Source organism: Benincasa hispida, chromosome 12 (assembly GCF_009727055.1).
Source record: "Benincasa hispida cultivar B227 chromosome 12, ASM972705v1, whole genome shotgun sequence".
NCBI lineage: Eukaryota > Viridiplantae > Streptophyta > Magnoliopsida > Cucurbitales > Cucurbitaceae > Benincasa > Benincasa hispida.
The window spans coordinates 71443040-71513678 of record NC_052360.1 but is presented as its reverse complement, the minus strand read 5'-3'; the positions used below and the strand labels follow the sequence as shown (position 1 = coordinate 71513678).

The following is a 70639-nucleotide window of genomic DNA, read 5'->3' as shown; positions in this document are numbered from 1 at the left end:
ATGTATAACGCGAATGCAAGTTTCTCGAGTGATCCGAGGTCGAACTCAGGGACTTGTAGCAAGATGTATGCGGTAATGTGCATGCGGCGGTTGAATAAAAGAATATTAGAGGGGTTGTTAAGCTAACACTATTCCTACTCCTACTCCTAGCTATCAGACAACAAAATGAGAATATGAATGAGAAGTAGAGACACGACAACTATTGACATGAAGTAAATGGATGGAAAAATAGATAAAATGTGGAGATGTCTTCATTGTAACCCTTAAGAGTGACCGCAAAGGCAACCTTAGTCAACGCAAACCATGTTGTAATGCCACACACACTTAAGCCTAATTCTATGACGTATGCGATATATATGTGAAAGTGCTGAGAAGCCTATGCCAGCCTAAACCCCTATAACCCGCTCACGTGCTCTCGCCGCATGAGCATGATGGCCGCATATCACTACCATATCCAACTTCCTGGATGTATGCAATATCCTATCCAATGACTAAGTATGCGATACTCTAGTAATCTCACTAAGTGAGGCAATGAAGTTATGGATGCTAAGTAAAGAAAGGTGGATATGGAATTGAAGGAAACAGAGAAATGCATTGAACACATAATGTATTAATTCCTTAATCACAAAATGTAATACAATACAATATAAGAAAAGAATCGAAAATGAAATGACCAGTTGGAAGCAAAGACTTGCTTCCACCGAATGTGCGTCAAGGCTGCCGATGGTACCATGGATTGGTGGTGGAGCTGACTCTCCCGAGATCTAGCTCTATTCGAAGGCTCTGGTCGTCACTCAAAATGGAGGAAGGAGATAAAGAACTCTCAAGCTTTCTTGTCACGCATTGTCTGTATTGCAGGGATAAACCCTAGATAAGTTAAAATTCTGCTCATTGGCTTCTTTATATAGAGCTTGGATCACCGAAAGCATTAATGGGCTGCTCTGATTTAGACATTCGCGGCGCGTTAGTCCTTTCTGAATCTCTACTGCTAATGGCATGGTAGGTGAAATGTCAACATCAGCTTTTGATTTTTCTGAGATGTACGTTGATGATGGAAAAATAGGCATGTGCAGCGGAAAAGAGAATTGATTTTACTCTAATTGCACAAATTAAACATGCAACCCTAAATAAACTAATTAGGGTTATTTAGAAACATTACCTTTGAAGCTCCTGAAACTCGTCTATCTTCGCTCAAACACGAACCGGACAACTACTAGAGCTGACCTACTATCCTCTGGACTCAGAACTGGGTTGTGGGACCCGATGGATGAAGAATCTGAGAGAGAGAAAAAGATGGAAATAGTAGAGAGAAATTTGGGTTGGGTTTGGATTTTTTCAGCCCAATTTTTAAAAACTAATTTTGCAAAATGTCAAAAAGTTTTTAATCCAAAATGATAAGCCCGTATTTATAGAAAAGGGCCATGCAAAATTGCATGAAATAACTTCATAAAAACCCAACACCTAGAATCCACTATCTATGTGGGCTTAATGTCTCCACAATAAGCCAACACCTAGCTGTAACGAAAATTTTTATTTCTTCTTAAAACATGCGCTGATACAAATATGGATATGAATGAATGCAAATTTTATATCTTTAAGCATGTGGACAAATATGCGATACTACTTTTAGATATGTGTTGCCTATGAATATTCTTGTAGTATGCCTTGCGTTGTCACAAGTTTCCTTACGTTGGAACCAAGTGTAATTCCACCACAAGTTTCTCGGTGTGATCCGAGGTCGAACAGAGGGACTGTTTGAGGTTATTGTGGTATGTTCGTGGTATATGCAACCAGGTTTTTCAATCTTTAAAGAGTGTTTTGTACAAGTATATAAAATTACAAAGTAGAGGAAAGCAGTAAAATGCAATAATAAAATAAGTACAGTAAACCTAAGCTAGATGATACAAGATACAGGCTTCATGATACGAGATGCTGGGGTCTGAGCTGGCTGTGAAGGTTATGCAAAGAACATGGAATGCGGCAGCAAGTCTTATGTACAAATAGAAAGAGAAAGATAACTAATATGAACAACGCAAGTTTCTTAATTGCGTCGAAGTTATAAGTACGGTTTTGCTTTTCTCTTGGTGTACACCTTTCAGTGATTGACCACACTCCCACATGTTTGTGGTGAATCAGAGACGAACGTAGTGAACGCAAGGTTGCTTCCATGTTTGAAAGTATTACTCCTTTAGATAACGCATTCTTCTAACCTTCTCTCGATAGATCAGAATGGCATCTTCACTTCTGCTCTCACAGGTGAAGATGTCGTCTAACATGCTTTAGCTAAACGTAGTTATCTCTTTAACACAAGTTAAGTACTCATTTAATTCATATTAACTACCAGGGGATTAAGAAGACATCATGGAGAAAGTGATTCACAGAGGAACAGAAGTAGACAGAAAATGGAATATGAAAGTAATCGAAACATTGAAAATATCTATTAAGCGTTTGATACATGGTGTGTGAATGAAGAGATAAAGAAAATGGAATACAATGATGAAAAGAGATAGAACAGATACAAACAAGTGCCAACGTCTAGGCACCAATTCGGGTGGAGATCTGCTTGCCGGATTGGATGGATCAGATGGATGAATAAGACTTCCCTCTCAGGCTTGCTCATCCGATAGCAGGGTTCTCAGCACAGAGCTTCTCGGTGGGTATTAGGCAGAATAGAACTGAGACTTACCTCTCGGCTTTGTCTCGTCTTTTTCCTATATTTCTTCAGTTAAGCACTCAGCTCAACCTTTTCTCTCAACACTTTAGCAGCAATTAGCCCCGTATCCAGTAGCATACATTTTCTCTGAAATCTATGGGGTATTCATAGGTGAGGATCTTTGACTCCGGCCTTGTAGTCCCCACTTTTTGTTATGGAAATTTCGAAGATGGAGGGATATTATTCCTTCTGTTATGCAATTATACCGTCAATTCTGCACAACCGTTAGTTATACACGTGTCTCAATCCTCCGCTTTTGCATTGCTCAGCTGCATCTTTAGATCGTGAGTTCGCATGCGGTGTTGATTTTATTACCGCATGGGGTTGAAAGTCAGCTCTAGATCGACTGTCGCATTGGCCGTCATTGTGTTAATCATCTCTTCATTGTGGATTGATGGGCGCATTGTGACAGAGATGCGTTGATCAGTTCTTCTTGAGCCTTGAGGGTAAGCGGTGACTCGGTTTCCTGCAAAACAGAGTAAAATCTCCTTTTCTTCCATCTTAAAGATGTTAGTGGGTGTAATTTCGATAATTTATAATTATTGTAATTTTGAGATAATTTTTATACAATCGGTGCATATTCACTATCTTTTGGCCACAATATCTAGATAAGGCAGTACAAATAACTTGTATTTCTACAAGTTATCACACCCCCAAATTTAGATATATGCTTGTCCTCAAGCATATCTTCTACTTAGTCAATAAAGCTTAATTCCTATCCTACATTTTTGCGTCGATTGGTTGCTCTGAATGTTACACTTAGGCATATTACTTTACATCGCAACTTCTTCCTATCCTTGCTAATTCTTAACAAAGCCCTACTTTATTCTTCTATATAACAAATTTCTGCTAAAAAATGCTTTTCTAATTTTTCAAAATAGAATGTTTATCTCTTCTTTGTCAAAACAACTCGATGTATCTATATGCGGTGGTCAAAACTTTACGTTATTTATTAGAGACTATTGGTCATGGTTACACTCTTCGTTTTGGCCTGTCCCCACGGGTGTCATGTGAACATCCAACTACGGTTGTGTGTCAATTTCAACTTTAACTCATGAATTTTAGAGGACTGGTCTCTTGTATTTTTTTTTCTATTTCATATTGCGTTGTTCTTGAAAACCCACCTTCGTTTTGGCTTGCTCCTACGGGTGTGATACGAATATCCAACTACGAGCATGCTTCTTTTACAACTAAACTCTTATTAGGTTGGGAACATTTTAAGGGTTTCCCTTGCGCTGACATTGAAGATTTGTATGATTTTTTATTTTTTTTTTTGAAAAGTGGATGCGTTTTCTTAAATAATGCATATTCTAATCTTATCTGCTCAGACCTTCCCCACCCCTAAATTTAAAGATGAGCAAGGTCCTCATTGCATTGTTTGGAGAGACTAGACAAACACTTAGAAGAAAATTTCAAAAAGAAGGTTTGAGCAGAACTTTGAAAGATAAAAGGTAAAGTACTGCTAAACTAAGAATTAACTAAGTGTTAGTCTGAATTTACAAAGTATGAGAAATGTTTCTAAGTATAAACATATATTACATCATAGCAACGCAATGAAGAACACAAAAATAAAAGATTGAGAACATTGCAAGTATTGACAAAGGATGATAAAGAAAAAGACACATGCAAAAATGGAGTGAATATGTACTCATTATATTGACTATTAACAAAGTATACAATTAATTACAAATTAACATAGTACAAAATTTTGTGCTTGTACAAGAATCAAAGAATTGAGATGTCATTGTTTGAATTCGATTCAGACATGTGCATGATAAAAAAATTAACACCGTTCTTCTCTTAATGCAAGTACATTTTTGCTGAGGACGGGCAACAACGCATACACCCCCGCAACAATCCCTTTAACTAAACACCTTTCTAGAGGATACCTTAACATAGTGCATTTAGCTAAGGATGGGCAAAGGACATATACGAGCGTAACACACCCCTCAACTCAATGCATTTGATTGTAAAGGACGCAAGGTGTCTCTTGTTAACTCACTATGCACCCATCATCGCGTTACATACCAGTTTTTAATTTTCTGTTTAATTCATCAGAAACGCAAGTCGAAAAGACGTTGCAGTGTTTAATGTTTCATCCAATCATTCACATGAGTTAAAGAACAAAGCTAGTAATGTATACAAACTCAACGATTTAAACATGACATGAAAAATTAAAGCGAAGAGAATTACAAAAAGCAGTAAAGGCTAATTCTAAAAAACAGTAAATACAGAGGGAAGTGTGAAAAAAGAAACCTAAAAATTAGTCAAAGTGGGACTAAGAGGAATGTTAGATGTGGCATGACCTAGCAGGCAATCGGAGCTGGAACTCACAACGCTACCTGAAAACCTATCGAGAAGGTAAGTATGAAATTAAGTTATTCTTATTTAGTAATTGAGATTGAAATGTTTATGTTGTAAATAATTTGGTTCAACATCTAGCTTAGAGATGGCTAGGTGAGGTATTGTTGGACAAACTGAGAAAGTTGATATTAGAGTAGCGCAATGGAAGCGTGGTAATAGACGAGGGTATAGGAGGTTACAACAGTGGTTGATATGAAACTTCAATCGGAGTTAGTTCGAGTAAATTTCAAGAACGAAATTTTTTAAGGGGGAAGTAATTGTGAAACCCGGATCTCCATTTTCCTACTTAAATAAGTGATTAAGGGGTTAATTAGGAGAAAGTTAAATCCTATGCTATGTAAATAATCTAATAATTTTACAATTGTCATAATAACTGTAATAATTGTCACCTTCTGTGGATCAACAATTAGTAAGAGTGAATGTAAACTATAATGGTTAGGTATTATAGTTACGATAACCATATTTGATTCTAGAGTACGAGTAGAGAAGACCCTAAAAGGATAAAAAGAAGAGAAAACCTTGAAGACGTAAATCCTGAATAGTGAGGAAAGGATTGAAGAACTAAGGCAAATATAGAAAATTATTTGAGATAATTCGTGTGGAAGTTGCACGGAGATAAACCATATTTTCAGTAGCTAGCGAGATTGGAGGAAGTTGGAGAGAATGGAGAGAGCGAGATTAGAGCGAGAGCGAGATTTGAGCAAGAGCGAGATTTGAGCGAGAGAATGGGAGAGAGCGAGACTGGTTGAGCGAGAGAATGGAAGGAAGCGAGAATGGTTGAGCGAGAGAATGGGAGAGAGCGAGACTGGCTGAGCGAGAGAATGGGAGAGAGCGACACTACTGAGATCCAAGCTAGCGAGAAGGCTGAAGAGAGCGAGATCTTTAGCGAGAGTGGAGAAAGCGAGAGTTTGAGCGAGAAAGTTGGAGAGAGCGAGAGTGNAGAAAGCGAGAGTTTGAGCGAGAAAGTTGGAGAGAGCGAGAGTGAAGAGAGCGAGATTGTGAGCGAGAAAGTGGGAGAGAGTGAGAGCGGAAAGAGCAAGACCAGCGAGAAAGTGGGAGAGAGCGAGAGCAGCCTGAACGCCTCATTCGAACGTCACGCCCACGCGATCGAAGGAAACCGCCTGTGCATCGAACGGCCGGGCATTTATGTGTTGAATTTTGCCACGATCTTATAGATTATGCATTGAAAACCCTAAATTGAATACAAACAAAGCTTGAAGACGTAAGGGCAAATGTCAATTAAAATTGAGGTGTCCGATTAAGAGGAATTCTTAAACCCTAAGAAATTGTGTTGGATGCATTTGGGAAGAACACATTGAACCAAGGTGAAGTCAGCTTACGTTGATAAAGGGAGGATTAAACATTTGACCATGCAGCCAAGTAGTTGGTGTCAACACCATAGGAGGTTTGGACGCCTATAAATAGAGCCGTTGGGATTTCATTTTCAAATCACACATCATAAAATTCATAAAAAGATGGGGAGAATAGAGTGCATTGGACAGTGAGGGTGGAGGAGAATGCATCAACTTGAGACGAGAAGATCTCCCAATCTACTTGAGTGTTTGATGTAATTTCAAATCCGTCTGAGAGATAAGAGAGTCTAGTTTTTCATGGTGAGGCTTTCGGAGAAGAAGCGCTAAGGAATTGGGCTGGAGAATGAGGAAAAGACAGAGGGGTCGAGCTATCGGGTAAGCTGAGCCAGTCTTGATGTTTGGATGATTCCGGCTAAACCATGAAGAGTTATAAGCTAAGCTTTTATGGTAAGCTTCTTAAGATATTTTAGAATAGTTTTGTAGAAGGAAGTATCTTAAAATAAGGTTTATAACTATGAGTAATCTAAGCTGTAAGTTGGATCTGGATTCTAGGGGTAAAAAGGGAGCCCGAGGTAGAAAAGGGAACTATTAGAAAGGCTCCTAAGCAAATAAGATGAGTGTTATAGCTTTGATAATTAACACAGTGTGAGTGTTATAGCTTTGATAATTAACACATAGTGTGAGTGTTATAGCGTTATAGTTTCGATATATCGTGAGTGTTATAGCTTTGATAATTAACACATAGTGTGAGTGTTATAGCTTTGATAATTAACACATAGTGTGAGTGTTATAGCTTTGATAGTTAACACATAGTGTGAGTGTTATAGTTTTGATAGTTAACATATGTTGTGAGTGTTATAATTTTGATAGTTAACATATGTTGTGAGTGTTATAGCTTTGATAATTAACACATAGTGTGAGTATTATAGCTTTGATAATTAACACATAGTGTAATTGTTATAGCGTTGTAGGTTCGATATATCGTGAGTGTTAGGTTGCCTTGATAGTAAATGCATATTGTGAGTATTCATTTAGCTTTATAATCTGATATTGAAATATATGCATCTGTAGATACAAAATACATGCTTTTGGTGATAGGATGATTGCCATGATATTTTGTGTGTGTGACTATGGTAACTGTGATTATGCTCGGGATGTGGTTAGCATGCTTAACAAAAGGTGCTTGGCTGGAAAATTGGTCGGCTTCGGTCGACGAGAAATAATAGTTGGTGACGACTGGCAGGAAATATGGTCAAGTACCTAAGCATGACTAGCGAGATAAATAAAATGGTTGATGTGCACATTGGTGGGAATTGGGGTCACAGGAAGGTTTCCATAGGTGATTGTATTGTTTGATGATATGATATGCATGCTATTTGTAGCTTTTGGGATAAAGATTATTGGTTGCATGATTATATCTTTGACTGTGCATGAGTTATAATGCGAGTGTTGGCATGTGATTGATTTCCCAAAAATGATGATTTTCAAAATGATTTTCATCTTTAAAAGAACGACTCACTAGGCTTAGTAGCTTACACTCTTCAAAATGTTTTCTTAATCCCCACCCCCCCAGGTAGCGGAAGATGAGGAGTTCCAGAGTGTTGCTAAGGTCAAGGTCTGCCACGTGCCCCATTTACACTTCCGGAGGGTGTTTACGGTTGTCGTTGTAAACTTTGTTGTTAAGTCCTTAAGTTGTATAAACGTTATATCACTGTCGTAATAAAAAGATGGGCCTACTTAATCCGTTATAGTTATTCTCCTTGACTAATCATTCCGCTGTGTATAAGTTATAGTATGGTATCAGAGTTATTCTGCAAGACTCATTAGGCAGTAAATGTCAGCTCAAGGATTGATAACTGCTGCAGTTGCATCCCTCTCCCAGGCTGAGAAGGTGGTCTGGGGGCAGGGTGTGACACATTAGTCTGTGGGTGATAAGTAGTCGCAACTCGATGGCTGACGTTAAATTTAGTGAACAAGTTGGCAATTATGCGGTTGATAAAGTGAGAGCCCTCATCGCTGATTAAGGCCCATGGCATCCCATATCGAGCAAAAATGTTCTTCTTCAGAAACTTCGCCACTGTGGCCGCATCATTCTTGGCACATGCAATAGCCTCAACCCATTTTGATACATAATCACTCACAACCAGGATATAGTGATGACCTTCTGATGGTGGAAACGGGCCCATGAAGTCAATTCCCGAAACATCAAATAATTCCACTTCTAAGATTGATGTCAATGGCATTTCATTTTTTTTGACATATTTCCCATTCTCTAACATCTGCCGCATTGCACAACGTGGGCGTGGGCATCCTTGAACAATGTTGGCCAGAAATAGCCACATTGTAAAACCTTTGCGGCAGTCCACTGCCCCCCAAAATGTCCTCCATACGGGGACTCATGACAAAGCTCTAGAATGTGCTTGACTTCGTGCTCAGGAACGCATCAACGTAATATATGAACAGGTCCTTGCCAATATAGGAATGGGTCATCCCAAAAATAGAATTTGGCATCATGTCTTAGCTTTTTCTTCTGCTGGTAAGAATAGTCATCTGGTATTTGACCAAAAACGATGAAGTTCATGATGTCCGCATACCAGGGAACATTAATGACCACTGCCATCAGCAGCTCATCGGGGAATCTTTCTTCAATATCTTTTTCTTTACCTTCAACCTCACAATTCTCCAATCTTCATAAATGATCTGCGACTTTGTTCTTGGTGCCCTTGCGCGAAAAGTACGCTCGATCTCAGGGTCAGCTTCGAATTCTGGTTCAGCACCAGGACTCATAAACCGTCAGGCTGCTCTCCACGTTGAATAGCCAATACAATGAGATTTGTCTTGCAAAATACCAAAAACACACTTAAACAATAAACCATTAACCAATCCCCGACAACGGCGCCATAAACTTGTAACGCAAAATTTTATTTCTTCTTAAAACATGCACTGATACAAATATGGATATGAATGATCAGAAATTTTATATCTTTAAGCACGTGGATAAATATGCAATACTACTTCTAGATATGCATTGCTTATGAATATTCTTGTAGTATGCCTTGCATTGTCACAAGTTTCCTCACGTTGGAACCAAGGGTAATTCCACCGCAAGTTTCTCGGTGTGATCCGAGGTCGAACACAGGGGCTGTTTGAGGTTGTTGTGGTATGTTCGTGGTATATACGACCAGGTTTTTCAATCTTTAAAGAGTGTTTTTTACAAGTATATAAAATTGCGGTAAAGTAAAAGAAAACAGTAAAATGTGATAATAAAATAAGTACAGTAAACCTAAGCTGGATGATACAAGATACAGGCTTCATGATACAAGATGCTGGGGTCCGGGCTGGCTATGAAGGTTATGCAAAGAACATGGAATGCGGTGGCATGTCTTATGTATAAACAGAAAGAGAAAGATAATTGCATCGAATTTATAAGTACGGTTCCGCTTTTCTCTTGACGTACACCTTTCAGTGATCGATCGCACTCCCATATGTATGTGGTGAATCAGAGATGAACGTAGTGAACGCAAGGTTGCTTCCATGTCTGGCGTGAATGAAAGATTAAGAAGATGAATACAGATGATGAAAAAGAGATTAGAAACAAATACAGAAAAGTGTCAACATCTTGACACAAATCCTGGATGGAGGTTTTGCTTGCCGGCGTATGGAAGAAATGGAGAGGAGAGCTTCCCTCTCAGGCTTGCTCTTCTGGTAGAAATAATCTTCGTACAGAGTTTCAATGGCGGGGATTGGAAGGATTCCTTGCTCGGAGACTCACCTCTCGGCCTTGTCTCTTGATTATCCCAGATCTACTCTTGAAGTTGCTCAGACCAGTCTCTCTCTTAGATCAGTATATACACGTCCTAAGTCTTCAAGTATATCTTTTTGTGAATTTGCAGAAGCTATTTATAGGTGAAGCTTGGCTCTTTGACTTTGTGGTCCCCACTTTACGGTTATGGTAGTTCCTGAAATGGTGGAGTGAATATTTCTTCTGTTACTCAATCAACTCGTAAGAAATTCACAACTGAATGCTGTACATCAGTTTGAATCCTCCATAAATGCGTTGCCCTTTACATCTTCGATCGATCATCGCATGCGGTGTTATTTTTTATTACCGCATGCGGTTGAAATTGTGTTGATCACTAAGCTCTTGATCGATTGTCACATGCACCATCATTGCATTGATCATCTCTTCATTCTTGAATGATGGGTGCAATGTGACATAGATGCATTGTTTCTTTTATCTTTGAGCCATTAACGTATGCGTTGATTGATTTCTTGCAAAATAGAAATTGAAACATCTATTCTACCATCGCAATGGTGTTAGTGGGTGTATTGACGACATTTTATAATTCTCGCATTTCTTAGCCAATTTCTATACTATCGATGTAACTTTTCTTTCTTTTAGCTGCAATATCTAAATAAAACATTATAAATAACTAGTATTTCTACAAGTTATCACACCCCTAAATTTAGATATATGCTTGTTCTCAAGCATATCTTCACTAAAGCAATATTGTTCAGTTCCTATCCTAAATATTTTCGTCGATTGATTGCTCTGAATGCTCCACCTAGGCAACATTACTTAACAACGCAATTTCTTTCTATCCTTGATAATTCATAAACATGCCCTACTTTATTCTTCTATACAACAAATCTCTACTCAAAATTCCCTTCTAGTCTTAAAAAGAATGTTTACCTCTTCATTCAAAAACAACTTGATGCGTCTTGAATGCGGTGGTCGGGTTGCGTTATTTTATTAGAGACTGTTGATCATGGTTACACCCTTCGTTTTGGCTTGTTCCCATGGGTGTCATGCAAACATCCAACTACGGTTATGTGTCAATCTCAACTTCAACTCTTGATTTTCAGCTAAGTTTAACTTTTTCTGGTCAGAGGAGTTGTCTTTTATATTATTTTATTTTTCTCTCAATTTTTTTTTTCACTTTTCATATTGCGTCGTTCTTGGAAACCCACCTTCGTTTTGGCTTGCTTTTACGGGTTTCATGCGAACATCCAACTACGAGCAGGTTCCTTTCACAACTAACTTTTATCAGGTTGGGATTGTTTTAGAATTTCCCTTGCGCTGACATTGGAGTCTATATGAATTTTTGTTTTCTTTAATAATGAACATATTTTTCTAATGCCCGCATTCACTTGATCGCATCTGCTCAAACCTTCCCTACCCCCAAATTTAGAGATGCACAAGGTCCTCATTGCGTTTTTTTGGACATAATAGACAAAACACTTAGTCAAAATGTTGAAAAGAAGGTTTGAGCAGAATTTTGAAGGATAAAAGGTAAAGCAGTGCTATTGCTACAAATTATCTAAGTGTTAGTCAGAAAATACAAAGTGTGGGAAATGTTACTAAGTGTATGCATATAATTCATCTGGCAACACAATGAATAACGAAAAAGAAAAGATAAAGAACATCGCAATAATTGACAAAGGATGATAAAGAAGAGGCTAATGCATACGGAAAGAATTGTTACTCAGTTGTATTAAAAATTAACAAAGAATTAGCTTCTATACATAGAAAAATAATGAATGAAATTATCTTTTGTATTTAATTCGAATGGATGCACGATTAAAAATTAACACCATGCTTCCATTAATGCAAATGCATCTTTGTAGAGGACGAGCAACAACGAATGTATCAATGCAACACACCCCTCAACTCAACGCATTTCTTGAGGACGGGCGCATGGTATTTCTACTGGTGTAACACTACCTCAACGTAGTGCATTTTTGCTAAGGATAGGCGAAAAATACATACGAGCACAACACACCCCTCAATGCAATGCATGTGGGTTAGATGGACGCAAAGTGTATCTTGTTATCACAAGATGCACACATCATCGCAATGCATACCAATCTTTATTTTTCTTTTTAATTCATCAAACATGCAAGTCGATAAGACTTTGCGGTGGTCATCGTTTTATTCAGTCATTCATAGAAATTTTAAGAACATCGCTACTAATGCATAAAAGTAAAGAAATTAAACACAACATGGAAATACATAATTGAATTAAATTGAAAGTAAACACATGAAGCATTAAAGACTAATTCTAATAAGCAAGAAATAACGCAATTTAGAAATCAGTAAATGAAAGCTGTAAAGAAAGCAATGAAACATAGATATAGGGATGCTAATTGAAAGAAGTTTTTCAGAGTTACCGCAATAGCATCCCCGTAAGCGGTTAATCCTGCTTTCCTAAGTTGATGGTCTCCATGCGTTGATCCACGTCACCCCCATTATAGGGCCTCATTCGTTGACCATTGACATTAAATGCATTGCTCCCATCTTCGGTTGTGAGCTCCACTACGCCATGGGGGAAGATAGTTTTGATGCGGAATGGTCGAGACCAGCGGGACTTCAACTTCCCTGGAAACAATCGAAAACACGCGTTAAACAGAAGTACCTATTGACCCTCGAAGAATGTTCTATTGTTTATGCGGTCATCATGCCATTTCTTGGTTCTCTCCTTATAGAGCTTGGCATTTTCGTAGGCGTTCATTCGCCACTTGACCAGCTGGTTCAATTGCAACTTTCGGACGTTCCCCGCGTTTGCTAGATCAAATTTTAGCTTCTTGCTTGCCTACATTGCCTTGTGTTCCAACTCGAGAGGCAGATGACAAGCTTTTCCAAAGACCAGAGCATATGGGGACATGCCAATTGGAGTTTTAAAGGCAGTCCTATATGCCCACAGTGCTTCATCGAGCTTGGGTGACCAATCCTTCCTGGAGGTACTGACTACCTTCTCCAAGATAGTTTTTATCTTTCAGTTAGAAATTTCTGCTTGCCTATTTGTTTGTGGGTGGTATGCAGTTGCAACTCTGTGGCTGACATTAAACTTAGTCAACAGGTAGGTGATTATGTGGTTGATGAAATGTGAGCCCTCATCACTGATTAAGGCCCAGGGCATTCCATATTGGGTAAAAATATTCTTCTTGATGACCTCAACCAACTTTGATACATAGTCAACCGCGACCAGGATGTATTGATGCCCTTCTGAAGGCGGAAAAGGGCCCATAAATTCGATTCCCCATACATCAAATAATTCAATTTCCATGATTGAAGTCAAGGGCATTTCATTTCTTCTAGTCATTTTCGATGTTCTCTGGGATCTATCGCACTGCACAACATGGGCATAGGCATCCTTGAATAGTGTTTGCCAAAAATAGCCACTCTGTAGTACTTTTGCGACGGTCCGCTACCCCCCAAAATGTCCTCCATAAGGGGACTCATGACAAAGCTCCAAAATGTGCTTGGCCTCATGCTTAGGAACGCATCGACGCAAGATATGATCAGATCCAAGTTGATACAAAAAAGGGTCATCCCAGAAATAAAACTTGACGTCATGTCTCAGCTTCTTCTTCTGCTGGCACGTGTAGTCTTCGGGTATTTGGCAGCAAACTATGAAGTTTACAATGTCTGCATACCATGGAACATTAACGCATACCGACATCAGCAGTTCATCAGGGAATCTTTCCTCAATGTCTTTTTCTTTCTCCTGAACCTCACAATTTTCTAATCTTGATAGATGATCTGCGACTTTGTTCTCGGTGCCCTTGTTCAAAATATCAAAGCAGGATTGGAAGTTGATCAAGCAAAAATCGACGCAATTTCCAAGTTACCACCACCATAAAGTGGCATTTCTCCCAGTTTAGAACAAGATTAGTTTCCACACATCTCTTTAAGACTTTAATTTGATAAATATGAGTCCTAAATATTGCCAAAAACTAAAAAATCATCCATAAATACCTTGACTGACTCCTCTAGGAAATCTGAAAATATTGCCATCATACATCGTTGGAAGGTACCTGGTGCATTACAGAGTCCAAAGGGCATGCGATGGAATGCAAATGTGTTAAAGGGGCACGTAAAGTTGTTTTATCTTGATCTTTCAACGCAATTGCAATTTGGTTGTACCCTGAGTAGTCGTCAAGAAAACAAAAGAACTTGTTCCCCACAAGTCAATCTAACATTTGATTAATTCATTCTTGTTGTAGGTGACGACTGTCATTCCCCCTTTCTTTGGAATGCATTTCACTGGGCTTACCCAGCTGCTATCAGATATAAGGTAAATGACACCTGTATCAAGCCACTTCACTATCTCCTTCTTCACAACCTCTCTCATGGAAGGGTTCAAACGACGTTGCCTTTCTCTAGATCCTGTTTTTCCTTATTCCAGACGAATCTTGTGCATGCAATACGAGGGACTGATTCCTCGAATGTCCGCCAAGGTCCATCCCAAAGCCTTTGCGTTGTTTTTCAGGATCTGGATAAGTGCTTCCTTCTTATCTTTGCTCAACGAGGCAGATATAATAACCGGTAAAGTGTTATTGCCTCCTAAATACACATTATTTGGTGCACTGGCAATGGCTTCAACTCTAACATGGGTGGTTCTTCTAAAGATGGCTTAGTACATTGCGTTGTTCGTTCAGATAACTTGAGTGTTTTCAAAAATCGACTCAAATTTTTGAATTGCGGCATAATTTTCCTCCCACATATGCGCCGATCCAAAAACCCCATCTTTGATTCTTCAGGATGGTTGCCAAGTTCTTCTTGCAATTCCTCAACATATTGACAAATTTTTCATATACTTGGGTATTTTCAACGTGTTGAGAACACTAACCTTAACTTGCTGATTGTCGACCCCGAATGGTAAGTCTCCTTTTTGTACATCGACAGTGCTCGCCCTTTGTAAAAAATGGCGACCCTAAGATGATAGCCCTCAACATTTCAACTTCATAGTCTAATATGATAAAGTCAGCAGGGAAGATGAACTTATCTACTTGCACAAGTACATCCTCTATTTTGCCCTCGGGATGCGTTATTGATCTATCGGCCAACTGCAATGTAATTGTAGTTGGTCTTGCGTTGCCGATATTCAACTTTTTGAAGATTGACAAAGGCATTAAGTTTATACTCACCCCCAAATCACACAACGCATTTCTGACCTTCTTTCTCCCTATTGAGTAGGGCAATGTGAAACTCTCGAGATCTTTCATTTTGGTGGGGATGTTGTTTTGAAACTGCGCACTGCACTCATATGTTAATGTAACTGTTTCATTCTCGCTGATCTTTCTCTTGTTGGCAAGTATGTCCTTGAGGAATTTCACATAGCTCGGCATCTATTCCAACACTTCTATTAAGGGAATGTTAATATGAAATTGTCGGAGTACATCTAGGAACCTCTGGAATTGTTTGCTGTCATCTTTCTTTCTCAGCCTGGAGGGGAAAGGTGGAGGATCTCGCCGTACTTCCTGTTCAATTGGCTGTTCATTGAGGTCTTGTGTTTACTGTGTTTTAGGAGCTGGAGGTTGCATTGACTTTGCTTTAGAGTCTTGTTGAGATTCATCCTTTGTAGATGTACTTTCTTTTGAATTGGTAACTCTGTCATTAATGGTTCATGGGTCATCGTTGATGGTTAAATCTACTAGTCATGTTACTGAATCTGGTACAGGTGACATGGGGACTATTGTTTTACCACTTCTCAATGTCACTGCTTGACATTGTTCTTTACCACGTGGCCCCAATGCTCCTGAACTGTTGGGTAGCGTACCAGGCGATTTATTCTTAAGTTCGATTGCAAGCGGTTCAATTTGTTCGTCCAAATTTCTAAGGGAGGAAGCTTGAAGGAGTGAGGTCATTGTGGTCATCTGGTCTACAAGGGTGTTCATTGTATCAGCTGGTACAATGGCATCTTCTACTCTTCTTTGTTCCGAACCTCTTTCCTCATACCCGTTATCTAACCATTCATCTATATTTCGCAAAATGTGATCTAAGATGATCTTCGTTTCTATATACGTTTTTTCCATTAATCCTTTTGCCGCGGAGGCATCAGTAACTGCTTGCGTTGATCAATCCAAGCCATTATAAAAAGTATCCATCAGAACACAATCGGGAATCCCAATGTGTGGATAGTTCATCACTAATTGTCTGAATCGCATCTAGGCGGTGCTCAAAGTTTCATAACACTTTTTTTCAAAATTCAACACATCCCTCCGTCTCCTTGTGTTGAAGGCTAGAGGGAAGAATTTATTCATAAATCTCTCGACCAACTAATCCCATGCGTTGATTTCATCTAGCTCTAATGACTGAGCTTACCTCCTTACCTCATCCCGCAGTGTATACGGGAAGAGATACAATCTGATTCCTTCTGGAGTCACACAAGGTATGGAGAATGCGTTGCATATTTCTACGAAATGGGTCAAATGAGCATGCGGGTCTTCTCCTTGTAGACCTCCGAATTGGCTTGCATTTTGAATCATTTGAAGCATTATCGACCTTATCTCAAAACTTGCATTCTCTTCAACCGTGGGTCTTAAAATTCCGAGGAAGAAGTTATAAAAATTTGGTGCCGCATAGTTCCTCATTGGGATGTTGCGGTTAGTAGCAAGAAATACAAGGTCTTGTGCTAGCTAATTTTCCCTTTGATTCTCTTCGAATGCCTCATTATTATTAGCCATGTTTCCTCTTCACCTAACTTGGTCCCGATGTGCTCTTGCGTGAAAAATAAACCTGATCTCTGGGTCAACTTAGAATTTTCGGATCAATTCCAGTACTCATAAACCGTCAGATTGCTCTTCGCGATAAACAGCCAGTACAAAGAGACACTGCAAAATGGTTAGTGTTGAGTATTTTTGTGGTATTTTGCAGGACAGATCTCTTTGTACTGTCTGTTTAACGCGAAGAATAGACTGACGGTTTATGAGTACTAGAACTGATCTAGAATTCGAAACTAACCCAAAGATCGAGCGTACATTTCACGCAAGGGCACGTCAAAACAGAGCAAGGCACATAAGAGTGAATATGGCAGAAAACAACAACAATGACAATGTGGCACCCGAAGCAAATCAAGGGGTGAGTCGGCCAGCGCAAGATGTCGTTTTTCTTGCCGCTGACCCTAACATCCCAATGAGGAACTATGCAGCTCCCAACCTCTATGACTTCTTGCCTGTAATTTCATGTCCGATAGTTGAGGAGAATGCATGTTTTGAGATTAAGCCGTTCATACTCCAAATGATTCAGAATACGGGGCAGTTTAGTGGTCTACAAGGTGAGGACCCACATGCCCATCTGACCAATTTTGTCGAGATGTGCGGTAACTTCTCAATCCCTGGCGTATACCCCAGAAGGTATCAGAAACTTTTTACCTCTTCCATACAACACTTGAGGGATGAGTAAGAGGTAAGCTCATTCTTTGAGGCCAAATGAAATAACTTCCTAGGATCAGTTGTGGAACAGTTTTTGAAAGAATGTTCTTCCTCTAGCAGTCAACGCAAGAAGACGAAAGGATGTGCTGACTTCGAGCAGATGAATAACGAGACCCTAAGCCACTGCCTGGGTGCGATTTGGAAAGATCGGTGGAAGAATTGTTCTGGCAATATCGAGTATAAACCTGTATTGCGTTCTGAATGGAAAATGAGTTTTACAATAACGGCCTTGAAACAGATCATGCAAGCCAATTGCTGAGCTCCACTTCGAGAGGATTTATGAAATAAAACATACACTGAAGCCAAGGTCCATCATTGGACCGCATCTCGCAGAATATGGATACTGGGTAGATACGAGGTATTGGAGGGAAGAGGCTCAAGAGAGAAGAAGAAAATGATAATGCCATTGTAACTGTGGATACAATGACAACTTTGGCTGCAATAGATAGCCACGGTGACCCTATCTTCTACAATCGATGGCATTAATCAACGTGCCTTCTCCCAAGGAATGCAGCCATCCAGTGCGCCGACACAAGTGGCCGCAATAAGTTGCGTCCAATGTGGAGGGGTCCATGCGGTGGAAATGTGCCCATCAAACCCCCAGCAAGCGTGTGCTATCCAGAATAATCCGTACAACAACACTTATAATCCTGGTTGGAAGAATCACCCTAACTTTGGTTGGGGAGGAAATCATAACCAAGGAGGGCCGAGTAACCATCAGAACAACAACTCCGAGAATCGAGGAAACCCTCCACCTTTTCACCAAAACCAGAATCAAGGTCATCAAAGACAACCGCAAAACCAACCATCTTTCTCAAACACCTCTAGAAATTCATTGGAGTCCCTACTCAAGCAATATATTGAGAAAAATGATCCTGTAATGTAGTTGCAGGCATCTTCATTCAGAAACTTGGCGATCCATGTTGGGCAGTTCGCAGCCGAACTATGGAATAAAACACCTGGAACGCTGCCAAGCAATTCTGAAGCCCTAGGATCTCACAGGAAGGAGCAATGTCCTTGACGACATTGTGCAGGCAAGCTTGACCGCCTGTGGAGGTGTGGATTGCGTTCTTCATGGGAAATTGTCTTCCAGTCCATATCTCTAAATTCTATGTTTACTTGCTTTCTTAATTACCTTCTTTAATGCTTTATGAATTTTGTTATTTATTGCTTCCTTAGATTTTCTCTTATTGTTTATCAAATTATCTCTCATGTAATTCATTTGCATTAATTTCCGTGCTCTCTTTAATTTCCTTACTTTTCTATATTAAATGCATTCTTAAATTTTGGTGAATGGTTGTTTAATAAGAGGAGAATTATTACCGCAAAGTCCTTGTGGCTTGTGTTGTTGTTGTTGTTGTTGTTGTTGATGATGATGATGATGATGATGATGATGATGATGATGATAAAATAAAATAGAGTAAACCTAAGATAAGATGGTACAAGATACAGGCGCCATGATACAAAATACTGAGGGCAAGGCTGGCTGTGAAGATTGTACATAAATCATATGATGCGATGACAAGTCTTATGTATGAAGCAAAAAGAGAAAGATAATCAATATAAACATCGCAAGTTCCTTAATTATATTAAAGTTATAAGTACGGTTCCGTTTTTCCCTTAGCGTACACCTTTCAATGATTAGTCGCATTCCCACATGTCTGTGGTGAAACAGAGACGAACGTAATGAATGCAAGGTTTCTTCCATCTCTGGAAGTACTACTCGCTCTCGTTAACGTATTCTTCTGACATTCTCTCGATAGATTAGAATGACATCTTCACTTTTGCTCTCATAGGTGGAGATGCCATCTAGCATACCCTAACTAAATGCAATTATCTCTTTAATACAGATCTAGTACTCGTTTAATCCATATTGACTACTAGGGGCTTAAGAACACTTCATGAAGAAAACGTAAATGAAGGAACGAAAATAGACAGAGAAGTGGTAATGAAAACGATCGAGACATTCAATATATCTATTTAGCGTCTGATACATGGTGTGTGAATGAAGAGATAAAAAAGATGAGATACAATGATGAAAAGAGATAGAAATAAATACAAACAAGTGCCAACGTCTCAGCACCGATTTGGATGGAGATTTACTTGCCGGAATGGATTGATCGTGTGGAAGGATGAGCTTCCCTCTCAGGCTTGCTCAAACGGTAGCAGGGATCTGAGTATAGAGCTTCGCGGCGGGGATCTGGCAGATTAACATTGAGACTCACCTCTCGGCCTTCTTCTTCCCGGATTTCTTCAGTTTAACACTCAACTTAGCCTTTTTATCAATATAATAGCAGCAAATTAACCCCCAGTATGCAAGTAACCTTTTTTTTTTTTGTGAATTCTATGGGGTATTTAATAGGTGAAAATCTTTGATTCGGGCTTGGTGGTCCCCCACTTGTTGTTATGGACATTCCGAAGATGGAGGGATATTATTCCTTTGTTATGTAATCAGACCGTCAAATCTGCACATCACGACTATAAAAGATGATGAACCAATGTGTCATGTTGTTTTCTCCCACCTTGCCAGCATAGTCTTTAATAGTGCGCGTCACCAATCTAGACAGTCGTCGATCAAACGTCTTGATGTTTAATCCTCGTCAACCGGGAGACTCCTGATTTCTTTTGAAGTGAAACTGTAGGCGTACATCGTGGCATCAATCCCCGCATTTGCGTTGCTTGGCTGCATCTTTCGATTGTTTCGCAATGCAGTGTTGTTTTTATTACCGCATGCGATTGGAAAGTCAGCTCTGGATTGACTACGCATGCACCTCATCATTGCTTTAATCATCTTTTCATTGGTTGATTGATGGCATAATGTGACAGAGATGTGTGGTCAGCTTTTTCTTGGCTTAATCGCAAAGCGGTGACTTAGTTTCGTGCAAAACAGAGTAAAATTCTCCTTTTCTTCCATCCTTAATGATGTTAGTACTGTGTAATTGCAATATTCAGAATTATTGTATTTCTAGCTAATTCCATACAATTGGCATATTTATTCTCTTTTAGTCCGCAATAGTCTAGATAGGAGTATAAATAACTTGTATATTCTACAGTTTATCAGAAAGACAGCGAGCCTGCTTGGCTAAGGGTAAGACCGACCATCAAGAAGAAGGAATGATGATATGATGATGGAGGATGGAATTCCCCCTACGCCAATGCCACTACTGGACTTGGTCACAAGTGTTGTATTGGAACATGGATTGGAAACATTTTGCCAGTGTCCATCCATCGTCATCCCAACGGCAGTGCGAGAGTTCTATAATGGATGGCCTCCGGGCACCAAAGATGCTTTGACCATGAAAAGGGGAAATGGTGCCTTTCAGCGCAAACAACATATATGAATTATATCTAATGAAGAACATCCTGGATGCACCGAGTAATAAAATCATTGATGATCCCACAGAAGAGCAGATGGAAGATGCACTGAAGGTATTAACGCAACCGGGCACTCAGTGGTCGGTCTTCTTAAAAGGCATCAGAACCCTTGCGTCCAAGACATTGCTTCCAAAAGCGTGGCTTTGGGTTTTATTTGGTGAAACGAAGACTCATCTCGACTTCACATGACAAAACAATTTTGAGGGGATAAGAATCATGGCGCGCAACTGCATTGCACGCAGCATTCCATTATACGTGGGCTAGTTGATCACAAGATAGATTCGAGGTTTTGTGGGGCATATAAAAGGCCAATATTTCTTTCCTTGGACAGTCTCAAGCTTATGCCTCTCACTAGGTGTGGATATTGAAGAGGAACCAATGTCGGAAGTACATGGTCTCATCAATGTCAATATTTTGAGAATTCTTCTCAAAGATTCCCTACATTGCCCTGAACTCCCACCTAAAAGGCCAATGATCGACTTAAATGCACCGCAGCAGCCAAAACCAAAGAAACAGTGCAAGGTTGACAAAGGAAAGGAAAAAGTCCAAGAGCCATCACCGTAAGATCAAGAACTCTTAGTCCCTTTGCCTTTGAACATTCGCCCTCCAAGCCCTACCATAGAACCATTCTCCCCACTCTCCGAACATTTCACCAACCTTCTCCTTGCCCCTGATTCTCCAACCGCATATCCAATAGCTCCATCCTCACCTTCATCGTCACCGCAATTTTCCTTTCCACCGCCGCATGTTGATGAGCCACACGATTTGGGTGAAGGCATTTCTGCTTAACCCCAAAACAATGATGGCGAAACATCGCAGGCACAACCCACCGTTGCCACCTTAGCTGTTGAACTTGCAGATATGCATTCCCTTCTCTCCCATCAAAATGAACTCTTCTGCCAGCACATGACTGAGGTATATGTAATGCGTTTGGATGGATGATATGAATTTCTCACAATGATGCGATACTACGTCTAATTATGTGTTAATTATGGATGTTCTTGTAGTATGCCATGCGTTGTCACAAGTTTCCTGACAATGGAACCAAGTGTAATTCCACCGCAAGTTTCTTGGTGTGATCCGAGGTCGAACATGGGGATTGGTTTAGGTTATTGCGGTATGTTCATGATACATGCGACCAGGTTTTCAATCTTTAAAAGTGCGTTTGTACAAGTATATAAATTGCAATAAAATACAGGAAAACAGTAAAGATGCGATAAAAACATAAAAAGACAGTAAACCTAAACTAGATGATACAAGATACAGACTACATGTACAAGATGCTGGGAGTAAGGCTCAAGTCTTATGAACAGAATAGAAAGATAAAGATAAATAATATAAACAACGCAAGTTCTTAATTGGATTGAAGATACAAATACTGTCCCATTCTTCTCTTGGCGTACACCTCTCAGTGATCGGCCGCGCTCCCACATGTCTGTGGTGAAACAGAGACTAACGTAATGAACGCAAGGTTGCTTCCATGTCTGGAAGTACTACTCACTTTAGTTAATGCATTCTCCTGACCTTCTCTCGATAGATAAAAATGACACCTTCACTTCTGCTCTCATAAGTGAAGATGCTGTCTAGCATGCTTTAGCTAAACGTATTTTGTATCTTTAATACAGATTAAGTTCTTAGTGATTCATATTGCTCATCAGAGGATGACAAAGATATCATGGAGAAAGTGATTGATGGGTGAACGGAAATAGACAGAAAATGGTAAACGAAATCTATCGAAACATTTAATATTTCTACTAAGCGTTTGATACATGGTATCTGAATGAAGAGAATAAGAAAACATGAAATACACAATGAAAGAGAGATAGAATAGATATAAATAGTGCCAATGTCTTGACACGGATTCGATAGAGATCTGCTTGACAGATTGGATGGATTTGATGGTAGGAAGAGCTTCCCTCTTAGGCTTACTCTACCGGTAGCAGGGATCTTTGCACAGAGCTTCCGATTGAGTGTTTGGCAGGTTGGATCTGAGATTCACCTCTCGGCCTTATCTCGTCTTCTTCCCGGATTTCTTCTCTTAAGCATTCAACTTAGCCTTCTCTCTACAATCTAGTAGCACTTAGCCCCGTATCAAGTAGCATCATTTTTCTCTAAAATCAGTGGGGATTTATAGGTGCAGATCTTTGACTCTGGCCTTCTGGTCCCTACTTGTGGTTATGGTAATTTCAAAGATGGAGGGATATTATTCCTTCTGTTATGCAATCAGACCGTCAATTCTGTACAGCCGTTAGTTGTACATGTGTCTCAATCCTCCACTCTTGCATTGCTCAGCTACATCTTTTGATCATAGGTTCGCATGCGGTGTTTGTTTTAATTATCGCATGCGGTTGAAACACAGTTCTCGAATCGACTGATGCATTGCGTCTCCATTGCAGTATTCGTCTCTTTATTGTTGATTGAGGGGCGCAATGTGACAGAGATGCGTTGATTAGTCTCTCATGAGCCTTGAGCGCAAGCGGTGACTTAGTCTCCTGCAAAAAAAGTAAAGTTCGGTTTGCTTTCATCTTTTTGGTGTTAGTTGGTGCAATCACAAACATTTATAATTATTGCAATACTAGGCTAATTTTCATACAAATGGCGCATAATTACTAATTTTGGCCGCAATATCTAGATAAGGTGGCATAAATAACTTGTATTTTTACAAGTTATTAGTCTACGAGCGACAAGCAGAATTGCAATGCAGTGTTGCTATGACAAGGCATGTGTAATCAATATTCAACGCAACATCTATATAATACACCTGAACCAAAGGCAAGTAGCGGAGCACAACCATGAATATTTCAACTTTTTGTCAGCGTATCTTCATGGTCCCATGGTGCCTCTACATCTTCAGCAACATCTGCATTTCCAAGAAGCTCCTTGCGTACCTCATCAAAATCCACCACCTGAACCTCCTCCTCTTCAATAACTTTACAATTTTTTTTTTATTGTGGTCATTCTTTTATTTTTAATTCCATTCATTATTTTTCAATGTATAGAAGCTAAATACTTGATTCTTTGTACATGCTCAAATTTTGTATTGCGTTATTTGTAATTCTTTGTATGCTTGGTTAATTTTTAATACAACCGTTAGCCTCTTCTTTATCATCCTTTGTCAATTATTGCGATGTTCTTTATCTTTTATCTTGCGTTATTCATTGGCGTTGCCATGATGAATTATATGCATTACCTTAGAAACATTTCCCATACTTTGTATTTTTCTGATTAACACTTAGATAATTCATAGCAATAGCACTGCGCTACCTTTTATCCTTCAAAATTCTACTCAAACTTTCTTTTCAAAATTTTGACTAAGTGTTTATCTATTATGTCCAAAACAATGCAATGAGAACCTTGCGCATCTCTAAATTTGGGGGTGGGGAAGGTCTGAGCAGATGCGACCATGTGAATGCGGTCATTTAGAAAAATGTGTTCATGATAAAAAAAAAAAATTCATACAAACTCCAATGTCAGCGCAAGGAAAATTCCAAAACAATTCGAACCTGATAAGAGTTAGTTGTGAAAGGAACCTGCTCGTAGTTGGATGTTCACATGACCATGGGAGCATGCCAAAACAAAGATGCGTTTCCAAGAACGAAGCAATATGAAAAGAAAAAGAAATTGAGAGAAAAAAATAAAAGAATATGAGAGACAACTCCTCTGACCAGCAAAAGTTAAACTTAGCTGAAAATCAAGAGTTGAAGTTGAGATTGGCACACAACCGTAGTTGGATGTTCGCATGACACCCGTGGGAACAAGCCAAAATGAAGGGTGTGACCATGATCAATAGTCTCTAATAAAATAATGCAACCTGACCACCACATTCAAGACACATCAAGTTTTTTTTGCATGAAGAGGTAAACATTCTTTTTAAAACTAGAAAGGAATTTTTTAGTAGAGATTTGTTGTATAGAAGAATAAAGTAGGGCATGTTTATGAATTATCAAGGATAGAAAGAAATTGCGTTGTTAAGTAATGTTGCCTAGGTGGAGCATTCAGAGCAATCAATTGACGCAAATATTTAGGATATGAACTGAACAATATTGCTTTAGTGAAGATATGCTTGAGGACAAGCATATATCTAAATTTGGGGGTGTGATAACTTGTAGAAATACCAGTTATTTATAATGTTTTATTTAGATATTGCAGCTAAAAGAAAGAAAAGTTACGTTGATAGTATAGAAATTGGCTAAGAAATGTGAGAATTATAAATTGTTGTCAATACACCCACTAACACCATCGCAATGGTAGAATAGATTTTTCAGTTTCTGTTTTGCAGGAAATCAGTCACCGCATGCGTTAATGGCTCAAAGATAAAAGAAACAATGCATCTACATCGCATTGCGCCCATCATTCAGGAATGACGAGATGATCAACGCAATGATGGCGCATGTGACAATTGATCAAGAGCTTAGCAATCAACGCAAATTCAACCGCATGCGATAATAAAAAATAACATCGCATGCGGTGATCGATCGAAGATGTAAAGAGCAATGCATTTGTAGAGGATTTGGACAAATGTACAGCTTTTCGTTGTGCATATCTGACGGGTAGATTGCGTAACAGAAGGAATATTCACTCTGCCATTTCATGAACTACCATAACCATAAAGTGGGGACCACGAAGTCAAAGAGTCAAGCTTCACCTATAAATAGCTTTTGCAAGTTCACTAAAAGATATACTTGTATACATAGAGATGTGTATATACTGATCTAAGAGAGAGACTGGTCTGAAGCGATTTCCAGAGTAGATCTGGGATAATCAAGAGACAAGGCCAAGAGTGAGTCTCCGTGCAAAGAATCCTTCCAATCCCCGTCGTTGAAGCTCTATACGAAGGTCAATTCTACTAGAAGAGAAAGCCGGAGCGGGAAGCTCTCCTCTCCATTTTTACCACACGCCGGCAAGCAAAACCTCCATCCAGGATCTGTGTCAAGACGTTGACACTTTTCTATATTTGTTTCTAATCTCTTTTTCATCATCTGTATTCACTTCTTAATCTCTCATTCACACCATGTATTGAACGCCTAATCTTAGTATTAAATGTTATGATCATTACCATTGTCATCTCTCTGTCTATTTCCGTTCATCCATAATCCATTTTCTCCATGATGTTTTCCTAATTCCTTGGGGAAAGAGCAAGAATTAAGCAAGTAAATTAATTTGTGCTAAGGAAATAATTATGTTTTGTCAAAGCATGCTCGATGGCATCTTTACCTGTGAGAGCAGAAGTGAAGATGTTATTCCACCTATCGAGAGAATGTTGGAAGAATGCGTTAACTAAAGCGAGAAGTATTTCCAGAGATGGAAACAACCTTGCGTTCATCACGTTCATTCCTATTTCACCATAGAGATATGGAAATGCAGCCGATCACCGAAAGATGTATGCCAAGGGAAAGCGGAACCTTAGTTGCATCTTTAAAGCAATTGACAAACTTGCGCTGTTTTCACTATTTACTCTTTCTCTTTCTGATTCATCCATAAAGACTTGCCATCGCATACCACGGTCCTTTGTATAACTTCACAGTCAGTCTCGAACTCAGTATTATGTATCATGTATCTTGTATCTTGTATCATATTAGTTTAGGATTATAGTTTCAATGCAACTTTATTTTATCAATGCAATTTTATTTTCATCGCACTTTAGATTCCTGTATAAAGCCAATTTTTTATTAATTGTAAAAACCGGTCGCATGTATCACAAAAGTAGCGCATTAACAGAAACAATCTCTGTGTTCGACCTTGGATTATTGTGAGAAACTTGCGTTGGAATTATACTTGGTTTTAGTGCAAGGAAACTTGTGACACGCATTACTCTATCGCATATTACAAGCCTATCATTAACAACGCATATTAGAAGTAGTGTGCATAAGCGATAACACAACATAACATTCCATCTACATCCCATTTCTATGTCATCAAGTTTATGGCAACACGAGCTTGCATGATTCATTCACTAACATTCATATTTGTTCATATGCTGTAAGACATAAAAATTCCTCGTGCCACCAATCCCCGTCAACGGCGCCATAAACTTGACATGAGGAATTTTATGTCTTACAGCATGTGAACAAATATGAATGTGAATGAATGAATCATGCAAGCTCATGTTGCCATAAACTTAATGACATAGAAATGGAATGTAGATGGAATGTTATGCTATGTTATCGCTTATGCACACTACGTCTAAATATATGTGTTAATGATAGGCTTGTAGTATGCGATAGAGTAATGCATGTCACAAGTTTCTTTGTGTTGAAACCAAGTATAATTTTAACGCAAGTTTCTCAGAATAATTCGAGGTCAAACACATGGATTGTTTTCTTTAATGCGTTACTTTTGTGATACATGCGACCGGTTTTTACAATTAATAAAGAATTAGGTTTATACAGGAATCTAAAGTGCGATGAAAATAAAATTGCGTTGATAAAATAAATTGCGTTGAAAATAAAATCCTAAACTAATATGATACACAAGATATATGATACATGATACTGAGTTCGAGACTGACTGTGAAGTTATACAAAGGATCATGGTATGTGATGACAAGTCTTTATGGATGAATAAGAAATATAAGGAATAAATAGTAAAAACATCGCAAGTTTGTTAATTGCGTTAAAGATGCAACTAAGGTTCCGCTTTCCATTGGCGTACACCTCTCGGTGATCGGCCACATTCCCATATCTCTATGGTGAAATAGGGATGAACGTGATGAACGCAAGGTTGCTTTCATATATGGAAATACTTCTCGCTTTAGTTAACGCATTCTTCCAACCTTCTCTCTATAGGCGGAATAACATCTTCACTTCTGCTCTCACAGGTGAAGATGCCATCGAGCATGCTTTGACTAAACATAATTATTTCCTTAACACAAATTAATTTACTTGCTTAATTCTTGCTATTTACCCAAGAAATTAGGAAAACATTATGGAGAAAATGGATTATGGATGAACAGAAATAGACAAAGAGATGACAAAGGAAATGATCATAACATTTAATACTCAGATTAAGCGTTTGATACATGGCGTGAATGAAAAATTAAGAAGATGAATACAGATGATGAAAAAGAGATTAGAAACAAGTACAGAAAAGTGTCAACGTCTTGAAACAGATCCTGGATGGAGGTTTTGCTTGCCGGCATGTGGAAGAAATGGAGAGTAGAGCTTCCCTCTCAGGCTTGCTCTTCTAGTAGAAATGACCATCGTATAGAGCTTCAGCGGTAGGGATTGGAAGGATTCCTTGCTCGGAGACTCACCTCTTGGTCTTGTCTCTTTATTATCCCGGATCTACTTTTGAAGTCGCTCAGATCAGTCTCCCTCTCAGATCATTATGTACACGTCTCTATGTCTTCAAGTATATCTTTCAGTGAATTTGCAGAAGCTATTTATAGGTGTTATTTTTTATTACCACATGCGGTTGAAATTGTGTTGATTGCTAAGCTCTTGATCGATAGTCGCATGCGCTGTCATTGCATTGATCATCTCTTCATTTTTGAATGATGGGCGTAATGCGACGTAGATGCGTTGTTTCTTTTATCTTTGAGCCATTAACGCATGTGGTGACTGATTTCCTACAAAACAGAAATTGAAACATCTATTCTACCATTGCAATGGTGTTAATGGGTGTATTGACAACATTTTATAATTCTTGCATTTCTTAGCCAATTTCTATACTATCGATGCAAGTTTTCTTTCTTTTTACCGTAATATCTAAATAAAATAGTATAAATAACTTGTATTTCTACAAGTTATCAGGGGCCCCTTGTTCAAGACCTGGATTCAGTACTAAAGAGAACAACCTATCTACTATCCCTATAATGGGTAGGAGTGAATTCCGTCTTGCATCCTATGTTCCCAGTTATCCACCTGATCTTACCCTTAAAATGGGAGGCTTATTGGGCCAGTGATAATGAGTTGCCCTCACTTATGCAGATCCAAGGATAATTCCGAGTGAACAGGAGTTCATAGTTAGCTCAGGATTAAGATTAAGTTACCTAGGTCATCAATTAACGAAATAGTCAGTTTTATACATTAAACGAAATTTAGAACGTAAAAAGTGACTATTTCACGGTTCAGTCTTATGTAAACTCTTTACATAGGATGCCCCCATTTTCATGTCTCCACATGAACGGTTTAGGATCACATCGTTTGTACTAACTATAAAATCGGCCGCATCCATATTGTCCCCAAAATAAGGCGCCCAACCTTATTCACATTGTAACGACCCGACCCCCTAGGACCTAGGTAAGGCCGTTACTAAAATAAATGCATGCAAAGAATTTAAAACGATGCTCAGTCATTTGAAATAAATTCTAATTAAAAACAAGAGAAGTTCAAAAGACTTTTATTAAATGCAATTGTTAAAAACAATAATAGGGTACCCATAAATCATAAGGTTAATAAGTACATATGAAAAACAATTCTTATAATAAGTTTCAAACATCAAAACTAAACATTAAGGGAAACATGAAAAGAACTCTAAATCTCATGATGCGGAAGCGAAAAAAAAACTAGTCCCAGTGGCTCGATCATGAATTCCGCTGCGCCATCACCGATGCATCTTTACCCTTACCTGATACTTGAAACATCAACATAAGAAAGAATGAGTATAAAATACTCAGTAAGTAACCCCATCACTAGGGTCAGGCTAGGCATCTATGTCCTTTAGATACCCACATATGGCAAATAAATACATGTAACATATAAGAGACTGAGCCCATGTAACATATAATAAATACATGTAACCCCATCCTTAGTTAAGTATGCCCACAAAACTGGTGAATCCCGAAGGAAACACAAAACTGGTGAATTCCGTAGGAAACACAAACTGGTGAATCCCAAACGAAACACAAAACTGGTGAATCCCGAAGGAAACACACAACTGGTGAATCCCGAAGGAAACACACAACTGGTGAATCCTGAAGGAAACACAGAACTGGTGAATCCCGAAGGAAACACAAAACTGGTGAATCCCGAAGGTAACACAAACTGGTGAATCTCGAAGGAAACACAAATTGGTGAGCATCTAACTAATCAATGAGGATATTCACACAGTCCTAACGTGCTAAGATTCAACATTGTACGGTTCTAAAGCATACATAAAAATCCTTAATACCATGGTTGCATCACATACCTATAATTCTTAACAACATATTATACATCATCCATGTATAACTTATATCATAAATCCACAACATACAAGTATGCCTCAACACCAGCAGATCAGGCATCGACATATGAAAACACATATTATCACATACTAACGATCAAGCACTTAGGTGTGTATGTAAATAAATCAGAATTTGTGCCATAACATACTTTGATTCAAGTCATACTGTCAATCAACCTGCTAACATTTACCATAACATACACTTATCATGCTAGCATACAACTAGAGCCTAGCCCGTGGGCAATTCTAGTGATAAGATTACTCATCTCGAGTTGATACTCCACAGATAAAAATTTTAGATCACCAAACTATGATGACAATCCAAAGTAGCAGTCCTAACAACAAAACAACTCTCAAATTTCAGTTGAAGCCATAATTGTAAGACTTCAGGTCCAAGTCCAAACTATCAAGAACTTATTCAAAGAAAGAAAAACACTTCCACCTTCCACGACGGTGCCTCCTTTGACTTCCAAACTCCCTGACGACTTAAGCTTGACACAAAATTCAATAAAGACGAGTCATAACACTGAAACACAATATTAATGGCCAAGAGAACGAAACGAACCGAAACAACCATACCCCAATAGATCTGACGAAGACCAAGACTGACTCGACGTGGCAGGACGATGACAGTCAGTAGCGAAGTGACTAGGATGGCGGACGCGGGGGAGCTAGATCTGAGACGTCGATCGGAGGCGACATGACTTGGCCGGTATGCGAGAATCATCGTGAGCGAAGGGCGAAGGAAGTAGTGCGGTCAAATCCCTAGATCCGACACGGACGAATTTGGGGAGACGTAACGGTGCACGAGAAGAAGCGACATGCGCACGGCTAGGTCTGAGACGTCGATCGGAGGTGGCACGGCTTGACCGGTTAGCGAGACGGGAGCGAAGGGCGAGGGTTTCCGAGAGAGAAAGAGAAGCGAGCGGCTGGGATTCGTGGCTGGCGGCGGACGTCCAACGTCCGATCTGGGCGGCGTTCGGGCGACGCGGCTGTGAGGGGCGGCGTTCGGGCGAGACGACTGTGAGGGAGATGGGGGTGCCCTTTTTATTTAAAAAAAAACTAATAATAATAATAAAAATAATAAAAAGGAAAATAATATATCTCTCATTAAATCCTTTCCTTAACCCACTTTATACTATTTAATCCCTTTCCTTTTTCCAAAAATAATTAATTCCTGCCATAACTTTTCAAATTGAATTTGAAAATTGAATAATTTTTGAATAATTTCCATGACAACACTTAAATCCTCGCATTTATACTTTAAATTCAGAATTCCAAACATGCCCTTCAACTAAGGACAATTAGTGAAAAGGGAAAAGTTTTATATTAATAATAAATAAATAAAAAGGTGTGGGATGTTACACATATACTATAGACCATTTTGACTATATATTTGAATTTGATCCACATTTATGTCACTACATAAAGTTCAAACTTAAACTTAATAGCCTCGGATCCTTAGTTTATTGGATTCATGAATATATAATTTAAATTTACTAAAGATTTTCAATAATAGCTTTAATGAAGAGGAAAATGATATTACAAACTACGAGTTTTAGGACATAAAATCCAATAGTTGATGCATTCATTCCACCAACCTTGCGTTGATCCCTCTATTATGCGTTATCGTGTAGCCGCAATCATTTAGTGACCACATTTGCTTAATACTGCAACTTCGACACGATGACCGCAATCGCTTGACGAGCGCAACTCCCATGCGATGGACGCATGTGGCTGATTACCGCAACCCCTATGCATTGATCAAACACGTTCGCCTTTGCGATGGAGAGTTTCTTCGCATGATGTCGTCTATGCGGTGTCCGGCTTTCGCGTTTGCGTCCATTTCCTGAGTTAGCTACAAAAATAGAACATTAAACACATAATAATGCATAATAATGGGTTAGCCGAGATTCATCATGTTGAACGACGCAAGCTCATTTTCTCATGAATTCCTAACATAATTGCCATATATTCTGCTTAACAGCCCTCATAATTCTAAATAAAAGGCCTAAGATGACATGCATTTCTACATGTCATCAATGGATGCATGCGACCACAATATTATGAACTTAATGTTTTTTGGATGTAACCTTATATATTTTATCAACGTAAACCTGCATTGTTTAATAACTTAGCACTGTAATAACGTGCATTTCTGCCCGTTATCAGGTATCCAGCCTTATCCATCTACTACAGACCTTTTAGGTTATCATTTAAACATGATCCACCTATATGTCTCTACATATATATTTAAGCTATAAAAGATAACCTTGAATGTTAGTTTATTGATTTGGTGGGTTTATGCTACTAAATGTCGAATAAGATATCTCATATTTTAGTAAACAAATAAATCGTTTGTACATTATGATTACAAACTACAGGATCCACGAGATTTAGTGCATCAAACCCAACACTCATGTCTATAAGGGAAATCCTTTTATCTATATGAGTGAGAGTGGCTTGCTTCCTTGACTCAATTATGCCTACCATTTTGGGGATTTGTCCGAGTAGGGAGCTAGAAACATAGCTACACAAGATGGAATTCACTCCTTCCTATAGATAGTGAAAGTAGGTAAATTGCTCCCTCAATAGTTGATTCTGAGTCTTGAACAATGAGTTCTCATTCTGTCACTGGCCCGAGAGGGGTTAATTTATAGTTTGACTATAAATTAGTTATTAATTAGAGGACTCAATGGTATTTAAGGAGTTAGATATAACTATAATGGAAAAACAGTAATTTGACCCAACTGTATTTATGAGCAATTTGTGAAAGGTTAACTTACTGTTAGTTGGTTACATCCATGGATACAGAAATAAGTATACAGTATGAAGAGTGCAACTTACTGTCTTTAGTGGAGTGACTGATAGCTAATGAATGTTGATTAATCTAATTAAAGAGTTTGATTGATTAATCTCGTATCTTTGGAGCTTATAACTTGTAAGTCCATAAGGTCTCCTTATTAGCTCACTAAGGATAAAAATAAGAAATAATTGTTTTTGTATTTATTTGAATTGTTCAAATTATTTATAGGAAATTAAGTTATTAATTATATTATATGATTAATATAATGTCTAATGTATATTAATACATTATAATATCTAGTTAATTATAAATATGATTTATAATTAAAACTAATATGCGAGTTACCTTCTCTCTCACTCTTTTCTAAAACCCGTGTTCTTTGAAAACACAAGGTAAGTTTTTTTTTTCTCTGAAAAAATTCAAAACTCTCTCAGAGAACATAGAGATATTTCACTTGTGAAAAATTCCCTCTGCCAAAAGCAACAAAGAAGAAGCCCACACGTCCTTTCTTTGTTTCGATAAATAACGAGGTTGCTAAGTGGTGGTGTCTGGATTTGAGGAAAAGTCCCCACTATTCAACAATAACTATTCAGCTCATGTTCTTAGCGAGGATTTGCATGAAGAAGATTTTTTCATCAAGGGTTAGTCTTCTTTTCTCTAGAGTCTCTATAGACTACATGCTTAGCTTTAACATATGTTTATCCTGTGACTTTTTTTTTAGTTTGTTAACTTTTCTACATTTCACCATTTATCAATTTGAATTTCGAATTGTACGACGTTCACATGCTTCCATGAGGAATTCGATACCTTCAGAAGCATCATTGGTAGTCTGTTATATCTTACTGTTAGTAGACCAACCATTACTTTTACAGTTGGAGTCTGTGCTCGATATAAATCTTGCCTCAAATCTAATCATCTCTTTGGTGCCAAGAGAATAATCAAGTATATCAATGGACGAAGTGACTATGGTTTACATTATACCTTTGACACAAGTTGCTCTCTTGTAGGCTATTGTGATGTTGACTGGGTAGGGAGTTCTAAGAACAGAAAGAGCACGTCAGATGGTTGTTTCTTTGTTGGAAACAATCTTATATCATGGTTTAGCAAGAAACAAAATTGTGTTTCTCTATCTATTGCAAAAGTCCAATACATTGTTGCAGGTAGTAGTTGTACTCAACTGATGTGGATGAAGTAGATGTTGCAGGAATATGATGTTCCACTGGAAGCCATGACTCTATATTGTGACAAACTTTGTGCTATCAATATATCAAAGAATCTTGTTCAGCACAGTCAACCATGCACATTGATATAAGACATCACTTCACTCATGATGTTGTTGAAAATAAGCAAATTGTTCTTGAACACATTCGTACTAAAGATCAACTAGCACATATATTTACTAAGGCCTTGGATGTTGTACCATTTGAAGCCTTAAGGGCACGTTTGGGCCTTTGCAAAATTATTTTATAACAATTTACTAACAAATGTTGTTTTCGTAGGTTTGGACCTTTATAGTAAACAAGCCCATTAATTGTGATATGTTGTTGGCTCGTGCTCAGTTTCGTGTTGTGATTTTCTTAAATTTGAATTTAAATAAGTGGGAGATATAAATTGAAGTGCTAATCCCTTCCAACATGGTTTTTCATCTTCTTCCCCATGTTGCTCTAACTACCCGAATGCTCTATTTTGAGTATTATACTTGCATGAGGTGAATATAAGGAAGAAGACTTATGTTCCTGAGAAAAAGATGGTTCATTTCAAAGAGAAAGCTAATCGAAAGAAGATTGATGAAATAGATGGCCCTACAACTACTACTAATGCTTATAACGTTCGAATGCGAGGGTTACACTTTCCCTCAACCGATAACTTTGCTGCTTATCATACCATCAAGCGGAAGAGATCGAATGTTGGTTCTTCAGTCTATGCTAACAGGAAGATTGACATGATGTCTACAACCATCTTGACTATGATTGATCTTGTGAGATCAGGCAAGATAATCTTAGCCAACTGTAGTTAATCATCTTCTAGCGATTCCTCTGAATCTGAACAAGTCGTGTGGTGAGTTGTGGTTCTAAGAAAAATATATCTTTTCATCTTGGTGATCCTTCTAGTAAAGAAGTTAGGGTTTCTAAATCATTTGCTACTGATAAACCAAATGTTGACTCTGTTATTGAAATTTGTCATGTTGCTTCGAATGCTAATGTCTCTAGAACTAGCACTGTCATTCCATTGAATGTTAATAGTCCCTCTAAATTGATTGATCGAATTGTGCATGAGTCTCTGTTGGTTGTTAGTGGTAATGTTGTTGTTAATGTTTTTGCTTCTAATGAGCTTGTTGTGGTTTAGGTGAGAATCGAAGTGTTGTTGGCAACTCTGTTGAACCCACGATTGTTATTGATGGTGGTTACAATAAAAATGTTGCTTTAAATGATAAAAGGGTTGACAAATCTGCTAATTTGCTGCTTGCAAGTGGGAATATTGAAAAGGTGCAAGATGTGAGTGATAAGTCTTAAAAGAATTAATGTTGATCGTGGTCAATTTGAGAAAAGGGAGAATTTTGCAAAGTCGTCGGATTCATCCAATTAGGACGATATTCTCCTGAGTTAAATGTTATCCAAGTTGAAAGATGTTGCAGAGGATGCAAATGACTTTTCTGTGTCACACCCTCTCTCGATACATGTTACCCTTACCCGGAAGGAGATGTGAGGACGGCAGATACCCCTTTTGTAATACCTATGTTGGGATTTATGCCCTAAATCTCATAGGGTTCTATAGTTTATAAACTTTGTATGAACAAACATTTATGTGATTTATAATATTTGATATTTTATTTACTTTTTCTATGAAACATATGATATTTTAGTTGCATTAACCACAAATCATTAAACAAACATCCAAGGTTATCGTTGTAACTTGAACATGTATGTGGAGACATACAGGTAGATAAGGTTTAAGTGATAACCTAAATGGTTTGTAATATATGGATAAGGATGGTACCTTATTAATAACTTGTAGAAATACAAGTTATTTAGACTGCCTTATCTAGATATTGCGGCCAAAAGATAGTAAATATGCGTCAATTGTATGAAAATTAGCTCAGAATTACAATAATTATAAATTATCGCAATTACACCCACTAACATCGTTAAGATGGAAGAAAAGGAGATTTTACTATACTTTGCAGGAAACCGAGTCATCGCTTGCGCTGAAAGCTCAAGAAGAACTGACTAACGCATCTCTGTCACATTGCGCCCGTCAATCAACAATGAAGAGATGATTAACGCAATGATGGCGCAATTCGACAGTCGATCCAGAGCTGACTTGCCACCGCATGCGGTAATAAAAAAAACACCGCATGAGAACTCAAGTTCGAAAGATGCAGATGAGCAATGCAAAAGCGGAGGATTGAGACACGTGTACAACTAACAGTTGTGTAGAATTGATGATCTGATTGCATAATAGAAGGAATAATATCCCCCCATCTTCGAAATTTCCATAATATCAAGTGAGGACCACAAGGCCGGATTGAAAGATCCTCACCTATAAATACCCCATAGATTTCAGAGAAAATTTATGCTACTGGATATAGGGCTAATTGTTGCTAAAGTGTTGAAAGGAAAGGCTGAGCTGAGTGCTTAACTGAAGAAATCCGGGAAGAAGATGAGACAAGTCCGAGAGGTGAGTCTCAGCTCTATTCTTCCAAATACCCGTCGAGAAGCTTTGTGCTAAGAACCCTGCTACCGATTGAGTATACCTGAGAGGAAATCTCATCCACCCATCTGATCCATCCAATCCTACAAGCAGTTCTCCACCCGAATCGGTGCCAAGACGTTGGCGCTTGTTTGTATCTATTCTATCTCTTTTCATCATTGTATTTCTCTTTCTTTATCTTTTCATTCACACACCATGTATCAAACGCTTAATAGACATATTAAATGATTCGATTTCTTTCATATTCCCTTTTCTGTCTACTTCCGTTCCTCCGTGAATCACTTTCTCCATGATGTCTTCTTAATCCCCTGGCAGTTAATATGAATTAAACGAGTACTTAACTTGTGTTAAAGAGATAAATGTGTTTAGCTAAAGCATGCTAGATGGCATCTTCACTTGTAAGAGTAGAAGTGAAGATGCCATTCTAATCTATCGAGAGAAGGTTAGAAGAATGCGTTAACTAAAGCGAGTAGTACTTCTAGACATGGAAGCAACCTTGCATTCATTACGTTCGTCTCTGATTCACCACAGACATGTGGGAGTGCAATCGATCACTGAGAGGTGTACACCAAGAGAAAAACGGAACCGTACTTATAACTTCTACGCAATTAAGAAACTTGTGCTTTTTATATTAGTTACCTTTCTATTTCTGTTTGTACATAGGACTTGCCGCCGCATTCCATGTTATTTGCATAACCTTCACAGCCAGCCTGGACCCCAGCTTCTTGTATCATGAAGCCTGTATCTTGTATCATCTAGCTTAGGTTTACTGTACTTATTTTATTATCGCATCTTACTGCTTTCCTTCCCTTTACTGTAATTTTATATACTTGTACAAAACATTCTTTAAAGATTGAAAAACCTGGTCGCATATACCTCAAGCATACCATAATAACCTCAAACAGTCCTTGTTTTCGACCTCGGATCACACCGGGAAACTCGCGGTGGAATTATGCATACTACAAGAATATTCATAAATAATATTCATAAATATTCATAAATAACGCATATCTAGAAGTAGTATCGCATATTTTTATCAGCGCATAGTTTAAGATCAATTTTTGCATTACAAGTTTATGATGCTGTTGTCGGAGATTTGTTAATGGTTATTGTTCGACTGTGTTTTTTGTATTTTGCAGGATAGATCTCATTGTACTGGTTGTTCAATGCGGAGAGCAGCCTGACGGTTTATGAGTCCTGTTGCTAAACTAGAATTCGAAGTTGACCCTGAGGTCGAGTGTACTTTTCGCGCAAGGGCACATCAGAACCGAATTAAACGAAAGAAGGCAGCAAGTATGGCGGACAACAATGATAATGCAGTACTGGTAGAGAATCAAGGAGCTATTCGGCCAGCAGGATCCTGTTTTCCTGGCAGCTGACCGCAACATTCCCATGAGGAATTATGTAGCACCCAATTTGTATGATTTTTCGCCTGGAATCTCGAGGCCTACTGTGGAGGAGAATGCACAGTTCGAGATTAAGCTAGTCATGCTGCAAATTATTCAAAATGTCGGGCAGTTCGGGGGTCTACAAGGTGAAGACCCACACGCCCATTTAACCAGCTTTATCGAAATGTGCGGCAACTTTTCCTTACCTGCTGTAACCCCTGAGAGTATAAGACTATATTTGTTCCCTTACATCTTGAGGGATGAGGCTAAGAGGTGGGCTTACTCACTGGAGCCAAATAAGATCACCTCATGGTACCAACTGGTGGAGCGGTTCATGAAGAAGTTCTTTCCACCTGCCGTCAATGCAAGGCGACGAAAGGATGTGCTGAACTTCAAGCAGATGGAGAATGAGACCCTAAGCACTGCCTGGGTGTGATATAGAAGATTAGTGAAAACCTGTCTGCATATGAGGATCCCCGATTGCGTCTTGATGGAAACTTTTTATAACGGCCTGAACCGAGCAACGTAGGCTATTGCACGCCTCCACAGTAGGAGGTTTTATGAACAAAATATACACAGAGGCTAAAGTCATCCTCGACTGCATCTCGCAGAATATGGATGACTGGATCGACGATGGATATGGAGGCCGAGGCGCCGAGAGAAGAAAAAATGAAACAGCCATTGTCCCTGCGGAGACAATGATCACGTTGGCCGCTCAGATGACCGCAGTGACCTTGATCCTTCAGCCAATGGCAATGAACCAAGGAGCCATTGCTCAACAATCAGCACAACCTGCTCCACCGGCTCAAGTGGCAGCAATTAGTTGCGTTAATTGTGGAGGGGCTCACGGAGCTGACATGTGCTCATTGACTCTACATCAAGTATCCCCCATCCAGAACAACCCCTTAAGTAACACCTATATTCCATGCTGGAGGAGCCATCCTAACTTCGGTTGGGGAGGCAATCCCAACCAAGGGGGACCAGTTAACTATCAAGGGGGCAGTAGAGGGAATCCACCTTTTCACCACAATAAAGGGCAACCAAGCCAATCGCACAACCAACAGTCATCATCATCAAACACCTCGGGAAGCTTATTGGAGACACTGCTGAAGCAATACATGGATAAAAATGACACATTGACGCAAGCACAGGCGTCTTCAATAAGGAATCTAGAGATCCAAGTGGGCCAGCTGACCTTTGAGCTGAGAAGTCGAGCACCGGGAACGTTGCCCAGCAATTTCGAAGCCCCGGGATCTACAGGAAAGGAGCAATGTCCTTAATACATTGAGCAGGCAAGTCGGATCGCCTGCGGAGATGTGGATTGCGATCACTCATGACAACGCAATTTTTCGGTCCATATCTCAATACTATGTTTAATGCTTTCTTAAATTTCTATCTATTTGAATTCTTAATTTTGTCTTTGATTATGCATTTAATTCATTCTTGACTTTATGAATTTATGTCCTCATTTACTTATTTGCATTTAATTATGTCTCGTCTTTAATTCTTTGAGTTTTTATGTAATTAATGCGTTGAGCTTTAATGGTGAATGATTGAGTAATAAAGAGAAAATTTATTGGCGCAAGTCATCTCACTTGCGTTGATGAAAATAATAATTATTATTATAAAACAATTAACAACAAGTATGCAAGGCGATAATGGATGCATAGCAAGCTAATAAGAGCTGCTTTGCATTCACCTAACTCAACTATGATGGACCGCCATGAAGAGAAGAAGAAGAGATTGCAATGGAGGAGGCCAAAGAGGCTGAAGTTGCATTGGAGGCCCCTGAAGTTGTGTTGGAGGAGGTTGCAGGGGAGGCGCAACCAGAGGTGGCTGAAGAGAAAAAGAAGAAGAAGAAGAACAAGGGAAAGAAGGCTGGGGAGGCTAAATCTTCCCATCATTGTAAAGAAAAGAAGAATAAAGAGAAAAAGGATGATGATGAAGATGAGGAGGCCAGGAAGGAAAGAAAGGAGAAAGAGAAAGAAGAAAAGAAAATGCGCCGACATGAAGAGAGGCACCTGAGAAAAGAAGAGGAAACGAGGCAGAGAGCTGCGAGCCCTGAGATAGATGGAGAATCAACCTCCGTAAGGGAGGATAAGGGGGAAAATGCACAATTGATGGAACTTGTGCAACCCGAAACAATACAAATGGTTGCGACCGATGAAGGAGAAGAAGCAGAGGGAACCCCCCTAATGCGGCGTCGCAGAGAGAATGCACACAAGGGTCTACTATTGACCCTCAAAGACTAATTATCACAATGGAAGAGAAAGAGAGAAAAAGAAAAGAAGAGGAGGAGAAACAAGAAAAGATGGAGAAGGGCAAGCTCATCATCGCAGAGGGGAATAGAAGAAGAAGATTGGAGTTTGAAGAAATGCGATGCAACAATGAGCTTGCATGTTATGACCTAAGAACGTTCTAATTTTAAGTGTTGTTTATGTTTAGCATCAACCTAGATAAGTGAGCTTATGTACCTAAATGAATAATATGGATTGTATGACCTAAGAAAGTTCTAATTTTAAGTGTTGGAATGAAAGTTGGAAATTACTTAACAAATGCAAGTTCTTTTAGAAATGTATTAATACATGTTATTATTGGAACAATTTTTCATGACTGGGCACTTGTATAGAGCACATGATTTGTTATTGGCTAAGGGTTACAAGGAAAGAAAGAAAAAATTTTGTAGGAAATGCAAGTTAGCCGAGAGGGGCATTGGAGTTGTTTGTTTTTTTTAAAAAAACATTATTGGATTAATTTCCTAAAATCTAAAATTAATTTAACTTGATAAGTCTTGTAAGGCTACAAAGGATAAGGATAATAAATAAAAAGCCACGTAGTAGGGCAAACAAGCAGCTGGGTGGAGGACTTTGATTGGAGGAAAAAGTGTCCAGCTTCGGCCAGAAATTTAGGGTCTAAAGAATGTGATGGTTCTCCCAAAATATTTGTGCAAAAGCTTCCATATTTAAACCAGATTAAAGCCTATTGAGTTGTGAGTCTATTCTAGTGCTGCTCGAGAGATTTGAGATCGAAAAACTGAAGAAATCATGAAAATAGTGAAGGTTGCCCGGAAAACTAGAAAATCCGAGTAAGGTGTAGTCCAGGAGAGATTCTGAGCTCTGGAATACGAGTTAAGAGCTGTAAGTTTGAGTTAGTTAGCTTAAAGGTTTATTAACATATTTCATGAAGGAAGTATGTGCAAATTTTCGCTTTAAGTTGGGTTAAAAGTTGGTTAAAATGCGAGTTTTGGCTCGAGCAAGTGATGTTCCTTGGACATGTGACTTTAGCCAAAGGTGTTACAGTGGATCCACAGAAAATAGATGCAGTACTTAAGTGGGAGCAACCCAAGACAGTGACTGAGGTACGTAGCTTTCTAGGTTTAGCTGGTTATTACCGCCGTTTTGTTGAGGGATTCTCGAAGTTGGCACTTCCATTAACAACTTTGACCAAGAAGAATGCTAAATTTGTGTGGACAGAGGATTATGAACGAAGTTTTCAAGAATTGAAAAGGAGATTGGTTTCAGCACCTATTTTAACACTTCCAACACCTGGGGTCGAGTACGAAGTTTACTGTGATGCTTCTCACCAAGGCTTAGGGTGTGTTCTTATGCAAAATGGTAAAGTGATAGCTTATGCATCTAGACAGTTGAAACAACACGAATGTAATTACCCAACACATGATCTATAGTTAGCAGCAGTAGTGTTGGCGCTAAAGATTTGGCGACATTATTTGTATGGGGAAAAATGTTGCATACTTACAGATCATAAAAGCTTGAAGTATGTCTTTGATCAGAAGGAGTTAAATATGAGACAAAGAAGGTGGCTAGAGCTGATCAAAGATTATGACTGTACCATTGATTATCATCCAGGCAAAGCTAATCTGGTAGTTGATACATTGAGCAGGAAGGCATTATATGCAAAGGCTTCATCAAATGCAATTAGTTCATCACTTTTATGCGAACTAAAGGGTTGTGATGCAGTGTTAGTAGCAGATAACTAGGGAGGTTTAATGGCACAAATTCAGGTAAGGCCTATCCTAATTGACAAGATTATTGAGGCACAGAAAAATGATGAAATGATGAAGCAGATACGAAAAACAGTGGAGCAAGGTCATCAGACAGACTATAATGTAACGAGCAACGAAGTTGTAATAAGATATAATCGTGTGTGTGTTCCTAATAGGGTGGACATAAAGCAAGAGATTTCAGAGGAAGCCCATAGCTCGGCCTATACAATACATCCAGGTAGCACTAAAATGTATCGGACTTTGAAACAGTTCTACTGGTGGCCAGGGATGAAACGCGATATAGCTGAATATGTATTGAAATGCATAATTTGCCAGTAGGTTAAACCTATCAGACAGAAAACAGCTGGACTCCTAAACCCACTCCCAGTGCTAGAATGGAAGTAGGAGCATGTTACCATGGATTTCTTATTTGGACTTCCTCGCACTCAGAATGGTCATGATGGCATCTGGGTGATAATTGACAGATTTACTAAGACAGCAAGATTTTTACCAGTTAAAACCACTTATTCTTTGGATAAGTTGGCTAAGATGTATGTAGCAGAGGCTGTTAGTCGCTATGGAGCACCAATATCGATTGTCTCTGACCGAGATCCTAGATTCACGTCAAAGTTTTGGCCAAGCTTGCAACACGCCCTTGGTACTAAACTTAAATTTAGAACAACATTCCATCCCTAGACAGATGGGCAGTCAGAACGGACTATACAGACTTTGGAAGACATGCTCCGAGCCTGTGTACTACAGTTTAAGGGCAACTGGGATTCACATCTTCCACTGATGGAGTTTGCATATAATAACAGTTACCATTCTAGTATTGAAATGGATGCATATGAAGTTTTGTATGGGAGGAAATGTAGAACCCCAATATGTTGGAACGAAGTTGGTGAGAGGAAGTTGTTCAGTCTAGAATTGGTGCAAATCACTATTGATACTATTAAAATCATTAGGGAGAAACATAAGACAGCTCAGGATCGCCAGAAAAGTTATGTTGACAAACGTCGTCGAGATTTGGAATTCGAGGTGGGAGATAGGGTTTTCCTAAAGCTTTCTCCTTGGAAAGAAGTGCTACGCTTTGGTAAGAAAGGAAAACTGAGTCCGAGATATATAGGACCATATGAAATTCTAGAACACATAGGCCCATCAGGCTACCGTTTGGCATTGCCAATGGAGCTTTCCAGGATACATGATGTCTTCCATGTGTCAATGTTGCATAAATATATATCGGACCCATCTCATGTTCTAGAATCACAACCATTGCAACTTAAGGAAAATTTTTCCTATAAGGAAGAACCTATATAAATCATAGATAGGAAGGAGCAGGTATTGAGGAACAAGACGATTCCCCTAGTCAAACTGTTGTGGAGACACCATGAAGTGGAAGAAGCAACTTGGGAAAGCGAACAACAAATGAGAGCCAAATATCCTCATTTTTTCTCTTGATGACTTTCTGCTGAATTTCAAGGACGAAATTCACAAAAAGGGGGTACTGACTTGAAAGCCTTTATCCCTAAATGAATAACTTGGATTGTATGACCTAAGAAAGTTCTAATTTTAAGTGTTGGAATGAAAGTTGGAAATTACTTAACAAATGCAAGTTCTTTTAGAAATGTATTAATACATGTTATTATTGGAACAATTTTTCATGACTGGCCACTTGTATAGAGAACATGATTTGTTATTGGCTAAGGGTTACAAGGAAAGAAAGAACAAATTTTGTAGGAAATGTAAGTTAGCCGAGAGGGGCATTGGAGTTGTTTGTTTTTTTTTAAAAAAACATTATTGGATTAATTTGCTAAAATCTAAAATTAATTTAACTTGATAAGTCTTGTAAGGCTACAAAGGATAAGGATAATAAATAAAAAGCCACGTAGTAGGGCAAACAAGCAGCTGGGTGGAGGACTTTGATTGAAGGAAAAAGTGTGCAGCTTCGGCCAGAAATTTAGGGTCTGAAGAATGTGATGGTTCTCCCAAAATACTCGTGCAAAAGCTTCCATATTTAAACCAGATTAAAGCCTATTTAGTTGTAAGTCTATTCTAGGGCCGCTCGAGAGATTTGGGATCAGAAAACTGAAGAAATAGTGAAAATAGTGAAGGTTGCCTGAAAAACTGGAAAATCCGAGTAAGGTGTAGTTCAGGAGAGATATGAGCTCTAAAATATGGGTTAAGAGCTTTAATTTTGAGGTTAGTTAGCTTAAAGGTTTATTAACATATTTCATGAAGGAAGTATGTGCCAATTTTCGCTTTAAGTTGGGTTGAAAGTTTGTTAAAATGAAACCAGTATTTTCTTGAACAGGGTAGCAGCAGGCTAGCCACCCCCCTAAGGCTGCTAGCCCCACCAGCGCGCCTCCTTCCGTGCCAGCACCCCTCAACACGCCTCAGCCTGTTCAGCCCTGCCCTCCCACGGACAGCCTCGCCCACCCATGCCCACAGCCCGCACCTATGCCCAATTCTAGTGCCCAATTGCTTGTTTTTTAGCATTTTGGGTGTTGGTGGGCATTTTTGAATCCCAATTAATATTTTCTTGATATTTTGACCCTAGAATGAATACTTTTGGATTAAAAACTGGTTTTTGGGCCATTTTGGGTAATGTGAGGAAAATGGACTTAAAGAGCAAAATGTGAATGTTTAGGTGTTAAAATGAGTTCAAGTGGTTACATTGAATCACTATGGGCTATTTTGGTTGATTTTACCTATCGTGAGTGTCTAGTAACCTTGGGACTTTATTTCAGGTCAAATTGAGGTTGGAAAGGCTTACAACCCAAGGAGCTCGTGCCAGTGATTGTGAGTGGTTTATTTTCGAATGTTTTGATATAGAAAGAAATTATATATGATAGTATGCTATGATTTATGAAATGTGATGACATGATCTGTTTTACTTGACTGATATTTCAAAAAAGTTTAAATCATGATTTCTAAACTCTCAATGGTTTTATACAATCTTGATTTATCAAAATGTAGTTTGAAATCAGAGTTTACATACTTGTGATTTGTATGGTTTTTATTAAAACTTCTTGATGGTGGAATCAAGGTTGTTGAATGGTTATGGAAATGGTTTCAAACTACTGATTCTTGTACCCGAGAGATGGTTATGTTCCCGTGCTACTTGAATGTGTTTCAGTAGTACTACTCAGGCCATCAGGGGGCTATCGGGGTTAGATGTGGCCAGAGTATACCGAGAAGTCCAGAGGAACCTGTGCCTATAGCGCCACCCAGGATATCAGGGGGCTACCACTGGGGTCAGATGAGGCCAGAGTATACCGGGGAGTCCAGAGTAACCTGGACCTGTGGTGTGTATCTATGCTTAGCCTTGAGGCAGCTCTGCGTGCACATATGACCTTGTGATTTGGTTTACACTATGGAGGGCATTCTTTGTCTAGAGTAACCCACCGTTGTAAACGAGTATTTGGGTACAAAGTTGGTGTGGTTTTTTTTTATAACAATTGAATGCTTTAAAATGTGCTTATGAGAGGTGATCATGCCACTGTTTTACTAGCACGTGTTTGAGATGCTATTGAATCTTTTATACTTGGCCAATGTTTTATTGAATGATTTAATTACTTTTATTGATGATTTAGAAAGCAATAACTTATGTTTATATTCAATTACCACTCACTGGGCATTAGCTCATGCTTTCGATGTTTTATGTTTTTCCCCCCAGGTAGCGTTAAAGTTCTGGAAACACACTGAGCTGTTTACTGCCACACGACAAGAGTCTCCTGCTACATTGTAGGCCTTGCACTGATGTAAATAGATTGCATATCATGAACCTTATGTGTCATGGTTTTGGAAGTACAGGACACGAGGAGTTGTTTTGTTGTGTAATGTTTGAAAGTGTTTCCGTTGTGTCTAAACTTTGTTCATGGTTTGTATATAACAAGAGATAGAAAGTTTATGAAACTTGTTTGTGGATATCGCAATATGGAATATACTGAATGGAAATTAAATGTACTAAAGGATTATTGTGTAACTGTTCAGATTTAAGCACAGGTTAAGTTGGTTACTAAATGTCATCGGGGGAGGTGATGTTTAGCATCTTCACGCCTCTTTCTAGATTAGGTGGGTAATCTAGGATGGGTGTGACATGACCTAATCACGAGTCGCATTGATGATATTCAACGCAGTGCTACCACATCAATAGAGGCACTGATCAACATGTAGCGCAACATTTATAAAGTCCATATGCACTAGAGAATGATTGCGGAGCGTAATCAAGAGTTCTTCAACTTTCTCACTGCATATCTTCATGGTCCGATGGTGCCCCTACATCTCCGGCAGCACTTAAATTTTGAAGAAGCGCCTCGTACACCACATCAAAATCCGCCTCTAGACCTGCCAGCCCCTCAGCAATAATCCTACTATATTATTTTTTCTCTTCTATGCGACCATTATATATTCGTTTAAATTCGTTTATTCTTTTATGAGTTAATCAAATTCTTTGATTCTTGTACAGGCACAAAATTTTTGTATTGCGTTAATTTGTAATTATTTGTATATTTTCTTAATATTCAATACAATTCACTGCATTTTTGCCTGTGCCTTTTTTTTTATCATCCTTTGTCAATACTTGCGATGTTCACAATCTTTTACTTTTGTGTTCTTCATTACGTTGCTATGATCTAATATATTTTTGTACTTAGCCCATACTTAGTAAATTCTAACAAACACAGTTAATTCTTAGTTTAGTAGTACTTTACCTTTCATATTTCAAAGTTCTACTCAAACCTTCTTTTTGAAATTTTCTTCTAAGTGTTTTTCTAGTCTATCCAAACAACGCAATGAGGACCTTGCTCATCTTTAAATTTGAGGGTGGGGAAGGTCTGAGCAGATGAGATCAAGAATATGCAGTATTTAAGAAAAATGTGTCCATAATTTTAAAAAAAAAATTCATACAAAGCTCTAATGTCAGCGCAAGGGAAACCTTAAAATATTCCCAACCTGATAAGAGTTTCGTTGTGAAAGAAGCCTGCTCGTAGTTGGATGTTCCTATGACACCCGTAGAAGCAGGCCAAAACGAAGGTGGGTTTCCAAGAACGACGCGATATGAAATAGAAAAACAGAAAAGAAAAAAATAAATGCATTTGGATGTTTGCATGACACCCATGTGGACAGGCCAGAACGAAGAGTGCAACCATGACCAACATTTTGTAATAAATAACACATAGATTTGACCACCGGATATAGATACATCGAGTTTTTTGACAAGAAGAGAAAAACATTCTATTTTTAAAAATTAGAAAAGCATTTTTGAGAAGAAATTTTTTATATAGAAGAATAAAGTAGGGCTTTGTTAAGAATTAGGAAGGATAGAAGGAAATTGCGATGTCAAGTAATGTGCCTAAGTGTAACATTTGGAGCAACCAATCGAAGCAAAAATATAGGATAGGAATTAAGCTTGATTGCCTAAGTAGAAGATATACTCGAGGACAAGCATATATCTAAATTTGGGGGTGTAATAACTTGTAGAAATACAAGTTATTTATTTAGATTGCCTTATCTAGATATTGTGGCCAAAAGATAGTAAATATGCGTTAATTGTATGAAAATTAGCTCAGAATTACAATAATTCTAAATTATCGCAATTACACCCATTAACATTGTTAAGATGGAAGAAAAGGAGATTTTACTCTGTTTTGCAGGAAACTGAGTGAAGGAGATTTTACTCTGTTTTGCAGGAAACTGATTCACCGCTTGCGCTCAAGGTTCAAGAAGAACTGATCAACGCATCTATGTCACATTGTGCCCATCAATCAACAATGAAGAGACGATTAACGCAATGACGGCGCAATGCGTTAGTCGATCCAGAGTTGAATTGCAACCACATGCAGTAATAAAAACAACACTGCATGCGAACTCACAATCGAAAGATGCAGTTGAGCAACGCAAAAGCGGAGGATTGAGACACGTGTACAACTAACAGTTGTGCAGAATTGACGGTTTGATTGCATACTAGAAGGAATAATATCCCTCCATCTTTGAAATTTCCATAACATCATGTGGGGACCACAAGGCCAGAGTCAAAGATCCTCACCTATAAATACCCCATAGATTTCAGAGAAAACTTATACTACTGGATATGGGGCTAATTGCTGCTAAAGTGTTGAGAGGAAAGTGAGCTGAGTGCTTAACTGAAGAAATCCGGAAAGAAGACGAGACAAGGCCGAGAGGTGAGTCTCAGCTCTATAAGCCCTAGAGGGAATCTCATCCACCCATATGATCCATCCAATTCGGCAAGCAGTTCTCCACCCAAATCGGTGCCAAGACGTTGGCGCTTGTTGTATCTATTCTATCTCTTTTCATCATTGTATTTAACTTTCTTTATCTTTTCATTCACACACCAAGTATCAAACGCTTAATAGATATATTAAATGATTCGATTGCTTTCATATTCCCTTTTCTGTCTACTTTCGTTCCTCCGTGAATCACTTTCTCCATGATGTCTTCTTAATCCCCTGGTAGTTAATATGAATTAAACGAGTACTTAACTTGTGTTAAAGAGATAAATGCGTTTAGCTAAAGCATGCTAGATGGCATCTTCACTTGTGAGAGTAGAAGTGAAGATGCCATTCTAATCTATCGAGAGAAGGTTAGAAGAATGTGTTAACTAAAGCGAGTAGTACTTCCAGACATGGAAGCAACTTTGCGTTCATTACGTTCGTCTCTGATTCACCACAGCCATGTGGGAGCGCGATCGATCACTGAGAGGTGTACACTAAGAGAAAAACGGAATCGTACTTATAACTTCCACGCAATTAAGAAACTTGTACTGTTTATATTAGTTACCTTTCTATTTCTGTTTGTACATAAGACTTGCCGCCGCATTCCATGTTCTTTGCATAACCTTCACAGCCAACCTGGACCCCAGCATCTTGTATCATGAAGCCTGTATCTTGTATCATCTAGCTTAGGTTTACTGTACTTATTTTATTATCGCATCTTACTGCTTTCCTTTACTTTATCGCAATTTTATATACTTGTACAAAACATTCTTTAAAGATTGAAAAACCTGGTCGCATATACCACGAGCATACCACAGTAACCTCAAACAGTCCTTGTGTTTGATCTCGGATCACACCGAGAAACTTGCGGTGGAATTACACTTGATTCCAACGTAAGAAAACTTGCGACAACGCAAGGCATACTACAAGAATATTCATAAATAACGCATATCTAGAAGTAGTATTGCATATTTGTATCAGCGCATAGTTTAAGATCAATTTTTGCGTTAGACTTATCCTGGTAACACTTAGAGTATGGCCCGCTTTGTAGGTGTTATAAAGGTTGAAAAGTGCTACAAATGATCTAATCCTAATCATTCATGTATTAGATATACGAGCGAGGATATTTTATACAAAAGAGTTTGTATAAAATCGGACCTCGAAATGCATAGTCTCGTGACGCTGTTCATAATAGAGACTTTGATTTCACTAGGATGACCATAGCTAACATAACCTTAATCCTGAGTGTCACACCCCCTCCTAAACTGCCTGCTAGCTTAGTCAAGGAGATGGCGTGAAGCTAACAGATATCGTCCTCCTCTAACGATACGTATTGACCTTGCTGAAATGCTGAACATGATAAACATACCAATCTTAGATATAAAATACTTTACATATAACACAACACAGCGGAACCCCTGAAAACCTTTAGACACACATGAAGTGTAGTCTTGACATAACTCGGTTTGGAAAATAACCTGATAGAGATATCACAACCAAAAACATATCCAACTGGGGTTTACACAACCACCATATCTAGTGCTTACACAACCATAAATTATCCAGTTCTTACAAAGACATTTACAATACAAACAAACACAATGTACAACTCCACCCACGTATGGAGTTTGATCTGGAAGCTTTTAGCAGAAAACAGACTTTGACAGTTATCAGGCACCGGGAGCTCGATCTCTACCTGAAAAGTGGGAAAACATTTTGAAAGAGTGAGCTACGAAGCCATATGAGTGACTAAATTTAAAATTGTAAATCTGCAAATCAGAACACGTGATAAACCTTTAAACGTATGAATCTGTTCAATCAAAGCATTAAAAAAGAACAGGTAACGCTAAAAGCTTTCTCAAATATTCTGCAAGTATTTCATTAAAATCTAGCAAGGCATATCAAGTATATAAAACATTTTAACTAACATGACAAATCAACGTTGTGTAGGGCACGCCCAGTACAACCAATGTTTACTAGCTCTACGATGTAGTGGGGCCCGCCCAGCACTCCCATCGTCTTTGTCGAAGTGGGGCCCGCCTAACACTCACGACAACATCGTTGTCACAGAGTACACTCAACTTCAACAACGGAATATAACCTGTGTGCACACAGTACCATATAGCCTCGGGCTCAATATCTTAGTCATGTAGTCAATAAAAGTCTCAAAAAACCACATGAAAATACTAAAACATGCCTGCTTATCTTTATCTTTCGTTAAACTCAAGCTTACTCAGCTCGTTCGTGAAGAACTAAAAATCTTTTAACAGTACTCGCTAATACGTACTTTACTTTAAATGATATTGTTTCAACTACTTTTCAGGAATTCAATAATCACGTGCTCGTATATAAACCTCATTAGAAAATTTAAGCTCAAAACTTATGCTTGAAACCATTCACAGAAATCATGTATCATTCATAAGTTCATATTCAAGCATGTAAACCATTTAAGCATAAATTACAGTTTAGAAATCATTTTCAAAATTCATTTTTTCACTCACAGTCTTAGCTAGTTCCCTGGTCTGTAGACTCGGCCTATTTCCTCTTGGCCTGTCAAACAAACCAAAACTGAGCATCAGAACTATAAATCAAAATTGAACAAACATATACTGAATCAATCTTTCATTGCTGCAAATATGGATTAGAACTTATTGAATCCATCATTTGGGCTCATAATAAATTAAAAATAAAAATTGAGAAAATATTCCCTTTTAATTGGCGACTCGGTTTGACTCAAAAAACAGCCTAGTAGAAGTTTGTTTATAATTTAGATCAATCCTAACCGAAATTTGATAAGCCAATGATTTTTTTTCGTGTTCTACAAGCGACAAGAAAAATTCCCGCTGCTACCATCGTAGCAGCTTGTGCAGTTTCATAATGTTCTTCACCAACTTGTCTTTCCATGCTCATGAATTCTAAATTGTAGAAATAAAATCATACTTCACACTTTTTTTTCCAGATTTTCCAGATTCAATACCCTAATTTCTAATACTCATAACTTCCTCAATACTTGACCAAAATTAATGTATTATATATCAAACTCTTCATTTTGGAACCCTCTACAATTACCTGAAGAAATAAAACGAGATTCCCAACGGATTTGTCTAGATATTCTCCGAACACAGCAAATACAGATTCGTACTTCTCTGCTACTCTCTACATTTCTCTTGAAATTAAACCTACTTCTAGTCGTTTTTGGCTCATGAATTCTTCATGTAAGTTATAGGAAATTGAATAATCTTTCCAACCATACCCAATTGAACTTCTAATTCAACATGTACACCCCAAAATGTTCCAAAAACCAGATGAAACCCTAAATCTTTTTAATTTGCACGAAAATTTTGTGCTTTGTTTTCCTTTTCAAAAACCATTAATTTATCATCATATTTAGCTCAAGCTTTCTTCATGAAATTTGTTAGAAAATGGATTAAATTTCAAGAAAGTCAGACCTCATCTCTTAGTTCTTCTTGTGTAGCTCAAACTGACTTAAAAACCAGAGATAGGCTGATTGAACCCAGATTCTTCCATGGTTGCACTTGCATGAACTTTTTTTTCCCATCTTCAACCTCCAACCTGCATCAAGCTTCTTCTTCCTCTTCCTTCACTCTCTCTCTCGAAATGCTTTGAAAGTCTGATGGAAATGATGGAGAAATGGGCTGAAATCAGTTAGGCGGGGGTGCCAAATGGGTTTCCATTTCCTTTCATTTCCTTTCATTTTCTTTTTTTTTTCTTTTTTTTCCTTTTCTTTTCTTTTCTTTTTCTTTATTTCCTTTCTTTTCTTTTCTTTATTAATAAATTCCAAAATTATCAAAGACAACTTCAACCAAAAGCTTTGCCATTTTTCTTCAACAATGGAACAACGATAACTTAAATCCAACATCCTATAATATGTGACAAGAGAAAATAATCCAAGGAAAGTCTCGGGTTTACATTGAGTGAGTTGTGAATTCCTATCTATAGGGCAGTACTTTGATTTGTATGGGTGAGAGTCGCCAGATCGTCAACTCAACAAGCCTACCATTTTGGGTATTGGTCTGATTGGGGAGCTAGGAACTCAGCTACATAAGATGGAATTCACTCCTTCCCCGAAGCAGGGGTAAGTAGATAAATTTCTCCCTTAAGAACTGATTTCAAATCTTGAACAATTTGGTGCCACAGCCTCTCTTGGCCTGAGAGGGATTTAGTCATAGTGGGATTATGATCTATTGTTCATTAGAGGGATCAGTTGTACTTAAGAAGTTAGATGTAACTATAGTGACAAAACAATAATTTGGCCCTGCTATACTTACGAGCAATTTGTGAAGGACTATCGTACTAGGTTATATCCAATGGACATAGAAATAAATTTGTAGTGTGAAGAGTGCAGTTGTCAGTCTTTAGTGAAGTGCCTGACAGTTAATAGATGGTGGATAATGTGATTAAAAAGTTTAATTAAATATTCACGTACCATTGGAGCTTCAATTTAAACGTCCATAAGGTCCCCTTGATAGCTCAAAAGGATTTAGTTGAGAATTAGTTTTTGGGTTAATTTGAAATGTTCAAATTAATAAAAGAAAATTTAATTATATATGATATAATTAAATTAATACAATAATATATGATATAGTTGACATAATGTATTTGATACATTATAGTTTGATAAGAGGAACAAATATTTGAATATGATTCAAATATATTTTCTATGAATAAGATTCATAGTTATTAAATTTAATATAAATATGATTTATATTAAATGTTATAAAATAGAGAAAAAGAACTATAGTTTATATTGTATATGATACAATATTAAACCTATAGGTTATAAATATAATATGATAAGTTGGTTATTATATTTATTTATATTATTAATTTTTTGATAATTAATTCATTTTTCTCTCTAACCACCTTAGTGGGAGGTTAGTTGGTTTTTTATGGTAAATGAAATAAATAAAATGAGATTTTTTTATATTTTAGATAAGAGTTAAACAAATTGTGCAGATTCTATACGATACATTGAGAGAGCCTATATGATAGTCTCATTGCCTAAACGATTGAATTAATTCTTTATACGATAGAGTGTGTTCTTCCTTCAATCGTCTTCCTCCTCCAAACTTCTAAACTCCGTTCTAACTAAAATAGCCAGAGCCTACCACTCCTGGGTTCTCATTCCGAGAATACCAAGGTCACCAAGTGGTGGTGTCCTTCACTTTTTCTTCGAGTGTTCTGGTTGCTGTTTGTTTGAGGAGAGTTTGTTGCTATTCGAGGAGTTTGAGTTAGTTTGAGGGATTAACGTGAAGAAGAGTTCTTCAAAGATATAATATCTGAACACTTTTTATAGTTAGAAAGCATGCTATAATTTTATGTTATAATGCATAATCTGTTCTATTTACTATAAATGTTTATTTTCAATCGAAATGGGATTTGGACGATCCATTTTTGCTCAAAAGTTTTGATTCCATATGGTTCCAAATTCCATTTGCTGTATTGAAATCGAAACTGTAGTTCTGATTCCAAATTCCATTTGCTGTATTGAAATCGTTTACAGTTTGTTGGGTTCTAAGTTCTACATTACGTTTAATTGTTAAATGGATGTGGATTGATTATTGATGGATGTTTTGGGGTAGTAATATCAGTCTTGGCTTTCTATTTAAGTTACAAAAGTTAATTTGTAAGAGCCCCTGCATTTTTGGGCATTAATTCTTGCAATCGAGTATGTATTCGTTTTAGTTTTTGAGTCGTTCGTGAAGCTTCAGATGCAAGGGTTGTAGTTCGTTTCAATGGAGAAGACAAAATAGTGGTTGCATGATGTAGCTTAAGCTAGACGATCATTTAGATTTGGCTATGCATTCGTGTAGAGTTTTCTGCACGATCATGTAGCATCTACTATATGATCGCATTGCTAATGCTACGCGATCATGTAAAGCTGTCTACTTGATTGTGTTGTGTTGGCTGCATGACCGCATAGGCGCTTGGAGAGTAAACGATCATGCGGTATTTGATACTCATCGAAAGGCTTGCGTGCTAAACAATTGTGTAGACTATTATGCTCATCACATAGTCAGTAGTTACACGATCGCATAGTATACGATACTTGGCGCATGCTACTCGATCGTGTAGACTATCATGCTCATCGCATAGTCTTTAGCTACACGATCGTATGGTATGTGCTACTCGAAGCACGTTGCACGATCGTGTGGACTTTCATGCTCATCACATAGTCCAAAGTCACACGGTTATTGCTACACGATCGTTTATACTCGACCCTCGTTGCTCGACGATTAGAAGGTTTACTACATGATCAAGCTGCAAGGTTTTGTAATAGTATAGCCTTTATTTTTCCAGTTTTGAGATATACTATCCCGGTCCATCAACTTTATTTAAATATGCATGTGATGTATGTTTATTATATATGCCATAATGTATGTCATATAGATTTAAAACCCACCATAGGTTATGCATTTTTTTTATGCATAATTTTATATTATAAGTGTTATAATATATTAGTATGCATGATTAAATTACATAAATCATGCTTATGCATCATATAATATAAGCGTTATAATATATGCATGCATTATAGCATATCCATGCATCATTTATATTATAAATGTTTTAATATAAGGTTGTATGTATTTATGGAATGTATGCCATAGTTTAGTTCGTTACTTCATTATATAAAAGTACGTGTACTTTTACGTGAGCTAATACGTCCATTTCTACCTGAACCGATTCTTGGTATGGGTTTTACCATATTTTATCATCTCACTAATCTAAGTCAGAGATATATGGATATATCCATTTCATGTCAAACCGGATCCTTTAATTTGATTTTTATGTGTATATTGTGGGTGGCCTTTAGGCGTCCTTTTTTTATAAAGATTATCCTTATCTTTGTTTATGTTTTGGATTGGAACAAATTACCATAATTTGTCTCCGCCTACAGATCAGGCGACATTTTTCACAAATTTTCCGAATGGAGGCCCTTATTTTCTTCCAATAAGTAGATTCGGAATTAAGATAAGGAATGAAAAATATGTCCCAGCCATTTCTGACACATTATCCTTATTTTAATAGATGACTTTGGTCTATGTCAATTGTAAATCAGAAAAAAGGTATTCCAAAGTCTTCTTTTTGAAGATCCACGAAATTTCAGGGCTTGGATAAGACTTTGGAAGTTTCAGTATATATTAGTAATGAATGAACATTGCATGAAGCATGACACTATCTTAGGTTTATTTAGTAGTGTTATAAATAACTTATGTATGTCTAGCTAGTAATGTTAAATGGTTTTAATTGTTTCATTTCTTATAAAAGTTATAATTAATGAAATTAGAATTAAAATAAATAATAAAGAGTTGTATGCAAACATTAGGCTTTAATAATTTTTTAAAAGTGTTTTAAAATTTGATTGAGATAGACCTATGATTTCTAAGGTTGGTTCTGGCTACGCTGGGTTTACTTAAGTCGATAAAAATGTCGCACCTCTACCTGGGAACCTACCTGGAAAGGTGAATTAGAAAGATTTGTTGCATGCATACAAATTTGATGAAAGTTTGTTAAAGAGTTTAATAAGACTTGAATTAAAGTTGTTTAATCATCAAAAGAAAGTGTTGTTTTTAAGCAAATTAAATAAATCAGTTAGATAAAATCAGTAGCTGGATTTTCTAAGTTAATGAACCCTGGATAGAACATTCAGTGGGAGGTAAATGGGGTATATGATACTTATCTCCCTAAAAGTTTACACCATGAGATCTATCCTCGGCCTCAAGGCACCATGGGAGTGTCCCCCTACGGGTGACATTTAGGTAGGTCAATACCAAGGTGAATGAAAAGAATATTCATAGTAAGTGGGAGTGGGACATGTGACAACATATCCCTCGATCTCTCTCATTAGGTTGGATAAAGTGGGAGTGGGACGTGTGACAACATCGTCTCATGGCATCGTGGGTGTCCCCCTATAGAATGGCAGTTTTGCCTAACTCTTTATTTGATCTCCAGAAATGGATAGGGTTGCTTTATTCTCTTGTCCTAATCGGCTTTTCCCTAAGGTTGGCTCATTAAGGCAGGACTCTAGGACCTAAAATGAGGGGTTACACTTACACAAACTTGTTAAGGATGTTAACAAATTCTGGACCAAAGATGATGACTATCAGATTTAGTTACAAGGAGTAGTTTTTGTCTAATGGTTGAGATTATGTTATTTCAATGAAGGGGCACTTGATCACCCTACGGTGACTTTTGTTCTGCCTCACTGAAGCATCATTGCAAAATAGATGTCACTTAGGGTACACTAGACTATTTTGCTAAAACTTTATTGGATTTCTTAAAAGTGGTTTAATGCAAGTAGATTTAATTAAGTTTGTTCATTTTTATAGCAATTTAAATATGGCTATCGCTACACTTAGTTTGCTTGTCATCGATAAACTGACTGGCAAAAATTATAGTAGTTAGATAAATATCATTAACATGATATTGATCATCGATGATATTCGATTCGTTCTTACGGAGGAGTGTCCTCCTATTCCACCTCCCAGTGCTGCTCGAATAGTTTAAGACGCGTATGAACGCTGGACACGGGCGAACGAGAAGGCCCAAACATATATCTTAGCCAACCTTAACAAAGTTTTGGCCAAGAAGCATTAGCCCATGGTTACTGCACGAGAGATCATGGAATTCCTGAGGGGAATGTTCGGACAACCGTCTGCGTAGCTTAGTCATGACGCTCTTAAGTACATCTTCAACTCACACATGAAGGAAGGGACATTTGTTCGAGAATATGTTCTCAACATGATGGTCCACTTCAACGTGGCTGAGATGAACGGGTCGAGTATCGATGAGGCCAGCCAACTTAGCATTATTCTGGAATCCTTATCAGAAAGCTTCCTTTATTTCGTTAGCAACACTGTTTTGAACAGGGTTTTGAACAGGGTTGACTACAACTTTACAACTCTACTCAATGAGAAAAAGGTTGGTGAAGCAAATGTTGCTTCATCATCAAAAAAGTTCCACAAAGGTTCGACCTCTAGAACTAAGACTGCACCTTCTTCCTCCAACACTAGAAAGTGGAAGAAGAAGGGTGATAATGGGAAGGCGCCTCCTAACCCATAACCTGCTGCTCTAAGGGGTAGGCAACCAGTGAGGGTTGACAAGGGAAAATGTTTCCATTGCAACCAAGATGGTCACTGGAAGACAAACTACCCCAGATATTTGGCAGAAAAGAAGAAGGCCAAACAAGTTGAATGTGATTTACTAGTTTTGAAAACATGTTTAGTAGAGAATAATGATTCTGCTTGGATTATTGACTCTGGAGCCACTAACCATTTTTCATCTTCTTTTCAGGGAATTAGTTCTTTGTGGCAACTTGGTGCTGGTGAGATGACGATGCGAGTTGGATTCAGACACGTCGTTTCAGCTATGATAGTGGGAGGTCTTCGATTGACTTTATAGAACAAATTTCTCATTCTGAATGATGTATATGTAGTTCTCGATTTAAAGAGGAACTTAGTTTCTGTAAAGTGTCTGCTTGAATGTAAATATCAATGCTTCTTCTCTTTCAATAAAGTGTTTATTATAAAGAATGGTGTTAATATTTGTTTTGCACATCTGGAAAGTAATTTGTATGTGCTAAGGCCGTTAGCAACAAATGCCCTCTATAACATAGAGATGTTTAAAACTCCCATAACTCAAAATAAGCGACTTAAAATTTCTCCTAAAGAAAATGCCCAAAAAAATTTCTCCTAAAGAAAATGCCCAACTTTGTCACCTAACATTAGGACACATTAATCTCAATAGGATTGGGAGGTTGGTGAAGAATGGACTTCTAAGCGAGTTAGAAGAAAATTCTTTACCTGTGTGTGAGTCATGCCTTGAAGGCAAAATGACTAAAAGACCTTTTATTGGAAAAGGTCATAGGGCCAAAGAGCCTTTAGAGCTAGTGCATTCAGACCTTAGTGGTCTGATGAATGTACGAGCCAGAGGAGGTTATGAATACTTCATCACTTTTACTGATGATTATTCAAGGTATGGGTACATTTATTTAATGCAACATAAGTCTGAGTCCTTTGAAAAGTTCAAAAAATTCAAGGCCGAAGTTGAAATCCCATTAAGTAGAACGATTAAAACACTTCGATCTAATCGAGGTGGAGAGTTTTTAGATTCATCATTCTAGAAATATTTGATAGAACATGGAATAGTTTCCCAACTCAGCACCTGGTACACCTCAGCAGAATGGTGTATCAGAGAGGAGAAATTGAACCCTGTTGGACATGGTTCGGTCTATGATGAGTTACGCTTCCTTACCTGAATCATTTTGGGGTCATAGACTGGAGACTACAGCTTATATCTTGAACTGTGTTCCCTCCAAAAGTGTTGCCAGAACACCATTGGAGTTCTGGATTGGTCGTAAAGCCAGTTTACGTCATTTTAGAATCTATTGTTGCCCAGCACATGCGCTTGAGGCTAATCCTAAGAAATTGGAACCACTTCAAGGTTATGCCTATTTGTAGGCTACCCCAAGGGAATGAGAGATGGTTATTTCTATGATCCTAAAGAAAACAAAGTGTTTGTACCGACAAATTCTAATTTTCTTGAAGAGGATAATATAAGGGAGCACAGACCTAGAAGCAAAATCGTGTTGAATGAGCTTTTTAGAGAAACTGCTAAATCTTCAACATGAGTTGTTGAAGAACCTGATACCTCAACAAGAGTTGTTGAAGTAGGTTCATCTAGTAGGTTAAATCCACCTTAAGTGTTGAGGGAACCTCGATGTAGTGGGAGGGACCACCTATTCACTATATGGGTTTAACTGAAATCCTAGCTATGGTAGCTGATGGCGAGGTTGAGGATCCATAATCTTACAAGAAGGAAATGGAAGATGTTGATAGAGATGAATGGATCAAAGCCATGGATCTTGAAATGGAGTCTATATACTTCAATTCAGTTTGGGATCTTGTAGATCAACCTGATGGGGTTAAACCTGTAGGTTGTAAATGGATCTACAAGAGGAAACAGGGTGTTGATGGGAAGGTGCAAACCATTAAGGCTAGAAGGGTTATACCCAGGTAGAGGGAGTCGACAATGAGGAGACTTTCTCGCTTGCTGCCATGCTGAAGTCTATTTGCATCCTCCTATCCATTGCCTCATATTATGACTATGAGATATGAAAAAGGGATATCAAGATTGTTTTTCTGAATGGCAATTTTGAGGAGACCATTTATTGAAGGAACTCTTATCAAAGAGAACCCATGAGCGGAAGCACAATTGATCCAAATCCATTGTGACAAAATTAAAGGCATTTACAAACATACAAAACAGTTATGCATTTTCTAACAAATTACAACATGCTTTCATAAATAAATATAAAGGGAACGAGAGACATACCTTTGAAAAACGTTTCTTCTGAATTTCTCTCGCTCTTGTGAAGACTTGGAACAACAAGCTCTCGTTGTTGCCACAACCGTCCAGCAAGTCTCTCATTGTCACTTAGATCATGAACTATCTTCTCCATGAACATGTAACCGCTTAGACACTACCACTCAACAACCTTGGTATTCTTGGAATGAGAATCCAGGAGGTATGAGCTCTGTTGGATTTGGTAGAGGGTTGGAGGAAAGCAACGATCAAACTATACGACCAAGCAAGTGGGAGAAGAAACTATCTATCGTATAGACTTTGTGTGCTTGATCGTTTAGTAAAACTCAGTAGGTACACGAACGTTTAGTTAAATATACTTGATCGTTTAGAGAATCTCGGTAGGCATGTGATCATTTATTAAAACTTTACACGATAGTTTAGTCAAAGGTGCCAGTACACGATCGTTTAGAAAAACACCTAAAGGCTATCGTGTAGTCTCTCGTGAGCTAAACGATTAGTAGTGTACTTAATGAATCAATTTCTTTCAAAATGAAAACATTTTTCATTTCATCATTCAGTTATGAAAATTGAACATAACCTCCCACTTTCACGCATGGTTAAAGGAGAAACCACCCATAATTATCATACAATTATTTTAATTATAAATAAATATAATAACTAACTTATCATATTATATTTATAACCTATAGTTTTAATATCACATCATATGTAACATTTAAACCATAGTCCTTTTCTCCTTTACTTCATATAAATAATATTTATATCAAATTCCTCCAATTAATGCATCTCATAAATCATATTAATTATATCACATATAATTGAACAAGTTTAATCATATCATATATAATCAAACTCCCTCTCGTCAATTTGAACACTTCAAACTGACTCAGAAACTGATTCTCAACTTGAATCCATTGAGCTACAAAGGGGGCCTTATGTACCTGTAGCTTGAAGCTTCAACGGTACGTGAATAGCTGACTAAACTCTTTAATCACGAGATTCACCATTCGTTAACTGTGGGCACTCTATTAAAGATTGACAGCTGCACTCTTCTCACTACAATACGATAACCCTTCATAGATCGCTCATAAGTACAGTTGGGCCAATTTATCGTTTTTCCCTGTAGTTACATCTAACTCCTTAAGTACCACTGATTCCTCTAATGAATAATACATCATAGTCCTACTCTCACACCCCCTCCCAGATTACCCTTTTAATCTGGATAAGGATATGACTGTGGTAGTTACTAACCCTACTGTCAGTACCCATCACCAAAGCCTTCTAATCTAAATACCAACCTGTTTAACACATTAGTAGTATACGCATACAACAAGCCTCTCTTAAGGTTCTACAAAGATACATAAACACGTGCATACGACCATGACATACCATCTACGGAAAAATATTCACAAATGGCCCAAACATTCCTAACAAAGCCCTATTCCCTCTCAAAACATGTGTACATGAACAAGCCATCAACCTAAGTTCTTCTGAACAAGCCGGGCTTTTCAGTGGCAAGCAGCAGCAGGATCAACCTTGAGAAATCTGACCGCTACCTGAAAAAGGGAAACACAGAAAATCTATGAACTAGAAGCCCAGTGAGTGACTTAATAAAAACATAAATGTCATGCTTAAACTGAAATCTTGTAGACATAACACTAGAACTAAAATATACCAAGCAAACATGTACATAAAACCTTTAAAACCATTGTATCAGAAACTTGGATCTTAGTGGAGAATGAACATTCTTTACTCTAATTCCCAACGCCAAACCATGGCCAGATGAGACCTCTACTTCGACCTGTTCATACTGAACTATGGCTAGGGGAGATCCCTACGTGTATCTCTTTAAATATACCGATGGGCATCTTAAGCAACTTCCTTTAAACATAAACATTGATAACCACTCTTAAACATCATTAAACATCATTATTCCCTAGTTGAGAACGAGCATACATTGCTCTAGCTCCCAACATCTGTTATTTGCCATGAGACCCATGCTTCGGCCTCTCCTTACTGATTTATGGCCTAGGAGACCCATACTTCGGCCTCTCCTTCAAAACTACCTACGTGTACGTGGACGTTTCTATGTACCGTCAACCCCTTACATACATTTATTCAGATACCTTTCTTACCTTCAATACTCCTCTTCATTGTGTTTAGAAATATCAACGCATGTACTTTGGCAATCTTAGGTATTTAAACACAGTACATCAAGCTTCATTCAACCTTAGTTTTAACCCTAACGTATACTTTATACTTTGTAAAATAAGTTGGCTTAACTCATGTTGAACTAGCTTATAAAAACTATTAGCATGCATTAGATATGGGAAATGTACTTGGAAAACTCACACATTAGTAACATCATGCGTTGATAAACATTCATAAGCATTAGCAATTCCGAACTATCCTTTTAGCCTAGGAGAAGATATGACTGCCATTATCCTTAGTTGAGAGTGAACTACTAGATCTAACCCTCAACGTCAACCTTAGTCGGGGAGAACCCTTTTGCTCAATCCCCCAACATCGTATTACCAACGTGCACGTGGTTATAACTGAGTACCAGCATACCTTAGGTACTTGACTAGGATACCTTCTCATTGTCCTTTAGTATCTGTCATATAACTAGTCATAAACATTTAGTTGAACACTAAGGCTTAGTGCTCAAATCATCATACTAGTTCATCCATCATACTATTTCATCATAAAAATGGAGTTACGTAAACATGCTGAAAGTATTTGGACAAGATAACATATTTAAATCATGTCAATTTCCATGGAAAACATGCTTTACTTAGCATGAGAAATAACTTCAAACATATGTTGCTTGGTACTTCATATAAACACTTAGCATGAGAAATAACTTCAAGGAAATCATGGTTTCTAAATCATTAAAGCATTAAATCATCACATAGTCACTCACAGCTCGTTGGTCTTTTAATGGGTTATATGCCTCTCCTAGCTCTTCTTGGCCTGAATGGACATAATTCCCAGTTAAACTACCTTGAATTCTTAGCAAAATACCTCAAATAGTTCATTTACTAATGGAACTTTCATCATTAAAGACAGCTTTACTAGCAAGATACTCATCATGAGTGAATTCTTCCTCATGAGCGAAATCCTCATGAGCGAGATCCTCATTATGAGCGAGATCAAGCTTTTCTTTAACAAATTTCAACCTAGCGATACTCACCATACCAGCGAGATTCAGCCCAATTTCTAGCGAGATTTCCTTCTAGAGCGAGATCCTCATCACAAATTAGCGAGATTTCCTTTATAAGCTAGATCTTCATTCTCCATATCTCGCTATAACTCTCCACGGTGAGTTGTTTGCTTGTTCTTCCCAAGCAACTCTCTGCTTATGCACAGATTCTCTGTTACAATTTCAAAAATTCATAACTCAAAATCCAGACCTCTTTTGAAGAAACTTCCTTCTACAAACATGTTGAAAATTGAGTTAACTTCCTTACCTTAAATTATAGCAAAAAATTCGTTATGGTTTCGCATGGAGCTTCCAATCTTCACCTCGGGCCCTAATTAATCTGAGATTCTACCTCTTCTGCAAATTCCTCACTTTTTGTTCTTCTCCTGCAATCTTTCTCCGACAAGACAACCTCGAAAACTAGATCCTCCCAGCTTTCAAATGGCACCGATTTTACTAAATTTGCTCATGTAGATTGCTGAAACCAAACTTTTGAAGTTTCTTTGCCTTTTAATCTTCCTCCTGCCTCCCAAGTTCAAGGACTAACCGCCACTTCACACCATATTTAGTGCCTCCAACCAAACTAATAAGTGGGCTTTCCTATTTAATATGATTTCCTTTTCCTTTCTCAACAACTCCTATAAATAACATAGATTTTCACTTATTAGATATTTAATATATCATTCCTTTGGCTAAACATACTTGTCTAGGAAATTTAGAATCTGGGGTTTACACCTACTATGTATGGACACCTCTCGGGCCATGAGAAGATGTGTGGTACCACATCATTAAAGCCCTGAAATTAGTCCTTAAGGGAGCAATCTATCTACTTACCCCTGCTTCGGGGAATGAGTGAATTTTATCTTGCGTAGCTGAGTTCTCAACTCTTTAATCAGACGAATCCCCAATATGGTAGGTTTGAGTCGGCATTCTGGCCACTTGCACCCATGCAAATCAAAGGACTGCCATCATAGGTAGTAGTTCCCAACTCACTCAGGATTAAAGTCATGTTACCTATGGTCATCCTAGTGAAATGAAAGTTTCTGTCAGGAAGGACATTATATAACGAGACTAAATACTTCCTGGTCCAGTCAGACTTCTTTGTATAGGACACCCTTGCTCGTATGTCTTCACATAAATGATCAGGATTAGACCTGTCTCTTATACACATCTAGATGTGTATAAGAGACAGGGATTAGACCATCTGTAGCATGTCACAACACTTGTAACTATCTATAAAGTGGGTCGTATCCGTAGTGTCACCAGGATAAGGTTTCCCTCCTATATCCATATACTACAGACCATTTAGGTTATCACTTAAGGCATGATCCATGTGTATAAGAGACAGCTAGTGTCACCAGGATAAGGTTTCCCTCCTATATCCATATACTACAGACCATTTAGGTTATCACTTAAGGCATGATCCACTTGTAAGTCTCCACATACATGCTTAAGTTACAACTACAACCAGGGATCTTAATTTATTGGTTTGTGGTAAATGCAAATAAAATATCTCATATTTCATAGACAACAATGAAGAAAATATCTCATATTATTACATCACAAGCATTTCTTCATACAGGTGTTTAAAAACTAAGGACCCTACGAGAGTTTAGGGCATAGGCTCATGCTTCTTTGCCAAAACATCGTTTAAACTGGCCAAGATGTAAACTCGGGCCTTCTCGTTTGCCCATGTCCATCTCTCATAAGCCTCCCGAACATTTCGAATAGCGTTCTGAGTCGGAATAGGAGGACACTCCTTCGTAAGGATGAACCTTAGATCATTGTGTTTCCAACTAGCAGTCAACTTATCGGCATTTAAAAGAGCTAATGTGGCTATAGTCATTTTTCTGTTGCTGGAAAAACGAACAAACTTAATAAATCTATGCATTACCACTTTTAACACCAATTTTAGTTTTAGAAAAATAGTTTCCATGTACCCTAAGTGAAAACACATCTATTTCGAAATGATGCCCCAGCGAGGTAGGATAAAACTCACTGATAGGTTGATCAAGTGCCCTTTCACTGGGATGAGACATTCTCAACCATTAGGCAGAAACAAATCGTTTAACTGACACTAACAATCACCATTTTTCCTGCCCTAATGTGCCCACCATAGGGAAAAAGTAGATTAGGACAAGAGACTAAAGCGACCTTATCCCATACAGGAGATCAGATAAAGAGTCGTGCAAAACTACCATCCTATAGGGGGACACTCCCAAGGTGCCTCGAGGCGATGCACAGAAACGTTATCCAACTTAATGAGAGAGACCATGGGATATATTGTCACACATCTCGCTCCTACTTACTATGAACATTCTCTCCATTCACCTTGGTATTGACCTACCCAAACACCATCCTTTAGAGGGACACTTCCAGGGTGCCTCGAGGCCGAGGATAGATCTCAAGCTGGAGTCTCCACTGCAAAACCCCAAAACAAGTTCGATAAGGAAGCGTAACTCATCATTGACCGAACCATATCCAACAAGGTTCCATTTCTCTTCTCTGATACACCATTCTACTGAGGTGTACTGGGTGCTGAGAGTTGGGAAACGATTCCATGTTCTATCATATAGTTCTAGAACTTATAATCCAAAAACTTTCCACTCTGATCCGATCGAAATATTTTAATTCGTCTGTCCAATGCATTTTGAAATTATATATGATATAATTAAATTAATACGATAATATATGATATGGTTGACATAATATATTTGATACATTATAGTTTGATAAGAGGAACAAATATTTGAATATGATTCAAATATATTTTCTATGAAAAAGATTCATAGTTGTTAAATTTAATATAAATATGATTTATATTAAATGTCATAAAATAGAGAAAAAGAACTATAGTTTATATTGTATATGATGCAATATTAAAACTATAAGTTATAAATATAATATGATATATTGGTTATCATATTTATTTATATTATTAATTATTTGATAATTAATCCATTTTTCTCTTTAATCACCTTATTGGAAGATTAGTTGGTTTTTTTTTTATGGTAAATGGAATAAATAAAATGAGATTTTATTATATACGATACATTGAGAGAGCCTATACGATAGTCTCGTCGCCTAAACAATTGAAGTAATTCTCTATGCAATAGAATGTGTTCTTCCTTCAATCGTCTTCCTCCTAAAAACTCTTAAACTCCCTCCTAACCAAAATAGCACCAGAGCCCACCACTTCTAGGTTCTCACCTGAGAATACCAAGGTCACCAAGTGGTAGTGTCCTTCACTTTTGGTTCGAGTGTTTTGGTTGTTGTTTGTTTGAGGAGAGGTCTTTGTTGTTAGAGGAGTTTGAGTTAGTTCGAGGGATTAACGTGAAGAAAAGTTCTTCAAAGGTATAATCTTTAAACTTTTTTTCTAGTTAGAAATCATGCTATAATTTTATGTTATGATTCATAATCTGTTTTGTTTACTATAAATGTTTGTTTTCAATCAAAATGGGATTTGGACGATCCGCTTCTTCTCAAAGATTCTCTATAAAACGAGTTCCTTCAACCTACTGCACAATTGTGAAACCCAAACCCTACTTTCCCTATTTAAATATGTTTATTGTTGAGATTAGTAAAATGATGGGTTTAATATTTAAATTAATGTGGAATTGTAGGAAAATGGGTAAAGGATAAGGAAATGAAGAAGGAAAAAAGCTGAAGTATGGGGATACTTGGCTTAAAGTTTAGAAACAGAAAAAGGTTCAGATGGGCAATAGGTATCACAAAAAGGTTGGTAACTGCTACAGTCATACTCCCTTCTAAGTTAAGAGGGTAATCTGGGGTGGGGTCTGAGTCTCCAAGAGAAAATTCTAATGAAAAAGATGTTGAAGACATATTTGAGTCTTCAATAGATTGAGGGCTGATCAACAGTTCTGACGATGAATCTGGAAAATTTCAAGGGCCAGTCACTCGTGCTTCTACAGGAGATCAAAAGAAAAAGGCAAATCTTGTCTCTATTCTTCGCATGCTCTTGATGATGTCTAATTTTAATCTAAAGAAAATGCCTGCTTTTGGAAGTTTGTAATCAAGAGGAAGATGTTTGCTGAAAAGGAGTTATCAAAATAGGTACAAGAATGTCTTGATATCATGGAACTGAGTGTTAAAGCTGACCTAATGAAGATTATTTTGAACCTTGGCCCTTATTATCCTAAAATTGTTAGAGAATTTATTGGGAATCTTTCGCCTACTTTTGATGATGTGAATTCTCCTGACTTTCAAGGGTTCATGTCAGAGGCCACAATTTTGTTTTTATACTAATGTGATTAATTCTTTTCTTGATAGGAATGTTCTCCCCAACACTCATGAACTACATCCTTCTGTGAAAATTTTGGTTGCTAAATTAACTGGAGATTTGAAGAATGCTTGGCTTAAGATTAGGCAGCTTTCTTCTACCGAGCTAAGTGCTAAATATGTTGTGCTGATTCGGATTAGGATTTCCAATTGGTACCTTTCTTCTCACCACTCTGGTCTTTTGATTGCTCTAGCTACTTTGTCGTATCAAATTGGAAAAGGTGCTTCTTTTGACTATAGGGCTTTTGTCATTGGTCAACTTCAACGATGCATTGACTCTCAAGCTTTATGTTTACCTATTCCCTATCCACATCTAATTTGTGGAATTTTTGTTTCTCAAACGCTTGATTTACACTAAGTCGAAGAGTTTTGGAGTCTTGAAGTGATGAATGTAATGTGCATGCATGATGATGTGCTACAAGCTCACGTTGCCATAAACTTGTAACGCAAAATGTAATCTCATACTGTGTTGTTGCTCATGAACACTTTATGCGATCTAAATTCTTGTAGTATGCTATGCGTTGTCACAAGTTTCCTTGCACTGAAACCAAATATAATTCCAACGCAAGTTTCGCAGAGTAATCTGAGGTCGAACACAGGGATTGTTGTCGTTAATGTGTTACATTTATGATGTAGGCGACCGGTGTTTTTACAATTAATAAAGAGTGTGTTTGTACAGGAAATTAAATTGTGGTAAAGTAAAATTGTGTAGATAAACTAAAGTTGCGTTAATAAAATAACGTGCGATAAAAATAAACCTAAGCTAACGTGATGCAAGATATAAGATACATGATATACATGATGCTGAGTTCGAGACTGACTGTGAAGTTTATACAAAGAATCGTGGTATGTGATGGCAAGGCTTAATGGATGAATCAGAAGTATGAAAGAATAATCAATACAAACATCGCAAGTTTGTTAATTGCATTAAAGATACAACTAAGGTTCCGCTTTCCCTTGGCGTACACCTCTCGGTGATTGGCTGTGTTCCCATATTGATAACTTGTAGAAATACAAATTATTTATGCCACCTTATCTAGATATTGCAGCCAAAAGTTAGTAATTTTGTGCCAATTGTACGAAAATTAACCTAGTATGACAATAATTATAAATGTTTGCAATTGCACCCACTAACGCCAAAAAGATGGAGAACAAGCCAAATTTTACTCTGTTTTGCAGGAGACCAAGTCACCGCTTGCGCTCAAGGCTCATGAGAAACTAATCAACGCATCTCTGTCACATTGCACCCATCGATCAACCATGAAGAGACGATTACCGAAGTAATGGCACAATGCGACAGTCGGTCCAGAGCTATGCTTCGACCGCATGCTGTAATAAAAACAAACACTGCATGCGAACCCATGATCGAAAGATTCATCTCAGTAATGCAAAGGCGAAGGATTGTGACACGTGTACAACTAACCGTTGTGCAAATTTGACGGTCCGATTGTATAACAGAAGAAATAATATCCCTTCATCTGCAGAATTATCATAACTATCAAGTGGGGACCACAAGGACGGAGTCAAACTTGCTCCTATAAATACCCAGTGATTTCAGAGAAAGATATGCTATTTGATACTAGTCTAAGTGCTGTAAGATTTTAGAGAGAAAAGGCTGAGCTGAGTGTTGAAGAGGAGAAATTCGAGAAGAGAACGAGATAAGGTTGAGAGGTAAATCTCAGATCTGACCTGTCATATACCCGATCGAAGCTCTATGCAGAGACCCCAGCTACCGGTGGAGCAAGCCTGAGAGGGAAGCTCTTCCTGGCATTGAAACCATCCGATCTGGCAAGCAGATCTCCATCGAATCTGTGCCAAAACATTGGCACCAGATTGTATCTATTCTATCTCTCTTTCATTGTATTCCATATTTTCTTTATCTCTTCATTCATACATCATGTATCAAACACTTAGTAGAAATATTAAATGTTTCGATAGATTTCGTTTACCATTTTATATCTATCTCCGTTCACCCATTAGTCACTTTCTTCATGATGTTTTCTTAATCCCTTGGTGAGCAATATGAATCACCAAGAACTTTATATGTATTAAAGTTATAAAATACATTTAGCTAAAGCATGCTAGACAACATCTTCACCTGTGAGAGCAGAAGTGAAGATGTCATTTTGATCTATCGAGAGAAGGTCAGAAGAGTGCATTAACTAAAGCGAGTAGTACTTCCAGACATGGAAGCAACCTTGCATTCATTACGTTAGACTCTGTTTCACCACAGACATGTGGGAAACGCAACCGATCACTGAGAGGTGTACGCCAAGAGAAGAGTGGAACAGTATTTGTACCTTCAATTCAATTAAGAACTTGAGTTATTTGTAATACTTATCTTTCTCTTTATAATCTATTCGCAAGACTTGTCGTCGCATCCCATGTCTTTGCACAACCTTCATAGCCCACCTTAATCCTAGTATCTTGCACATAAAGCCTGTATCTTGTAACATCTAGCTTAGGTTTATTGTATTTTTATGTTTTATCGCATTTTTACTTCTTTCCTTTATTTTACTGCAATTTACATACTGTACACGCCTTTTATAAAGAATTTAAAACCTGGTCGCATATACCATGAACATACCGCAATAACCAGCACCAGTTCCCCGTGTTCAACCTCGGATCACACCGAGAAACTTGCGATGGAATTACACTTGGTTCCATTGTAAGGAAACTTGTGACAACGCAGGGCATACTACCTGAGAAATCCCTAATTAACGCATAAATAGTAGTAGTATCGCATCATTACGAGCATTTAATAACATTCATTCATACCAAAGTGTTATAAAGTCAAGTCAACACATATCTCTATGGTGAAACAGGGATGAACGTGGTGAATGCAAGGTTGCTTCTATCTCTGGAAGTACTTCTCGCTTTAGTGAATGCATTCTTCCAACCCTCTCTCGATAGGCAGAATGGCATCTTCACTTCTGCTCTCTCAGGTGAAGATGTCATCTAGCATGCTTTGACTAAACATAATTATTTCCTTAACCCAATTAATTCATTTGCTCAATTATTTCTAATTATCCAAGGGATTAAGAAAACATCGTGGAGAAAGTGAAATATGGATGAACGGAAATAGGCATAGAGATGGAGATGGAAATGATCATAACATTTAATTCAAAGGTATAACAACTGGAAATATTGATTTCACAACTAGCAAGTAGTTCAAAGGTATAACAACTGGAAAGGAATGTTCTAGTTGTATGGCTGGGAAATGGAAAAGGACCACCCTAGTAATAAATGAAAACTATGACAAAGTGGAAAATGGAAGAGTCACCAGAGGATGTGACAAATACAGTGAACTATGACAACCAAGTTATTCATACATACTAGTATTATTTAATATGAACAAAGTTAATATCAGAGTAGAGCAGCGAAAACGTAGTAAAAAGGGGGAAGAAAAAAGAGAAGAAGAAGGTGGTAAAGTTTACAACCAAAGGATGTTGTCAAAGTCTAAGTTATAAGTAGGTTCGAGCAAATTTCGAGGACGAA

At 38.0% G+C, this 70639-nt stretch overlaps 1 protein-coding gene across 1 annotated transcript; it reads right to left on the bottom strand.

Moving 5' to 3' along the window:
- Positions 1-15024: 15024 nt before the first annotated feature.
- LOC120067624 lies at positions 15025-15522 on the bottom strand. Its single transcript, XM_039019169.1, has one exon. The coding sequence runs from the start codon at positions 15520-15522 to the stop codon at positions 15025-15027; it is 498 nt and encodes a 165-aa protein (XP_038875097.1).
- Positions 15523-70639: the final 55117 nt, after the last annotated feature.

What these genes read in the sequence shown, in the direction of transcription:
- LOC120067624 (XM_039019169.1), bottom strand. Translation starts at nt 15,522, where the DNA reads ATGCCGAGCTATGTGAAATTCCTCAAGGACATACTTGCCAACAAGAGA.